This window comes from Propithecus coquereli, unplaced genomic scaffold, assembly GCF_000956105.1.
Source record: "Propithecus coquereli isolate 6110/MARCELLA unplaced genomic scaffold, Pcoq_1.0 Scaffold13, whole genome shotgun sequence".
NCBI lineage: Eukaryota > Metazoa > Chordata > Mammalia > Primates > Indriidae > Propithecus > Propithecus coquereli.
The window spans coordinates 379,196-450,495 of NW_012137191.1; the positions used below are offsets into that span (position 1 = coordinate 379,196).

The 71,300-nt window shown below is 41.8% G+C and overlaps 3 protein-coding genes across 4 annotated transcripts in view; 2 read left to right on the plus strand and 1 right to left on the minus strand.

Moving 5' to 3' along the window:
* The first annotated feature begins 11,864 nt into the window (after nt 1–11,864).
* On the plus strand, nt 11,865–19,067 carry ASB8 (ankyrin repeat and SOCS box containing 8). 2 transcript variants are annotated; one of them, XM_012638449.1, is made up of 4 exons: nt 11,865–12,000; nt 14,221–14,384; nt 15,844–15,948; nt 18,096–19,067. In XM_012638449.1, exons 2-4 carry the CDS (start codon nt 14,256–14,258, stop codon nt 18,726–18,728), a joined length of 867 nt encoding a protein of 288 aa, XP_012493903.1. In that variant the 5' UTR covers nt 11,865–12,000; nt 14,221–14,255; the 3' UTR covers nt 18,729–19,067. The 2 variants fall into 2 exon arrangements, with proteins under 2 accessions (XP_012493903.1, XP_012493904.1); XM_012638450.1 differs by having other exon boundaries at nt 14,225–14,384.
* Nucleotides 19,068–22,231: 3,164 nt separating this feature from the next.
* Nucleotides 22,232–45,134, minus strand: PFKM (phosphofructokinase, muscle). Its single transcript, XM_012638451.1, has 23 exons — nt 44,965–45,134; nt 41,672–41,764; nt 35,751–35,824; nt 34,802–34,879; nt 33,077–33,266; nt 32,615–32,780; nt 31,812–31,856; nt 31,295–31,403; nt 31,086–31,181; nt 30,757–30,849; nt 30,036–30,161; nt 28,844–28,908; nt 28,294–28,357; nt 27,373–27,522; nt 26,844–26,914; nt 26,395–26,482; nt 26,151–26,303; nt 25,516–25,680; nt 24,399–24,460; nt 24,052–24,163; nt 23,176–23,275; nt 22,990–23,095; nt 22,232–22,765 (listed from the first exon to the last, which is right to left on the minus strand). The coding sequence occupies exons 2-23, from the start codon at nt 41,754–41,756 to the stop codon at nt 22,621–22,623; spliced, it is 2,343 nt and encodes a 780-aa protein (XP_012493905.1). The 5' UTR covers nt 41,757–41,764; nt 44,965–45,134; the 3' UTR covers nt 22,232–22,620.
* A 13,681-nt stretch (nt 45,135–58,815) lies between these two features.
* Nucleotides 58,816–71,300, plus strand: part of SENP1 (SUMO1/sentrin specific peptidase 1) — a 53,695-nt gene continuing 41,210 nt past the window's right edge. The window contains exons 1-4 of the mRNA XM_012638452.1: nt 58,816–59,095; nt 62,786–62,833; nt 64,287–64,417; nt 66,481–66,565. Coding sequence (XP_012493906.1) covers nt 58,870–59,095; nt 62,786–62,833; nt 64,287–64,417; nt 66,481–66,565 — 490 coding nt within the window. The 5' untranslated portion in view covers nt 58,816–58,869. The remainder of the gene's footprint in view (nt 59,096–62,785; nt 62,834–64,286; nt 64,418–66,480; nt 66,566–71,300) is intronic.

A 71,300-nucleotide genomic window follows, 5' to 3' on the forward strand; every position in this document is an offset into this window, starting at 1 on the left:
CTCCCAAAGTAGGTGTGAGCCACCATGCTTGGCCTATATTAAATTTTTACATGTATTTAGATTGATGCCTGGACTTTCTCTTATGTTCCATTAGTGTGTCTATCTATTTGCACCAATTCTATACTGGTTTAATTATGAAGGCTTCATTGTATTTTAAATTTCTGGTAAGCCTGTAATCCAAGCACTCTGGGAGGCTGACGCAGGAGGATCACTTGAGTTCAGGAGTTCAAGACAAGCTTGAACAAAAGTGAGACCCTGTCTCTACTGAAAATAGAAAAAATTAGCTGAGTGTGGTGGCACATGCCTGTAGTCCCAGCTACTTGGGAGGGTGAGGCAGGAGGATTGCTTGAGCCCAAGAGTTTGAGGTTGCTGTGAGCTAGGCTGATGCCACGGCACTCTAGCAAGACTCTATCTCAAAATAAATAAATAAATAAATACATGTCTGGCAAGACTGACCCCTCCTCATTGCTCTTTTCTTCAGGGCTTTCCTGGGTGTTCTTGTTTATTTTTTCCATATGAACTTAAGAATCAATTTTTCTAACTAAAAACCAAACCAAACTGAAAAAACAACTTATTGGCATTTTTATTGGAATTATGTTATATTTACAAACTCAATGAGTATGTCTTTCATTTGTTCATGTCTGTTTTGTATCTTTGGGGCATATTATGTTTTTATCATAGCTTTTACATATTTCTTTTTAACTTTGTACCTAGGTGTTTTGTAATTATGGTAATTATTTGTAATTATTACAAATTTGTAATTATTACAAATTTAATCTTGATGTTCTCGTCCATATTATTTTTTAACTGTTCTTTTCCATATTATTTTTTAACTATGAAACCTATTGTTTCTATATGTTGCTTTTTTATCCTGCTATCATATGGAATCATCTTTTTGGTTGTGATAGTTTTTCCATTGATTTGCTTCCATTTTCTGGATATTCCATTATATCATTTATAATTCTCTTACATCTAATTGCTTTTGTTGTAAAAATGCATTGGCAAAGACCTTCCACACCATGTTGAATGTTACAGTAATGGTGTGCATCCTTGTCTTGTCTCAGACATTAGGAGAAATACCTCCAGTACTTTCCCACCAAAATAGTGAGATGCTGATAAAGAAGACACTTTATGATGTCAAGAAAATATTCTTCTATTCCGCCTTCGAAAATTGTTTTTTCTCTTTTAAAAAGAGATTTAGGGGGTACAAGTTGAATTCCATTACATACATACTTTGTATAGTGTTGAAGTCTGGGCTTTTAGTGTCACATCACTCAAATAGTGTACGTTGTACCCTGTAGGTAATCTTTCAGCCTTCATCCCCTCCCACTCTCCCCCCTTTTGAGTCTGTAATGTCCATTATACCACTCTGTGCGTCCTCATGTACCCGTGGTTTAGCTCCCACTTGTAAGTGAGAACATGCAGCATTTATTTTTCTGTTCCTGAGTTACTTCACTTAGAATAATGGCCTCCATTTCCATCCAAGTTGCTGCAAAAGACATTATTTCCTTCTTTCTTATTGCTGAGTAGTACTCCACGGTACATATATATACCACATGAAAACATTCCCGAAACAATTTCCACTTAGTCTTGCATATTGTACTGTTTCATTCCACTTGCTAATATTTTATTTAGTATTTTTCCTTTATATTAACAAATGAGATTAGTCTGTAGTTTTCTCATTTGTATAATCTTTACCAGATTTTATTTTCAATGTTATATTTATTTCATTAAAATTTTTGAAGTTGTCCTTTTTCTGTGCTTTACAATGGATTTGGGATTAGAAGTCTTTTAAAGAATCCCATTTTAAATCATCATGGATAATTTTAAGAAGATTTTAAAAAATATATCCATTCCAGTATTTTAGTTGTTTTCATCAAGATGGTTGATCTAAGTAAATGATTCCTTCGTTTTCCTGGGGAAAAAACTTCCACTTTCTCTACTTGATTTGCTCCTTCTAATTCTTCAAAACTTTGTTTGGTTATCCTCTCCTCTAAAAAGTCTTGTCCGAACTCTCCAGATTGTGCTAAGTGCTTCTCTTATGGGCTCCCACCCGACATCGTTCATTCTTAAAAAGCTATATAACATTGAAATAATCCGTTAATAGTATTATTATCCCCCATTAGCCAAAAGTTTCTTGAGGATGGAGATCCTGTATTGCTTCCACTATTTAACTTCCAGTGTCCACAAACACAGTGCCTGACATGCAGTAAGAGCCTCAATAAATATTTGATAAACTGATCTTTGATCAGACCACACACACACACACACCCGTTTCTCCTCCAGTTCCTATCTTTGTAAATGGCTCCTCAATTCATCCAGGAGCTCACAGCAAAAATCTAGGAGTCCTTCTTGACCCCTGCACCCCTCATCTCCAGCTTATAACCAGTCACCAAATCCTATCAATTCTGAAATTAAAATATTTCAAATTCACCGGTTTCTCTCCCTTTCTGTGGCCACCACCCAAATCCAAGCACCCATTGTTTCTTGCCTATATCACTTAGACTGCTGTTTTCCCTGTTTTAATCCTTGCCTTGGCCCCTCTGTAATCCATTCTTCCTCAGAAAGTTAAAATGATCCTTTAGAAACACAGATGTGGTCACGTCACTTGCATGAAATCTGTCGATCATTTTCTATTCTTTTAGGATACAGTTCTTGAGACCCTCCCTGATCTGGAGCCTCCTTATGTTTCCAGCCTCAACTTGTGCCCTTTATCTCCTTATAATTCTGGCCCCTTTTTCTTCTTCCACTTTCCTAAGCTCTTCCCTCTCAGGGTCTTTGGATACCTGGACCCTCCTCCATATGCTGGAAGGCCCACTCCCTACACGTGGTTTCATAACTTTGATCTGGTTACTTCCATCCATCTTCCAGGTCCGTGCTCAGAAAAGCTTGTCTTGAGCTCTCAGCCAGAATGATCTCCTCTATTGGTTAGTCATACCCTCTACACTTTTAATCTCAGTTCATTATGGCTGCTATAACAAAAATACCATAGACTGTGTGGCTTATAGAAAACAGAAATTTACTTCTCTCAGTCCTGGAGGTCGGAAAGTCCAAGATCAGGGTGTTGGTGTTTGGTGAGGGCCCTCTTCCTCAGAGACAGTGCCTTCTTACTGTTTCTTCACATGGTGGAAGGGGCAAGGATATCTCTTTTATAAGGGCATAATCTCATTCATAAGGGCTCTGCCTCCATGACCTAATCACCTCCCCAAAGCACCATCTCCCAGTACCATCAGCTTGGGCGTTAGGATTTCAACATATGAATTTTGAGAGGATACAGACATTCAGTTCATTGCACTTTTCCTTTATAGAACTCATCACAATTGTGATTATTTAGGCATTTTGGATGACTATTTAATGTTTGTTTCTCACAGTAAATTTTAATTTTCCTAGTGGCAAAAACTGTGTTTATCTTATTTTTAGCTGGATCTTCAGCATCTATCATAACAAACAGCACAGTAACAAGATTCAATAAGTATTTGTTGAATGAATGGATGAATTCATCAATCAATCAAAGAATCAATGAATGAAAAAATGACTAATTATTGAACTTTGGGCAGAAGCCTGAAGGAGCAAATGCTCTACTTGCCCTCCAGAGGGCGACATACTCCCACTAGAAATAGCAAAGGCGCAGCAGAGCAGAGAATTTTGAGATCTACTGTAACTTGCTTCTAAAGCCCCTGAAAATTATTCACAGGATCCTTGTTTTTTGCTTGTTTTGTTTTGTTTTTTTTCTTTTGAGTAGTAAAACTGTCCAGATCAGTCTGGACCACCCAATGGTACCAAACAAGTGGATATTTCCTCTGTTAATTTCCCTCCCATGGATAATCTTAAAAACTCTCCAGCTAGAGTTTGTTCACTTCAGTCTTGGTTTGCCAGGTAATTTAGCTGTAAATGCCTACATTCTTTGAAAAATAGTATCATGCATATGTAATTTCAATATTATCATTAACATCGTTATTTGTATTTTTACTCTATTTTTTTTTTTTCAAAATCCCTCAGGCAATCTTTCTCTATGGAGACTCAAATGTTTTAAAATTATTCTGATAGTGGAAAATATTGGTATCCTGTAGGGCCAAAAAATAATAAAATCTTGATGAAAAGCTTATTTTTAATAATCAGTAATTTTTAAATTTCTCCAAGCTTTAGGGAAAGTTGAATAGAAAAAGAAAAAGAGTAGAGTTTGACTATTGAGAGCATGCCTGCCTCTGAGCAGCTTCTGAAAGCAGTCCTTGTTTAACCCTGGTGGCAAGTCTTGGGAACTATCCCTGCTGCACATTAATACTGTTCTTTTCTTTGCTGAATTACTCTCTGCAGCACATTTAAGCATATGAAAAGTTGCATGAGGCTTACACTGTATTTCTTCTGAATTTTCTTTGTCTTTGCTCTAGTTCCAAATCTTCCTTTTCAATTTTTCCTTTCAATTTTTCTATATGCTGGTCCCTGAGTCTGAGAAAGATGTCCTTCTCAGACTCACGGAGCAGGACTAGAGGCATTCCACTATTCCTGTCTTTGGGAGATCAGTTCACTTTAGCTCAATTCTGTTCGCATTTATCAAATACCTATTATGTGTTTGGAACTGTGCTATGGTGGAGGAGATGAGTGTAGGAATTCTAAGTCTCTGTCCTAAAGGTGCTTACAATGCAACTGAGAGGATGAGACATTTGGTAACCTCCTTGAACAAATATAAAATAATACAAAGATGACTTATCAACATTTATGTAGTTTACCGAATCACTTTTCACAAATGTGGTCTAGGTTTGGTGAAATTAACCCTTCAGGTAGGTATTGTTACTCTCATCCTGTTGTACAGATCAGTAAACTGAGACTTAGGTAATGTGACTTGCTTAAACAGGTAAAGTAACTAGAGCTACTATCAGAACTGGGACCTTGGTCCCTTTAGTGTTTGTGTCATATTACATTGTTTCTGAATATGAGGAATGCGCTATAAGTGATAGATTTAAAAACTGAAGAAATTCAAAGTAAAAGAAAACACACTATTCTATTAGTGAGAGAAAACTATTTTTCCTAACTAGTCTCACACTTTTTATCTTACTTTTTTTTTCACTCTACATTGTTAATGTTGACTGATTCCCTCTCTCTCCTTCATTCTTAGGGTATCTCAAATTCCCTTTTGATTCTTTTCTTTTTCTTTGGTGATGGGAGGACTTATCTGGAAGGAGTCCCTTCTTATTTAAGTCATCTTTCTCTAGGAACACTATGTCAGGGAAACCTTACCATCAACATTAGCCAAGCAGCCCCTGAAGGAGAAGGATATGTCCTCTGAGACCGGAGAGTATTTGATGAGTTCTGGCCAGAGGCCAGAAAACTGTTGTGAAAGGCTTCATGTTACCACTTAGAAGATTGCAAGGCGGAATTCCTCTCCTCCAGCACTCTGTCACTCTAGAGGATCCACTCAAATTCAGGAGCGGGTTTGGAGCCAGTAGGTGAAGAAAGGAGTTTTTCACTCCAATAAAAAAGAGTTGCACAAAAACCTGGGGCCATTTGCTACTGGCAAGACTCAAAGGGCAAGACATCCAGGTCTGTAACCCAGGACACTTCCGTGGCATCTAACTCCGGAGTCTGGATACTAATACACATTGAACAGTGATAGCAGCTGGCATTACAAGCAAAACATCATTATCAAATTACCAGTTCAAGTTTATGCCAAGGTCTGAAAATAGGAACACTAGTCTTACTGTCAATCAACATCATCTAATGAACTCTTCTTGAGTGCAGAACCAGAATTAGCAGGAGAGAGAAGAAAAAATAATGACATAAAAGTTTTACGGGAGACACAGCACACTAAAAACACAAAACTCATGGAATCACTTGTAACCAAAACATGAAGAACAGAAATAACCAACCAAAATATATAGAGATGGAATCTGAATATTGAACGCAAGATTCATAGGCTGTGATCAAAATATAACTGTATTTTTTGTCTTTTACCATTTTTAAAAATTTTTTATTGGAGGGGGGAGTAATCTTCTCCTGCTCCTGAATGGAAAACTGGGCAGATTCTCTAATTCTTTGGTTTGCTCTTTGATAATTGACAATCCCTTAAGTATCAGTCACTTCAGATCTGATATACAGTCTTGACTCAGTAATTAGAATATTTCCACTACAAAATGATGATGAAATACCTCAGTCTTCATTCTAAGGTACTAGTCTAAGACTGCTCTTCCTCGTCCTCCATGGAAGGCATGTGCCTGGCTGCTGCCTTCAGCTTTCTCCTCACCTGACCTCCCCCCTCACTAGCTAACTGCTTTGGGTGTGCTTGTGTAAAAGTGGGAGGAGGCGGGAGAGCTAAGGAGATAGGGTAATTCTTCTTTGGTGGTGTAGGTCTGTACTTCCTGAGTCTGGCAGTGGTTAAAGCTGACTCTTTTTCTTGAAGGGAGCTTTTAAAGGTTCTTTGGAGATTCCCATCATCAGAGATCTCTCAGTTGCGTCTCTTTGGCCTAGAACAACACAAGTGGTTGCCTGTGACAGACTCTGTAGATTGTAGGATTCCTGTATTCATCTCTAGCTTCTGGTCACTGGGTCTCTCCATACCTCTAGACAGCCCTTTTGAATAGAGCAAAGGCAACCCCATGTTGGCTGAATTCTGTGTAGTCCACATCTGGTCACGGAAACATTTATACATTTGTCATCCTGTTGAATCTGGGTATCTAGGCAGATCCCAATGCAGCCACCTCTACTTTGTGGCTACAGCCCTCTTTAATTTATTGGCAAGAGTTGGTGCTCTCGCCTATCTCTGTTTTACAACTATGGGGGAAAATTTCCAAGCTCTCTGGTCCCACAGAAGCCCCTCTTTAGACTTGAGCAGAAGAAAGTACCACCAGCCTTTCCTCTCCGTCTGGGTGGGTGGAGAGCAGGGACTCACCGCATACACAAATCTCTCCCTAAGAAACCGTTTCATAGACTCACTCTTCTCACACTCTCTTGATCTCACCATAAAGCATAACTGTTCTTCCACATTGAATTTGTACATAAAAAGTTATTGAATTAATCATCTCTAATTGTAATGGACAATGTTCATATCAGTCTCTCAACTCTTGATAATAAGGGACTATATCTCTCCATTTCTGTCTTCCCTGCACAATTGAGCACAAAGCTTGGAACAAAGTAGGTGCCAGTAAAGGTTTGATGAAGGCATGAATGAATATGTGAATGGGAAAAAAAAAACCCAAAATCTGTAAAATAAGAGGTTTATTCCGAGCCAAATATGAGTGACTGTAGCCCAGAGAACACATCTCAAAATGTCCTGAGAGAATGCACTCGAAGCAGCCAGGTTACAGTTTGTTTTTATAATTTTTAGGGAGACAGGAATTGCAGGTAAAATCATAAATCAATATACATTGGAAGGTATACATTGATTTGGCCCAAAAAGGCAAGACATCTTGAACCAGCGGCTTACAGGTTAAAGGTGGGTTCAGAGATTCTTTGATTTGTAATTGGTTAAAGAAATAAAGCTTTGTCTAAAGGCTTGGAATCAGTAGAAAGGAATGTTTTAAGATAAGTCTGTTAATCATAGAGCAAGCCACAATACACCGATTCAAAGTGATCTGCTAAGCCAGCAACTTAACCTTTGCTTTATATGGCCTTAGGTCCTGTTTGCAATTAGTCGAAACTCCAAAAGGGAGGGGGCATCATGAGGCATGTCTGATCTCTCTTCATGGCTAGGAACTCAGATTTGAGATTTTTCTGGGGTTCCCTTGGCCAAGGGAGGGTCTGTTCAGTCAGTGGGGGAGGTAGGATTTTATTTTTAGTTTATATTTTCCTGCTTGGCCAAGATTTGCCAGAGGCAGCATCAATGGCCAAATTTTATTTTGTGCCATCGTTGCTAGGGTGGTGTGGCTACCTGCCCTGGGTCCATTCTGTCCCTCAGTGGGACCCCTATGGCCAAGGAACTTAGAGCCAAAAGACTTATGGTCAATTAAATGTTCTAGGCCAGATGGGAATGGAAGTGAGCAGGCACTCACTAACCCTTTAAACCTTTTAAGCAACCTAAGAGCCAAAAACCAAAAGCAAGGTTACAAAATCAATGTATCAGTAAGTGTTGTGCTACTGTAATCTTGGTTTAGTTGCAGATATGTAGCAATTTGCTGTACAAAGCATAAAACATTTTGCTAAAACCATTTAAACTAAGGAATTTAGAGGCTTCTTGTACTACAATGTATTTTGTGTTTTCTTTACTAATTTGTCGTAAGGTAGCTGATAAATTTTTATTATAATCTCTATTTGTATAAGCCCCATAACTGGGAACAACTATACCTAGGATGCCTTGCCATCAGGTATCTCAATATCTTCTCAATAATTTTCTTGTATTTCTTTAGGAAGCAGAAAAATCTTTACGGTTGGGATGGATTGAAAGGGGTCACATAATGGCCCAAGAAGCAAACTCCTTCAATTTCCCAGCTGTTTACTCACCTGTGTGCCCGTCTTTGATTTGGAGGATCTGAACTAATTCCACCCCTTGAAACTGGCCCTTACAATCTTACACGCTCACCCCTTCCATGATAGTCCCTGGGCTTACAGGGACGGTTTGTATAGTTTTACCAGCTAGGCGTTGGCAATGGAAAACAGATCAGGCCCAGTGGAATTCCAAATGAGGGAGATTTTCAGGCTTTGTTGAATCATCTCTAGTCATCAGAATACCATGATTCTGGTTTTCTTGGGAGAAATAAAACAATGAGAGAGAAACAATATTAACTTAACAATTAAAAGAGAATTTGTGTGTCACAACAGAAAAAGGAACCTATTCCATTAGGGAGCCAACTAAAAACATCATGAAGAAAATTACAGCCCAGTTCTTCTTTAGAGACTTGTTGTAGCTGAGAAATAACCAGGATTCAGTCTTAACTGCAGGTAATAATAACTCAAAAACAAAGGTTAGGGCTGGAATCTAATAACAGGTGTGTTATAGGTTTTTTTATTGTTTGTTTTTTCTTTTACTTTTTTGTTTTTAAGTAGCAATAATCGTACCTTGGATAAACCTCATTGGCTATGATACTGCCAGTGTGCAAAGCTAGTTTTTTTATTTTTTGAAATATAATTTTTCTCTCCCCAGTCCCCCTTTTCTACCAAAGAGATTCTACCAAATCATAGTTTGTGGGCAAAATAAGTTTTAGTCTTATTATACTTAGACTGATTATTTGCATAAAAGTATAATGAGAAGAGAGATAAACTTTTTTTAAGTTGGCTTTGCTGGAACTTTATCTGAAAATATGTTACCCTATTCAAAGCCTTGGTAAAATAATCAGTGTCCCCAATGTGTCCTGTTACAAAAGAAAACATATTCTTATTGAACTAATGCAAATAACTATATCATCAGAAAATAAAAATGCTCACTAATAGTTTTTGAATTCTGGACATCAGGTAGAGAAAGATAAATTTTGCTACTTTACTTAATTGTTGTAGGCTACAAATAGCTCAAAAGAAAAAGCTTTTCCTGATTCTGGAAAATAAAACATAAAGAATCAGCAACGTTTTAAACAAAAAGTCATAAAAATTATTTCAGTCTTCTATCAGTTTAGTTCCATGTAATTAACTCTTGTTCCACTTGATGTTGGGTTAGCAATTTTCATGAACACATCAGCTTTTTAATTGGATTCCTGGAAGATTTTTTTGTTTTGTTTTGTTTTGTTTTGTTTGTACAATGGTATAATCTCCAATACTTGTCAGAGTCCTTTCAATGAATTTTCTTAAAGAATAAGCAAATTTGGATTGTAGCAAATTATAAATCACTCTTTTGAGTAGAATCAAAGTAAAATAATAATTGTCTGTGGATGATGAAAGTCTTAGAATAGCCACAGTTAAAGACACAATTCACAAAGAAATTTGTTTATTTCTGTGGCATACAACAATTTAACATAATAATCATAATTACCACTGGTCACATATACTAAGACATATCAGAACTTTAGGACTCTCACACAACTTCAGAACACATTTATACAAATATAACCCAAAGAATGTTGAGCACCATTTCATATTTGACATTGTTTTCTGTATGATTCTAACATTCCAAATAAGCCTAGTATGTTTCTCTTGGACTTTCCAGAGCCCTAATATCAAAAAGTTAGTATGAGGTAATTTGAAATTTTGATTTTGAAAGTTTGTCAGATATCAAAGGCTTAAAACACTCGTTCAAAATAGAATCACAGGTCGCTGTAAAATAATAGTCATTCATTTAGGCAAAGTCATAATTTAAAGATTTTAAAAAGGAATACCTTTACTCTTTGATAGGAGACTCAGTTTCCCAAACAATAATAAGACCCTGTAAGGCAAACTGAATCTATCTCTCCCCGTCTCAATCACAGGGCTGCCCCTGTGTTACATGTTAATATCCCCTTCTCAATCAGACGGCTGCTTACTGACATTGGTCAGTGCACAGAGTTGCCAATGACTAAAAACAACTTTTAATCCAAAATCTGGAAGAGGTGGCTTGCAAGCTGAATGTTACCTGCTTTGAAAAATGATTCTTTAAAAATAAAAATTGTCGGCCAGGCGCAGTGGCCTGTAATCCTAGCACCCTGGGTGGCTGAGGTGGGAGGATTGCTTGAGCTCAGGAGTTCAAGACCAGCCTGAGCAAGAGCGAGACCTCGTCTCTACTAAAAATAGAAAGAAAGATATTGGCCAAACAACTAAAAATAGAAAAAATTAGCTAGGCGTGGTGGCGCATGCCTGTAGTCCCAGCTACTTGGGAGGCTGAGGCAGGAGGATCACTTGAGCCCAGGAGTTTGAGGTTGCTGTGAGCTAGGCTGATGCCACGGCACTCTAGCCCAGGAAAGAGAGTGAGACTCTGTCTCAAAAAAAAAAAAATTGCCAACATTTGCAATTTGGAAGAATTCACTTTTTTAAAAAATCTGTATTCCAGCTTCTTTTGAAAAACTGGACAATCTCTCCACGGCTCTGTGGCAGGAAGTGGGGGGGCACATTTCGACAAGGCAAAATTCATTTGAGTTTGGAATTCAGAGGAGGCTCACTTCTCAGACCAGGTCATGAGCTTTCAGTTCACTGTCCTCTCACTGATGTACATGAACTGTCTGGGTCCTGATTTAATCTCTAATTGGTTAAATCTAGTTGCTTAGAGCAAGCTTTGGGGAGTAGGTGATGGGGCACTCTTGGTGAAACAGGAGTAGATCGCAGCACTTAGTCTACCTGTGTGTTCCTTGCCTGCACCACCACGTGCTGCTGACTTGGAAAGGTTCATGCTTTGCACGCAAAGCACGTCACTCAGAGGTGTCATCATCTCTCTGTGTGGAAAGGGTTATTACCAGCATATACATCTCTTTCATGCCTCAACGGTTGGGATACTATGCTTCTTGGATGGTTGAGTTTGCCTTTGGTATAGTTCACTTGGAAGGAGGGTAGACAACATCCAGGAGGGTTCTAAGGAGCATAGATTTGTTCTGACATTATGAATAACGCTGAAAGTTCTTTTGTTTGCCAAAGACACTTCTTAGCAACAGTTTAGTTTCCTAAGAAACTGAACCACTGTGGACTAAGCGGACAAAGGCGGTGTTTGGTTTAGCGAGTTTGGAAATAATCTGGGAAGGAGGTGCCCAGGCCCGATCTCAGATGGAGATAGTGGGAGGTAGAGATGTAAAGGCGAGTGGGATGGACCCACTGCAGACCTGGTCCAGGCAGGCGCGACCACACAAAATCGGCCCGACAGCCAGGGTTCACGAGCTTTTATTGCGGCGCGGGACCAGGACCCGAAACCTGGGACTGTGGCCGAGAGCGCCACATTGCGCCTGCGCATAAAACCTCAGGGCAAGGGGAGCGAGTAACCCGTTAACCAGGCCTCCGTAGGAGCCAGGCTGCTTCACAAGTCTGCGCAGGCGCGTCCCGCTTACAGACCCTGGTCAGTGCGCAGGCGCCCGTCCTGGTCGGTCCTCTTGTCGTGTAAACAGAGGGGTCGGCTACCAACAACTTCTGCTTCCGGTTCACTCCTTGACAGCGGCTTTCAAGACCCAGCTCAGCCCCCACGGTTCGGTGAGTGCGGTCCTCGGTGCGGGAAGGTCTGCAGCCAGGTTCTCTCACCCGGGACACCAAGCCCAGTAACGCTTCCTCCCCTCCTCGCTCAAGGTCCGCCAGCCCTCGAGGCTGAGACATCATTCCGGGCCTTGCGGGGAAATTGGGGAGAGAGTTTGTCCACCTCTAGGCTCCCCGACGCACATTGCGCGACCCCCTTTCAGTACCAGACCTGCCGGGATTGCTGCAATCTGTTGGGAGCCCATGCGGAAAGTGACACCACATGTCCTTGCATTTTGTGCCCTTGTCCCCCGCCCCCTAGCCTCAGCGAGACAGCTGCCGCGAGCCCTCCCGCAGCAGGTGCACTGGGATTGGGGGCGCCTCGGCTTGGCCGAGGCCTGGCTAGCATTAGAGCTGTTGAGTGTCGTCTCTGTTCCTTTATGCTTTTAGCTTCGCAATAAAAAAACAAAACAAAACAAAAAACAACTTTGGTGTTTTCTGTGGATCCCGTAGCGAAAGAAAACGGAGGAGAAAGGGCCCATTAGGGCTCAAATCGTGCACGGACTGCTATCCAGAGATAGGTCGAATTTAGATTTCCTTGACCCCTCCTGACAGTAAATGTTGCCAGTCTGCCCTGAAGTTTCACTTTTTCACGAGGGGCTTCAAGGCAGCTGCAGACCACTGGTCATACTCTCAGTTAGGAGTTTTTAGCCTGGAGTTTTAGTTTCATCAGATTATCATGGTCCAGAAACGGTTAACAGAACCACTTCAGTCCAAGCCTCCTGCTTTAGCTAGCTGCTTTGTCTTCTATCCCCATTCTTGGAATCGCAGACTCAAATGCACCGCTGCCTTTTTTTCCTTTTTCCTGTCAACAAAGTATAAGATATAGACCTTTGTCACTGAGTTTAGTGACTATTGGAGAGATTAAAACATGCCAAATCTAAACTGGAAAATTTCATTTCATTCCAGAGACACATATAAACAATTGTGTCAGCTTATTCATTCATAATAAAGTAGGAGAGAAGCATACCCAATTTAAATCATTGATACCTATGAATGGAACATTTTTAACTTGCATCATTGATTAATAGAATTTCTATCTGATATAAATGACTACTGATTAGCAAAATAGAAACCATCAGAGTTTACAGTATATTATATAACATATAAAGGGATACTCCATCACAAAAAGCAAAAATTATATATTATGAAATTACCAAAATATTTTCATATGCATAATATGCTTAATTATTGCAAGTCTTGATTTATTAGGATTCAAAGTAATAAGCTTTACATTGATTCAATAGATATGTACTAAGGACCTATCATATGTCAGGAACTATTGGAGAAAACACTATCTTTACTCCCAAGCAGCTTACATTTTAATGAGAATACAGATTTCTAAGCAATTACACTTAGCTAATACTACATACTATATTTTCCCTACAGTTTTTTTTACTCCTGAATTACATGTTGTGCAATTCCCTACAGTTTTTGATACGTGCTTTTTCATAGAAACATTCTACCTTATTGGCGTAATTTTAAATGTTCCCTAACTAGTATTAATAGCTCTTATACAGCCAAAACTTTCATAATAGTTGAATGTAAGTATATTGCATTATTTTCTTCTTCCATCTTAGAACAATCATTTCTATACCCTTTAGTCAATCAACCAACCAATATTTGTTAAATACCTACTTTTTGTGAGATTTTGTGGCTGCCTTCCATGGGTGAAAAAGTAGAAGACAGATCTTTGCCTTTCAAATGATTACAATTTAGCTGGAGAGACAATATGTACATAACTATACGGTAAGCCAAATGTATTAATAGTAAATAACCTAAAGGTGGTGCTGAATAAAAACCACAAACATTGAAAGGAGGAAAAGAGTGTTTTTTGGCATCTTCAGCCTTTGAAAAATCCCATTCCTTGCCTAGTCTTGTTTGTAAACCACACAGAGCTCCATGGGGGTCTTAACTACCTTGTAGGGAAATCTCGTGCTAGACTGGGTCAGAGAATAGAACGGAGGTCCTTAGGGTCAGAACATTTGTGTACAGGTTTACCCAGTTCCATAAGCTACTATTATAATCTAGTTCCTTATGATTATAAAAGATGGTGTTCATTAATCACTGATCTCCTTGAAATCTGCTTTTTAGTAATGGGAAGGCCCCAGAGAAAGCTTAACCCTAAGGACAGGTGTGCTTAAGTGACATTGTATAATGCTGAACACTTTTTTGTTTCAGGCAGTTTGGAGCATGTGAACACACTCTGAGCCTTGATGAGTTCCAGTATGTGGTATATTATGCAGAGCATTCAGAGCAAATACTCTCTCTCAGAGCGCTTAATCCGAACAATCGCTGCCATCCGTTCCTTCCCACATGATAATGTAGAGGACCTCATCAAAGGAGTGAGTGTGCTATTATTGACACAAAAGTACTTTGGGAGGGGAATGGGGGGAAATCCTAATGGATTACAGATTTGTGGCTTTAATTTAGCACAAGGTCACAAGGAATTTATACAGTCTCATTAAATATGTTAACATGATCCTCAAAATATATTTTCCCCATGTTTTCTTTGCTTTCCTTCTCCCTTTCACTTTGTATATCTGATATTTTTCTTCATGAAATATGTTCTAGATAACCCTAGTCTCATGTTCTTTGTAAAATTTCTGTCTGGATATTGTGCGTATGGAATCCATCGAGCTCAAAGTCTTCTATACATGTTTTGCTAAGCGGGGAAGGAGGTGAGCAAAGCAGAGGTAGTTTTCAAATCCTTGTGAGCCTTTCTTTATACCTGGGTTATAATAATTACATGGAGAGATTTTGCTTGCCTTCTATCTTAACAACAGCTACCACTTCCAGTTCTGTAGAGGATACCAACCCCTAAAATGCATGGTAATTATAGTTTAGGCGATGTATCTGATGTCTAACCACTGTTTGTCAGCAATTGTGTTATATGATTAGTATCCCAGACGGTCTTTACTACCCTATTCTGTGTATTATTCCTATTGAAGAGAAATTACAGAATAATTTTTTGATCACTAGAAAGTGTATCCGGATGGTTACTTCTGTACATTCTTTTTTAAGATTTTCAGATCCCCATTTACAGCCTGGAGCTCTGGAGCTGCTTCAGAATTATGTGGCACAACTGGAGAAGGAAAAGCCATACAGTGTTAGTTTGTTCTCAGCAAAAGTGGTGTCAAAAGACTCAGCAGTAGAAACTTTGTCACGTTCTAATTCTAGCTCTGCTGCTGAGTCATTCAGTGACTTTAGTCTGACCGGTATCTCCATCTCCTTTATCAGATTTTGAATAGGAGCACCGGCAGGGGCTGGACATCAGAGAATACTGATACTAAGAGGCTACTTTGAAGATGTTCTAAAAAAACAAAAATAACGTTAAGATGACCCTATTATTTGTGATGGTCATTCGTTGAGTGGCAAAAAGAACATGCCAATTCTGGCCTCAGTCTGATAGCCTCACTTTCCTACTCTTTCAGAATGTGGGGACCATAGAAAGTGGATTGCTGGTCCAGCTTTCCTGCCTGAGGATAAGGTTCCCACTGCTTTTGCATATAAGGTTATGTCCTCAATGATGTCCAGATGACCATCTGGCAGGCTACTTTGTGCAGAAACTTAATAACTTGATCTAAGGAATTAACAGTTCCTTTCCTTCATCTTCAGTGTATTCCCTTGGTTTGGACATTGGCATCATAATATTATATATTTAATTAATAGAAGTGGAAACTAGGAACGAGTAGTATATTTACAGTATAGTCGGGTTAGAACTCTCTACCCCCAGACTCAGTTCTTGTCCTGCTGAGCAGGTTGGAGTTGAACACACTGACTGATGTTAGCTTCTGCCCTCAGGGAGCAGATGTGAACTGCACCCATGGCACGCTGAAGCCCTTGCACTGTGCCTGCATGGTGTCAGATGCTGACTGTGTGGAGTTACTCCTGGAAAAAGGAGCTGAGGTAATGTTTTTAACACTTTCACATTAATGATTCACTAAAACTTGAGCTTTACATTTTCTTAGAATTTCTGTCTCTCCTCCATCTCTTCCCACCTCTAGTCTGGTCTTCCTAACTCATGTTAACATTGGTGTAGCCAATATTAAAGAAAAATGTAATGATAAATATATAAAATGATCCTAAGGATTTCATTCCTTTGCCTTTCTTTCTTCTCCTTAAACTGTCCATCACTTCAGAAAGGAGTTTTATCTCCCTTTTCCTCCCCAGCTTACCTTGTAGGGATTGTTTATATTTCTGTTTACTCTTCTCATTGCCTATTGACCATCCAGGAGCCGTAAGCGCAGAGATCCCTCAACTCTTATTAGATCTAAACCATTTGAGAACTACTATCAGACATACGATTCTAATACTGCTGTCACTAGGAGATAAATATCTACTTGTGCTATTTTTACCCACTAATTATGTTTAGTGTGTCTTTTTCCTGTCTTCTTTCTAATGTATCTTAAGATTAAAAAAAAACAAAGATTAATTTTTGAAAGTAGATAAATTGGCATGAAGCAGCATAGTATAATGAATGACTAAAAGAATATGCTCTGGAGCCAGATTTCATGGATTCAAATGCCAGCTCAGCCACTTCCAGCTGTGTGGCCTTAAACAAGACACTTAAAAAAAATTTTTTTTTTCTTTGCCTCAGTTTCCCCATTGGTAAAATGGGGATGATAATGGTATCTTCTCCATAAGGTTATAAAGTGTTTGGAACACTGGCATGTAGTAATTGCTAAGTAAGTACCTGTTAAATAAATAAACTAGCAGTTTGGACTGTTTGTGAGCAGTCTTGAAGATGCATATGCTGAGGTACCAGTTTGAAACAGACAAGCCATGCAGCTGGTATGCAGCCTCAAACACACTGATCAGTGGGCCCAAGGTGCTGGTCCCAGCATTGTCATCTCCATACAGCCAGTGGTTCTCTACTTGCTACTTTTTTTTTTTTTTTTTTGAGACAGAATCTCACTCTGTCACCCCTGATAGAGTGCAGTGGCATCATCATAGCTCACTGCAACCTCAAACTCCTGGGCTCAAGCAATCCTTCTGCCTCAGCCTCCCGAGTAGCTGGGACTACAGGTGCACCACCACTCCTAGCTAATATTTCTATTTTTAGTAGAGATGGGGTCTTGCTCTTGCTCAGGCTGGTCTTGAACTCCTGACCTCAAGCAATCCTCCCGCCTAGCCTCCCAGACTGCTGTGATTGCAGGTGTGAGCCACCGTACCTGGCCTCCTGTCCCTTTTGTGATTAAACCTGTTTCTTTATGAGTGACCCTGAAGTGATTAATGTCAATGATGAAAGTGAAAATAGCCAGAAGAAAAAGATGGGTCTTAACCAAATAAAAGGTTGAACTTGCTTAAATGCTTCAGTTTTGCTTTATTGTGCTTAATGGGGGAATATGCTATTTATAAATTTGCGAATTTGAAGTAAAAAATTATAGGTGATGCTGACTTTCAGCAAGCTGGTTGCTTTTTTAGCACTGGAAGAGTTGTACTCTTCCCTGCACGTGCTTTCATCCAGGTTCTCTTGTCAGCCCACAGCACATTTTTGCAAAGGACTGGCTAGGATTAACATTTTGAGCTTCTCTATATGGTTAAAGAACATAGCAAAGCTATATGGGCAGAGCTTTGACCTCATCATTTTTCAGTCTGGTTGTCATTAGCCACAGGATACACAAAGAGTCAGGATAAGTAAAATAATCCCAAACTCTTACTCTAACTGTATATTCAAGTAGCTCTCCAGTAAATGTCTTTCAGAGCAGTTACAAACACTTAAACTTCATCTTTTCCTGCTTTACCCCTTATGCTATGGTAGAGATTGTAATAAATAGTGAACATGGCAGCAAAAACCTCAACGATGTAGGCCGCCTAGTCAGTGCACATAATACAGTGTTGATTGTTTTGGGACAGTTCTTTTCCTTTTTGCCCCTAAGCTCCCATCGTATCTTCATCTATATCACCAAGACTCCCTGAGAATTGCTTGTTGACACTCTTGTTCAGAGCACTGCATAGCAAAGGTAGTGAGTAAATACATGAACGCTTCTTTGCTGTCCTGTCTTCCTCCCAGTAGTCTGTCTACTGTAATATAGTTCCTCCCTTTTTTACAGGTGAATGCCCTGGATGGTTACAACCGAACAGCCCTCCACTATGCAGCAGAGAAAGATGAGGCTTGTGTGGAGGTCCTATTGGAGTATGGTGCAAACCCCAATGCTCTGGATGGCAACAGAGATACCCCACTTCACTGGGCAGCCTTTAAGAACAATGCTGAGTGTGTGCGGGCTCTCCTAGAGAGTGGGGCCTCTGTCAATGCCCTGGATTACAACAATGATACACCACTTAGCTGGGCGGCCAGGAAGGGAAATCTTGAGAGTGTCAGCATTCTTCTTGATTATGGTGCAGAGGTCAGAGTCATCAACCTAAAAGGCCAGACACCCATCTCCCGCCTGGTGGCTCTATTAGTCAGGGGACTTGGAACAGAGAAAGAGGACTCTTGCTTTGAGCTCCTCCACAGAGCTGTCGGACACTTTGAGTTGAGAAAAAATGGTACCATGCCACGAGAGCTGGCCAGAGACCAGCAACTATGTGAAAAACTGACTGTTCTGTGCTCGGCCCCAGGAACTCTAAAAACACTGTCTCGCTATGCTGTACGCCGTAGCCTGGGACTCCAGTATCTGCCAGATGCAGTGAAGGGCCTTCCATTGCCAGCTTCTTTGAAGGAATACCTGTTACTTGTAGAATAGCCTGGAGGAGACATTTGCACCATCAAGCAGGCAGCTCTGGGTGAGGTTTTTCTCTGCAGTACAGTCTCTTTGTCATGGAAAACAGAAAAGCAGTTGTTCCTGTTGTATGGTTTATAGATTTGGAGGCAACATGTCACAACAGTAATCGCCACACCACCTCCCCTCCCCAAACCAAGCAACCAAACAAGAAAAAAAAATCCCTCACTTGTGTTTCCTGTTTATTGCTTACTTGGCTTTTTACATTGCACCCCGCAAAAGAGGTCTCCCCCCATGCTTCACTTTAGAGAAAGAGTCAACAGTGCCCGCTAAATTTCTCTAGGAAGATGGAAAGTATTTAAAGAATCTGTGTGTGGTTTTCCTTTGGGAACATGGTTAATGTTTCAGAAGAGTCCCTTCTAGAAAGCATTTTAATTGATCTGTGAAGAAGTTTAAGAAAAATCACAATTTCAGCTAATAACAATTATATCTCAAAAATGAAGATACTCCAACTTCAAATGGTATGCAGATTCAGAATTGGGCTGGATGATATCCCTAGAGTGCCATATTGTGGGGCATTCAGAAGGGACTAACCCCCTTTCCCCTCATCAAAGGAAACAGGAAAAAAAATCTTTCCCTCTTTTCCATGGGTGTGCCCAAGGGTTTCAGTAGTTCAGCAGTGTTATTTCAGAAAGATTAACTTGCTGCTTTCCACATAGAAGAGAGAGCAGGTTCTAAGCAGTCCTAAGAACTCCTAAAAGTCCTGAGAACTTTTCTTCCTGAAAGCTCTTTCTCTTCCTGGAAGGCCATTTGCTCTAATGGGCCTAGTAGGCAGCTCCTGCACCTTTGACTAAGGTGTTCATTGTAGCAGGGGAGGAGTTACTTTTCTTTCAGTGGTTTTGGAACTTTTCTTTTTATTGATCTATACAAGACATTGGTGATGGGGTGGGGGTGTGGAGTTGGGAAGGGAGTAGGGAAAGAGCATATAAGAGCTGCTTTTGAGATGGCCCACCTACCCAAAAAAGATCTGTTTTAATGAACAATTCTTGGTCAACAATTCTCTTTTCATGTTTCTAAACTAGATCAAGTTGTTACTGATCTTAGATGACCTGGATGCAAATTTAAAAAATCCTTTTTTTAAAAGCTGATTGGGAACTAGAAACAGAATGAATGGGATCTGCTGACACAGCTAATTTGAAAAAGAATGTCTGCTTTGTCCTTTTGCTGTTGGTGTTTTTTGCCCATTTAAAAAAAGAAGAAATAAATAGTTCTAAAAGCAAATTTGGCAATTTCTACTGTTCCTACTTTTCTCTGCTCCCCCGCCCACCCCCATTTGGAAAAAATTCTTCCTTTACTGCCTGGTCTTCAATGTATCTTTCCATCTCAACCTTTCTCCCATTAGCAACAGTGATTCTGGACTCTGGTGGGGTGAATGGGAGGGCTTGGGCAGAGTATTTGAAGAGCTTCCCCTTCCTTCATTGCTTCCCCAACCCCAAATTGGGAATTACTGCTTTTATGTTCTCAACCCCAGCTGCACATTAAATCACCAAGGAAGCTTTTTAAAAACACTGATGCCAAGATTTCACCCCATGCCAAATGTTTAGAATTTCCAGGGGTGGAGCTGGGGGCATCAGTGGGTTTTTAAGACTCTTCAAATGCTTCTTAAGTACAGCCAGGAATGAAGATCCACTGCTTTCCCTAGGGAAATTTTTAAAAATACTAAGGCCCAGGCTCCACCCCCAGAGTCTGATTTAATTGGTCCAAAGTGGGCCTGGGCAGCATCAGTATTTTTAAAGGCAACCCCCATCCCCAGGTGATTATAATATTCAGGCTAGATTTATGAACCAGTGCTTTAGATGTCACTTCATTTCTCATCATAGACAAAGTTAATATTCTAGAAAGGGAATATATATATTTTGTCCATGTAGAAAAAAATGTTACTGTTTTCCCAGTTATTTCATAATCATTCATGAAGTTGGTGGCTAATTCTGCTTCCCTTCTATTTAAACGCAACTTCACTTATTGTTTTAGCTCTGGGGAAATGGCATGTACCTTCACAGGTTTTGTTTTTGTTTTTAAGTGGTCTTCACTATGCTTTTTTTCCCCAGATCATACTATGATCCTAAATGTTTTACCCTACAAAGTGATAGTTTTCCTCTGTGATTAGCTTCCCACCCAGCCATCCCTTCCTTCTTCATCATTTCCTCAAAGAAACAGCTCTAGGATTAAAGATAGGAAAGAGAACCTATAAATTAATAGCAGTTAGCACTTAAAATGTTCTGAATGGATTTTCCCTCTCACTTCATTTTCATAGCCCTCATGATTTGGGGGATTTGATATAGCTTGGTAAGGAATATAAGGCACAGGGAATGAGGATGGTCTTTGAAGTCAGAACTGAGTTTGAGTTCTGGTTGAATAATGTTGAAGGAGACATCATTTAATCACCCTGAGCCCCAGTGTCCTCATCTCTGAAGTGGGGCTGTCACCACCACCCTCAAAAAACTATTTTGAGAATTCAATGATAACATGTAAAATGCCTACCACAGCACTTGGTGTTTATTGTTAATTTCTCTTCTACTTAAAAAGCTGTGCAAAGAGCATTTGGCACCTTAATTCTTGACTCTGACAACACACCTTCTCAGTCACTATTTAGAACTGATTTAAAGAGTTTGGCAGTAACACTTTGGACAGCCAGTGCTAGAGATAATCCTTTCCTCCACCCCTTTTGACACCTTGAATGTCTTTCCTGCTTCATCAGGCAAGTGAGAAAACTTTGTGGGTTGGGAGGAATGTGTGTGCCTGTGCTGGGAGCCAGGACCTGGTTATTGGGAGGCTAATCTTAAATCTGGCATTAAAAAACAGGGCATCATCCTGTCAATTTGGGGCACAGTCTATAGTTCCAATCCCGAGGACCAACTATATTACATGTGTGCTTAGGTAATGAGAAAGAAGAACCAGCTTTTATGAAACAAGACAAATTGCATCTGAATAAGAACTGACTTATTTCCAAAGCAGTATTCCAACAAACCCACCAAACCAGGTCCAGGATTAGATATCTCCATTTTCTAAGCTTCCAAAATGTACATGTCTTCCCCATAAAGGTCCTGTCCAATGCAGTCTAGCTTTCATCCAGGAAGCAGTACAGGGGAAAAGTTGAGAAGGAAGAACGCCGGATTGTTAGTGGAGCAGAGACTGTGGGGGTGGCTGTAGAAAAGCAACTCTGGGTAGTGGACATATGATCAAGAGGTGAAACACAACCCCGTGCCTACGTGAGACAGGAGTGTGTCCATGGCTGCAGACAATGCAGGAGGGACTAGGACCAGGGTCAGTGTAGTCAAGTGTACTGTGTCCAGGACCCTGTGTACAGAGCCGAGAATCCTGCAGAAAAATAATCCCAGGGCTAGAGAGAAGTTCATGGGATGATCACATGGGCTTTTCTCCCAGGTGGTCTACCTGGTGGGTCTGGTACACGGGGCTGATAGTATTACATTCCACTTGTGAAGATGATAACAGGAGAACCAAAAGTGCAGTGACTAGTTGGCATTTATTAGTGTAGTTACAATTTGTCACTGTAAGAAAAGTAGTAGAGGAACCAAGACTCTTTGTTACCACAAAGAAATAAATAAAGCTTATTTCTAGGAAAATTCTACTGAGTAAGTGAAATCTAGCAGTAGCACTAGAGGAGCCCAGCCTTGTGTGACAGATGAAGCTGGGGTAGAAGTCATGATAAATTCTACCTAAATGGAGCTTGCATTCACCACCCTCTCCTCCAGCTCCTGGCCAGGGCTGATCATGGTACAGAATAAAAGGAAACCTAATGAAAAAAGAGCTAAACACTGAGAAAACGTGGACTTAGATCTATCAGGGGGTGAGCTGACCATGATCAGATAATCTGTTCCCCTCACTCCAAAGAGGTTTAGACAGCAGCTTCCCCAGACTGCTTCCGAGTGATGTGCTCCAGGTGGGCATGTTCTGAGGTGTCCAAGTCAATCTCATACTTGGCCAGGATTTTGAGGATGGGCCTCAGCTTCAGCCACCACTGTTCCTTGGGAATTCGATGCCTACAGAGAAATGAGGTAGATGATGATATATCTTTTAGCACCCCAATCAACTTCTACTAAAGGCTTATTGGAAGAAGTTGGGCAGAAGAGGCTGGCTTCAGAACACAGGCAACAGATCTGAAATGGGTAAGACTACAGTTGTTACTCATAAAAGAAAAGGATTGAAGAGAGAAGACCCTGAAACTACAAGGGAGCAAACCACTCCAGAAAGGAGATCTACTCACTCAAAGTCAGTCTGGTCCTTCAGCTCGGTCACTGGCTGGAAGACCAGGGCCCTCTTACGCATCCCCAGAACACAGCCCGTGTCTGGACTATTGGCAAAGATCCGCCCTGCAATAAAGGATTCTCAGTCAGCTTCTGTACTGGGGAACCAGCCTCTAGAGGGGGGCTCACCCTCTCACCCCACCTACCATTACGGTAACTCTCTTTGATTTTCCCAGACATCCAGTTCATAGCTTTGGCACCCATCTTAGTGGCGAAATTCCTATCAAACGGAGTTGGGCTCCCACCCTGGAAAAAGAATCATAAAAATTACAAGGGAAGGACTCTAATGAAGTGGCAGAGATATCCAGATACACAGAGAAAGAGGAAAGACAGGCCCCAGGCTTACAGCCAGAAACAGGAATCCAGAAGTCTGACTATGAAAGGATTCAGCCATTTATCAGACACAAGAGTAATTAAAAGAGATGATTGGTCTCACAATTCCCTCTTTTAGCTATGTAGCTGCCAGATCCTGTTGTAGTCTTACTGGCCACTGGGTCAATTCTCTACCACTCCTCAGCCTAGCAGCTTTTGTCAGTCACCATCGCCAATGACACAGAAGTGTTCTTTGTGGCCCAATCTGGCTGCCATTGGTGGCACCTCAGAATAATAGAAAACATCATACAGATTTTCTTTGAACTAAAAGAAAGTAGGTGGGAAAGGGGGAATGTTTGGAGACTTTTGTTACAATTGGGGATGAGACGGAGGTGCTACTGGCATCTAGTGGGTAGAGACCAGGGATACTGCTACGCTGTCCTACAATGCATACAACAGCCATCTACAACAAATGGTAAAGGTGCTGAGGTTGAAGAACCCTGCCCAACATGAAGAGGATGGACCACATAATCTCTAAGGTCATTTCTAGGATAAAGATGTTTTGATTCTATGACTGTAAGAGATCGCAGGCCCATCCTCTATGGTGGCACTGACAACCTCTGCAGACTATAGAGGGCCGGTGGGAGCCTCCATGACTGCTGGGGGTCATGGCTGTCTGGTGAAGGGCATGACTGGGGTGTCTCCCCTACCTGCTGCATGTGACCAAGCACATTCTTCCTGCTGTCAAAGATGCCCTTCCCCTCTTCAGAGTACAGGTTGAAAATGAAGTCAGTGGTATAGTTCTCATTGCACTTTTCATTCCTGCCAGGTAGAGACCAAAAGCCTGTGACTCTGGTTGTCTCCCCATTGCCTCCGTCTGTCTTCGTAGGCTTTGTTCCTGCCTTGTCTATCTCCTCCCAGGGTTCAGGGGATAGGCTGCCCCCCTCCCTTTGTATCTATGGGTTCCTCAGGGTATCCCAATCATAGATCTATTTCTGTGGGTTAGGGCCAAAGCCTAGGTTTTTCTGCACTTAGGAACAAACCATGGATGATGTACCTTAACACCAAGCCCCTTTTCACAGTTGTTTTCATCTTTTGCACCAGATGTTCAACATTTGCCTGAAAATGAAACAGTAAATCCTAAGCCTAGTTGGGAGTAGAGAAGGTTGGGCAGTGTATAAATCTCTCTTCCTCCACACCAGGCCTCTCCAAGAAGGAAGAGAGTTGTTTATAATCCTGGGCCTGAACTGTGCCTAATTCGTTTAAACAGCTTAGTGTGCACTGAAATTTAAACAAAGACTCCAATGAGACTGGCAGAATTGGAAGAGGGAGCATTAGAGACAGCTGCAGTAACTGTCCATTTTCGGCCCCTCGCCCTCTCCAATCTCCCCTTCCAGGGGTTTCTGGCTCCCTTCCCCTCAGAGGGCTGGCTCTGCTCACAGTGTCGGTCTTTAGAGGGGTTGCTTGTATGGAATCAGCGATTCATCTGGAAGGAACGTGTTCTTTCTTTTGAGCTTTGACTTGGGTGTGAAGGAGCACACTACTACCCTCCACTCCAGGTAGGGGATGGCTGGGATCTCGGGTTAGGGAGTTCCCTCATCCTGCTGCTAAACATCCACTTCGTGGCTCCTTTCTCCTCCACTGAACTAGCATCTAGGAAAATAAGGATCATATGGTCCCTCTGTGAAATAGGAGTCAGAGCTCTAGCCCGGAGGTGAACGAGTATCTTCCTCAAAAACAGAAAGCTAGCAAGGGAGATGCCAAAGGGAGGCGTTCTGTGGTGAAGATCACTGACTTTCTCAATCCGTTAAATCACCTACTCACTTATGAGTTTAGAAACTTTGTTTTAACCTCTCTAAACCCTTCTCATCTGTAATACAAAGAAAATATCTTCCTTGCCTGTCTGTTGTGAAGATGAAATGCAAAAATGCACATAAAGGGTTTGGCAACATGCCACCTGACTCAAATGAGTGTCCCAACACAGCAGCTATGGCCCTGTGTGTGAGGCTGCACTGGAGGATGCCTGCATGATGCTCCTTCCAGTCCTCACAGGATTCACAGACCAATCCTCCCCATCATCAGCCTGAGCTCTCATAGCTCAGGTCACCATGGGGACAGTCAGGACAGACTGGGGCAGGGCAGAGCTACCTAGCAGGCTCTGGACGGCTGTGTACCTGCAGGTCTCGAATGGTGAAGGGCTCCTCAAAAATGTAGGCAGCATCGGCCCCAGCTGCCAGTCCTGCCATGGTGGCCAGGTAGCCACAGTAGCCACCCATAGTCTCGATGATAAACACCCGACGCTTGGTGCCTGCTGCTGACTGCTTGATGCGGTCACAGGTCTGCAAAGACAATGGGCCACAGTTAGAAAGATGTGGTCAGAATCTGATTCTTGTCACTCATTGGCCTTTGCCATTAACTCAACTCTGGAACTGTATCCTCCAGGGGCTGGCAGGGTCCCTCCTAGACATCATCAAGTTCCCGTGTTTATGGATGACAAGCACGTTCGCCAACCACATTGTGGAACTTCTATTCTGGGAAGGAAGCTGTATCTGTCCTTTCTGTTGCTCAGAATAGGAAAACCAGACGACCTCAGAAAGGAAAACAGCATTTGGTATGCAGAGTATTGATGCATTTCTAGGTGAGGAAAACGAATACCATCAAAGTATGTAAATGCCCGGGCTTGGGGAAGCATTTTTCAAACACGGCCCCTTGTTTGGTGCAAAAACCGTCGCTCACTTTGCAGGCCCACACTCTGTCCAGAGATTATAATCCTGGCCCAAGGGGATGGGACGTGGAGGTGGGCTCTCACCGTGCAGATAGTATTAAGTGCTGTGTCGGCCCCGATGCTGAAGTCTGAGCCAGGGACGTTGTTGGAGACTGTGGCAGGAATGACCACAAACGGGATGCAGAGCTCATCAAACTGCCTCCTGCCCTCCATCAGTTCCAGGCCCCCCGTGTAAGCCTGAGGAGGAGAGAGCAGCAGGGGCAGGAATGGGGAGAGTGGAGAGGGAGGGCCTGGGGAGGGAGGGAGGAAGGAATGGTGGGGCACTCACTTCAAAGCCCCCGATGATGACAAGGCCCTGGATGTTAAACTTAGTTATGTTGGCACTGATCTGGTCGAAGCTCTTCTTGGGTAGAGTCCTAGTTTGGACCAGTGATGGGGAACAAGGGGAATTGGAATTTGGGGAAGAGACGCAAAATGGAGGAAGAGAAAAGCTAGAATTAGAAGGTACTTTATTGAAAATTTCTTGACTTGTGCTACTCTCCCTGCTCCACCCTCTCACCCCTATCCAAGGACACATGCTGGGGTTCTAAATGGCCAGAGCTGCTAAAAGATGCTTGGATGGACATGTCTGCCCTCACTGCAGTGACTGTGAGCTTGGGGTAGAGCGCCCAGATGACAGGGTGGTCGAAGCAGACCCAGTCTAATGAACTGATGCCCACATCCAAGGGACACCATTAAGGGGTGATTGGGACGAAGTGCTCCTACAGTGCTACTTACCTTTTAGTCCCAAGTTTAGAACCGCCTTGGCCAGTCCAGCCCCCAACGTAGCTCCAGCCAGCTTCCTCAATCTGCAGGGAAAGGCCACACACTGCTGCATGGCAGCTAGAGCACTGGGAGGCCTGTGTGGGACTAAAGCCACTTCTTGAGTCCCAACCCCACCCCTCAGCTCTTCCTTGGCTGGAAGAGGAGCACCAGGTATTGGCTTTTCCCCACACGCTGAACTTCTTCCACCCCAACTGCTCATTCACAAATATTAAGCACCTACGTAAGCCAGGCTGTGCTGAGCTTTGGGACAGAGAATTAAATAAGATGTGTTGTTTGCAAAGGTTCATTCCAGTGGCTCCTACCTGTTCCTACTGCTCTTAAATTAAATGTCTACTTCTGCCTGAACCCTGAGGGGAGAAAGAGGTTGTGAAGGATGGGGGAAGCAAAGAGAATGGACAGGTCATCCCCTGCTGCACTTATCTTCCCTGCGACTGTTCCTGGGCCCCAGAACATGCACCCTCCTTCCTTTTAGTCCCCATACCTGACCCTTGGCCAGGCCCTCGAAGCCGTCATGTACAACCAGCACTCGGTTGCCCTGGATAAGGCCAATCCTCACAGTGGAGCGAACAGCGGCATTCATGCCTGCAGCCGGGGCCCCCACATTCATCACAGCCACTGTGTGGGAAACAGTCTGCAGGAGGAAGCAGGGAAAGAGGAGCTCAGAAATCCCAGCAGGCAGAGGGGGCACGAGGGAGTAAGGGAGGCAGAATGTGGAGCCCTTTTTGCCCTGGGATCAGGATGTCTGACTGTGACAACACATACCCCTCTCCCAGGGAATGCCAGGACAGCTTGTCACCTTATATTATGGAAGCAAAATCCTTTACCACAAATCAATAAATAAAGCCTGCTATCCCTGGTCCCAGATACTATTATGATATAGTGAAAAAGAGACCTCCCAGAGCAGCTTTTCCCAGTGATCCTTGGACCACCCGCAACAGAATCCACCTGGGGAGCTTGTTAAACCTGCATATTCCTGGCCTCTACCCCAGATGTGAATCCCCGTTAAGGGGCCCAACATCCACACATTTAATAAGCAACCCAGATAATTCTGATATACACTAAATATTGAGAACCACTATTCTAATGGAAGAGGTGGCTTAAAAATACACTTAGATGGACTCATTCCCAGATTTTCCCAGAGGAAAAATACACAAGCCCTCTTTCCCATTCTTTGCATGCTATCTTGCTAATCCTGGATTGGGCACGGGTCTCGGGTTAGAGATACCCAGGGCACACTAAGAACAGGCAGCTGGTGTCTGGGGTGGTTAAGAGGAAATCATCATAGTAGGGTGAGGGACCCAGCACTGAACATTAGCGGTGGGCTTAGGTTGCACACACTAGGGATAGCATGTCACGGAGAGATGGAAGGAGAGGAGTAAGGGAGAAGGTAAGTTGCCAGTACCTTAGATACTGGGGGTCTGACATGAGCTAGAAGCTTGTACACCTCCCAGTTGTTCATGAAGCTCCTGTAAAAAGTACAGAGAACAGTGTCTTCAGGCCACTGCCCCTGGCCAGCAGCCATGGGGATCCTGCGCTGAAGTTTTGCTCCCAGAGGGAAGTTCCATAGGGCAAACTGCTGGGGACATCACCAGGGCAGAGCAGGGGTTGTGCAGGGGCTGCACAGGGGCTACCACCTCAACAAAACTCCCTGAGCACTCTCCTCCCAGGCACCGTGCTCAGCACAAGAAATAGTCCTTGCCAAGAGAAACTGCTAATCCAGCTGAGGCCCACGTATAGAAATAATAGGTTATAAAACGCTGATCCCAGGGAGGGCATCCCTGAGGTGAACTGAGCCTCCTCTGGTCACCTCACAACTAATTTTCTTGGGGAGGAAACTGTTGTAGAGATGAGGAAGAAGGAGAAGCAGAAGCTCATATTTTGAGTCTGGACCCATAGAGATTCTGACAACTGATTTCTGCAGCTAGGGAGCTTCCGGTCAGTCATGTCCTCACCGGCCTCTCAGCTTCATGGCTTCATCAAATTTCTTCTCCTCCATGGCCTTGGTCACGTCTTTGGTCTGAGGGAGGAGCACAGCAACAGTTACCAGGGCAGGATCATGCACAGCTGGGCTCCCATCCCACCATCACACTGCCCTTCTCTGGCTCGTGACAGGTCCTGCCCGCCCTGCGCCACACCTTCTCAATGCCCCCCACACTTTCGCAGAAGGAGAAATAGCTTTGCTTTTCCTTAATTTTCTGAGTAATGAGCAGCAAAAGAAAAGGGCTGACTTAATGCTCTGTTTATTACAAGTATGGGCAGAGTGGAAGAGTGCTCACACATAAATAGCATCTGCCTCCCTTTCACACCCAGGTCCCCAGCCTCAAGGTAGCCTCTAGACTAATGAGTAAATGAAGAAGATCTTATATGTAACCCAGGTAGGAAGAAAGACTGATCCCTGCCATGGGCTTCTCAACCACTGCGAGTCAGTGCTCTAGCTTTGGAGCTTTTGGAGATACATTTCCAAGCAAGGCTGCAAATGTTCAGGACTCTCGAGTCTCAGAGAGAAGCAGGCCAGACGGGGAGCATTCAGACCAACCCCGACCACCAAGCCAGACACCCTAGCTCCCAGCCAGTGTTTGCTCTGTGGTATCAAAGGAGTGATTCCTCTACAATAAAAGCCACCATGTTCTGAGCACTCAACATTTTCAAGGTATTGCATCAGATCGCTTACATACCTTCTCTCCAGCTCTCACAATAATCCTCAACGTGAGTATTAGTAACATCATGTTGGTTCAGAGAAACATGTTCAAGGGTGAAATCATAAAGAGACAAAAGCTCCCCAGCCAGAACTTAATATTCTACTGCTTTTAATAAAGTTAGGTGAGATATTGTATTTCTCTTCCAATAAAGACATGATAAGAAGCCTTGAGGTTGGATATTATGAGATATTTGGTCTCACTATCAAGGATGTAGAATCCCCCAACTTTCTTAGGAACATTTTATAGATAGGGAAACTGAGACTTAGTTAGAGAGATTCCAGCTCCTATGCAAAGCCCACTGTGCTCTTTCTCTTTGTCTCTTACTACACCATCCTGTCTTTCCATCTGCTCCTGTACCAGTGGCCGTAGAAGTTGGTCTCATGCCCCATGAGCTCCAAGGGAGGGGCTTGGGATTGTTAAGAGTGGGGTTTGGATCAGTACTTACCACTTGGACACACTCCATGAGGGGCAGGCGCACAGCCTGGTTACCAGAGAGGCTCACCACACAGGCTGGGGTATCCGGGGTCCCCTCCAAAAGGGCCATCACTGCTTCTACACCCATCCTGCTGCCCTGCAGGAGCACAGGGAGTAAAGAGAGTCTGGTTCAGGCCTCCCCATCTTGGCTCTGCCTAGAGAACCAGGGCACTTGAGGCCTTTTCAAATCACAGGGTTGAGTCCCACATTAGGGACAGCAGCCAAGAACTTACGGGGCTTTACCTCCCTACCCAGAGTTCAGCGAAAGCTTGATGACTCTTTGCCATCAGAACCCCAAGGATTCTACTTGGTTCCAGAGAAACATGTGCACTCTAGTTATCAACAGGATTATGGGGGCTTAATATATTCCCTTCTTATTGATAAAATAAGGAAAGAGACTACCACTGTCTTCTAATGAAAGTAGGATAAGAGTGTTCAAAGGTTAGAGCTCAGTAACTTCACTGATGCTTAGAGCTCTAAGACATTGGTTCTCACCATTAGGGAAGCGTATCATCTCCCATCATTTTTGTAAAGAAGAGAACTGTCACGTGTAGGGGAACGTAGTCTAGAGACCAGTGGAGGGGCGCATGACCAGTGATGTAAGCCCCTGCCTGGTGGAGCGTGGCCCTGCAGGGGCAGGACTGCAAGGTTGAGGGTTCTAAGGCATGAGGGCCACAGAGCCCAAGACTTACCAGGATTCGGTCAAAGGCCGACGGTGTCCCACCCCGCTGCACATGCCCCAAGACAGTGACCCGGGTGTCATATCCCAGACGCTTTACCACCAGCTGAAGGGACCAAGAGAGGGACAAAGAGAGGGTTACACAGAGTCAAGGGGAGAAAACAAGCAGGGACTGGGGTGAGCCATGGACAGCTTAGTCTCCTGTCTTGTAGTGGTTGCTGGTGGCAGGAGAGCAGGGGCTGGGACCTTGGGAGAGATGTGCAGGAGGACCAGGGGACAGGGAGAAACCACCAGGGGATGGGCTATGGCATCCAAGGCCTCCGTGGTTTCACCCATACATACATTTTTGATGTCTTCTGAGGTGATTGGTTTCCCATTCTTGTCAATTGCACCCTCGGCCACAATGATGATGTTGAGACGAGAACCGCGAGTCCTTGTCTGGTCAAGAACAAAGGGAACAATGGTCAGTGGAATAAAACTAACGAATGGAAAATGGATCATCAGTGGTATAGGGTGAGGGATATTTTCAGGGCAAAATAAAGTGCCAGTACCTCGCTGAGTCGGCGACAAAGGTGTTCCTCCCAGTCATCATCTGGTGGACATTCAGGAATAAAAACCCAGTCGGCCCCACAGGAGAGAGAGGTGACAAGGGCCAGGTACCTGAGATGAGAGTCAAAATCACCATGCCGGGAGCTGCACTCCACAACAGCCTCACCACACCCAGCAAGTGCTCCCAGCCCCCTCGGGTGGCGGAAGGTCTGGAATCCTCCATTTCATTCTTGAGGCAAGGGTAAGAGCACCAGGGCCCCTCAGTGAGGTTCTGTCCCTAAAGAACACCTTCTGTTCATGTCCCTCGCCACAGCAGCTTCCAATCTCAGAGCACTGCCCATGCTTTTATCCTGAATGTGTGCCTGAGCACGTACACACACATGTGCAGGGACGTGAGGGAGGTGGGGCAGAGGCGGGACAGGGGACCATGCCACAAGGAGCCCGCACACCTCCAGATCTGGAAGAGGAAAGGGCTACTGCTGGGTCCACAAAATAAATGGGTTGGGTTGGGGATCTTACCCACAGTGGCGGCCCATCACTTCTAACACAAATGTCCTCTGGTGACTGCAAGAGAGAGACATAGGACTTACACAGTCTAAGTGTCCCTAAGGCCAGGATCAAGCCACCACCCATATCGAGGCCAATTAACCTCTCTGGGAGATGCATTTATGCTGTTAGGCCTTCCCGCAGGTTTCCTGAGAGACCAGCAAGACCTACAGGAAACGCTTTAGCCACAAGGTGTCCTTCCTAGGCCTGAGACAACACAGCAGTAAAAGTGTCAGTGCCCAGGCGCTGTTTCAGAGAGGGACAGGTTCAGGGAAGGGAAGGAGAGAAAGGGAAAAGAAGTGAAAAGAGGACTAGACTGAACTGGAGTCCTTAGGATTACCCTGGGTAAAGTGTTTCCGTTCTCTCCTTCCATCACCCCCATGGCCTCCTCAAACCCCGCAATCTCTGGGCAGTGGTGGTCATGGCAGCTGTACTCTCTAGGATACAGCTGCAAGGGAGAGCTCAAGTTTAGGCTCCCGGATTTGTCTCAGTCTGGAGACTAACCATCTGGAAGACCCCACAGGTGTGAAAGACCTCAGAGCTGTATGCGTGGACAGCATGCTGGTCAGTGGCAAAAGCCAAATCTTAGAGCATTCAGAGAGCAGTGCCATTCCGGTGCTGTAGGGGTCATTTTTAGTTAAAAATAGTGTTCTAGCCTCAGAAGACTGGTCATTATAGTCACCATAGTTGGAATGCTGTCATTTTCACTAGCCTCTAGCCCTTTAGTCTGTCCCAGCTGCCATCCTCCCATGCTGCTACCTCCCAAGCCCCCTTACCTCTGGGCAGTGGTGGTGATGGCATCTACAATTTCTATGATCCGGTGCAGTGCAGAGTCAGTGCCAATGGTCATATCAGTGCCGCAGAAGTCATTGTCAATTGAGCCGACCAGACCCACGATGTTCAGGTAGCTGGACTTCGTAACTTCCTCTGCTGTAATCTTACCTGACAACGAGAAGCAAACCAGGAGCCACTGGGTGAGGTACCTGGCATGCCTGAAGAAGAGATTTACAGGGAGAAGAATCTACAGCCAAAGGGAATTATGAGCAATGGCAGAAAAAGGAGACCAAAGACTGCCTATTTGTATCTGAGTAACATTTTTCTCCAATGGGAGGTAAGGAAGGTGTGTGTGTGTGTGCGCTTGCACAAACAAGCAATACTGATGTGAACAAAGTCTTATCCGTATTCTTTCATCAGGATAGCCCACCACAAACCAAATAAACAAAAAAACAATGTCTTACCTGCTTTCTGGAGGTCACTCAGCAAGTCACTCCACTCAGAACGGAAGGTGTCAGCCCCAGTGAGGCTGCCATCACCCCCAATGACACACAGATTGGTGATCCCACGCTTCACCAGGTTGTAGGCAGCTCGGAGTCGTCCTTCTCGGTCCCGAAAGTCCTTACACCGGGCACTTCCAATCACTGTGCCTCCCTTGGGGAAGAGGTAGGTGTCAGCTCCCCAGATGACATAGCCATATTTGGGCTCAACATGCTACGATTGCCCCTATTCCAACACTGATGGGCCAACATAACCATGTGACTCCCTAGGAAGTTCCCTGACACCCTCGAGAGTCATTTGGCCCTTCTAAAGGAAACGGAAACGATGCTGGCTAAAACATCATAGGGTCATTCCCATGTTCTGCCGTGTATCTTAGAACAGCAGTCCCCAACCTCTTTGGCACCAGGGACCAGTTTCATGGAAGACAATTTTTCCATGGACGGATGGATGGGGTGGGAGGGAGCTCTGCAGCCCAGTCCCTAACAGAAGACTGCTAAGAACCCATTTCATTAAAGGCTTTATTATCAAAGTGACTATCCTCAAAGAGAATACGTGAATACATTCGTGTCTGTTAACTCCTGGAATAATCATCTTTCACATCTTCTTAGAAGCATAACAAGTAGCAGTGACTTCAGTCTTTGGAAATTCTCCCTAGTGGCCTGACATTATTGGACTGTGTCCAAACTATTTTTTTGGAGTTCACCCCAATGTGCTTGGTAGTATTTTTCCTCTCCAACACACTGAGACTTCTAACTGTACCCAGGCACTGGCAATCCTTTCCCCTTGGCTCCTTGGGGATCTATGGTGCTGGTAGCAGGAGCCACAATACCCAGCTATTCATAGGAAAAACAGCTCTGGGTACAGAAAGCCTTAAATTCCCAGGGATTTACAGATACAAGAGAGGTAAGTATACTTAGGGTTTTCACACATCATATAAGCTCCTAGGCATCCATGACTTCGGGATACTGGTGGAGAAAGAATTCTGGCTCATTCTCAGGCCACTTTATGGCAAGCACCACTGCCTATGTAAAGCCTTCACTAGGCACTGCACATCAAATTTCTTCCCATGAATTTTTAGGAGATTGAAGTGAAGAATATGGACAGAAATATAATTTGCAAACTTTTCAGTAAATCAGCAAATGATTATATTTCTACTGGGCTAGCCCACAGTGGGTACATATTAGAAGGAGCCTAGAATAATAGGGGCATAGGTAGCATAAAGAACTGTAGATATGATCACGATATTCTTAAGAACTGTCTCAGTTTCTTCTTCCCTTAAATGGCCTGGCTGCAAGTCACTTCATCTCCGTCACATGAGGACTGGCAGATTTCAGCTCTGCTTCTGGCTCTGGCTCCAGTCTTCTGGTAAGGTTATTTTCAGGGCCGGACCTTCCCTATGACCCCAGAGTGGGACCTGCTTACGTGCCAGTTCCCGAAGTCTTCCCTGTGACCTTTCCATAAAAAGCAAACCATCCTGTGATCACTCCCTCACCCCTGCCCCACCCCCCAGGAAACCACGGTGATATTTTCAAATGCAAAGAGTAAAGAGCAAATATAGCCCCTCCCTTGTCACTGAATTACTTCACATCAAACCATGTGGCAGGGATTTTGGGAGACCGTGAGCCCAAGCCAGAGTGGGATGACACAAGGACAGGACAAATATGGGACAGGAGTTCTCTAGAACATACCAGCTGAAGCATCATCGAAACGCTCTCCCAGGTGGCTTCCCTGATGTGATCTCCACCATCCACCAGGCCTTGATAACCCTGTGGGACACAGTACGCCCTTCAGCCTCTGCTAGGCTTCCCCCTAAATCCCAGGATTAAGACAGGACCCCTGGGAAGAGGTTCTCTGAGAATCAAGTCACCTTGTACCATTAGTGATTCTTGGATGCTCATGAGACTGTCATATTTAACATAGTCCAAAGAAGGAGATAGTAACTTTTTTAATATGCTCTTCTAATTTCTACCATTTTTGAAACATCGAGATGTTCTTCCTAGTATTTAATCTTAATTCCTCTTATTTCGGGCTCATCCTATTTCCTCTAACCTGCTTCCCCAGGGACCACATAACAACAGATGGTTTTGACAACAATGGGGAAACAGAGAAGAGGATGTTAGGGGGAGGGAAGGAGGTGACTTGACAAGAGACTATAAAATTTGAGAGAAGAAAGGCAGACAGACAGACCTTACAGAAAGAAGAGTGGGTGAAGCATGACAGGGAACTGAGAGAAGGGAGCCAAAGAGGGGTCAGAAACTCAGAAAGTTAAGCAAACTACAGAAATACAGCAAGACTCCTCCTTCCTGGGACTCTACCCCTACATACACTAAATTTGCTGTAAATACTACCCACTTCAGCTTCTCTCATTGTTTTGGTGGAAGTAAAGGAAGAACAGGAGTTATTTCTTCCTTTAAATTGAACAGGCAACATGAAAACCCAGTTTGCAGATCCCTGGGTCCCAGCATCACCACTGGAGCCAAGAGTGGGAAGGAATGACTCATGGAGACAGGAGAGCCAGGGAAAAGCACACACAGCAATGGAACTGGGAGGTGAGGAAACAGAAAGTGGGAAGGGAGTGGGAGGCACACAAAGCAGAGAACAGAGAAAGAAGGAGGAAGAACAAAGTAGAAAACCAACCTCATGGACAAAGAAGACACGGGCACCGGTAAAGATACCAACTCGAACCACAGCCCGGACAGCAGCATTCATTCCTGCAAGGAAGGAGAAAGAAGTCAGGGAGAGGTTGCTCCTAAGAAAAGAAGTTATACCGGCTAAAGACATGGGTCAGTCCTTTTCCTAGGCTTTTCTCTGAATCAAGAATAATTCTTTCATCAAAGTCTTCTGGCCTCCCCACTCCCAATCGCTACATTCAATGTTAATGGAGCCCCCATTCATTCCCCCCCAGAGAAAAATATCCTGCCTTTCCCAAGACCTTTCCTTGACAGGACAATCTTGGAAATAACAACAACAGGAAGAAGCAAGCATTTTCCTGAATGTGTACTGTGGGTCAGACACTGCAAAGAGCCTCTCAGACACCCCCTTATTTAATCCTATCCACAACCCTGGAGTTGCCTCCATTTTACAGATTTGGAACCTGCAGCTCAAAAAGGTCAAGGTCACAGAGCTAGTACTCTTAGAAAGTTCAGATTTGAATTCAAGTTCTAAAATACCTAACTCAACACTATTGACCTCTATGCCTTGCCCTGCTAATCTCAATGGCTGTACTAGGTTTTTCCTTGCTTTCTGCACTGAATCTAGACATTAGCTTTGGTAGGCTTTTCGGGACAAAGACATGATCTCTGTGGTTCAGTGACCTGATGAGTCAGTCTGTTCACGAGCATGCCTATTGCTAGATGGCTGATTCTCCCAGTCTATGCACACGCAAGCACACAACTTTTTCGTGTCATTTGTGTTGGTATATGTTCCAATGTGTTGTGATTTGCTAGCTCCCAAGCTGCCAGAGGAGGTTGTGACCAAGTGTGCAGGAAGAATTCATGGGGACTCTATTCTCTCAGTGCCTTCTCCTGCAATTCACTCAATTAGTCAACACAATACTTACCAGCCTCCTCCTGTGGCCCTGTATATAAGATGTGTAGGCAGAACTTAAAAATTACGCTATAAATTATTTCTTTCTCTGCTTCCACTAGGAGAAAAAAATTAGGACTAAAACAGACAGGAGAGCCTTTCCCCTTTTTCACAGATGACCATTATCCCTCTGCCAGTGGCTGCTCAATGACAAGTACTCTTGCAGGGGCACTTATGGAACACAGCAGTTGTTCCATAATTGTTTCATACTAGGAACAATGCTACTAATACTGCGCTAAGTATGGCTTTATGGGTGACAAGTGGTAATGCTCAAGGAATACCAGCCATGAGCGATCAACTTCTTGTGACACGTTTTAGCTACCTATATACCATGTGAACAAGTCTGGCTTTTATTCTGTAGGCCAGGGTTTAACTGGGGATTCATGGATGACAGGTTTCAGGGAATCCGTGTACCCCATAAAACTGTGTGAACAGTTTTGTGGGCAAGGACATTTCCTTTGGGAGAAGGTCCACAACTTTCATTTGATTCTTAAAAGGGTCTGTGATTCCTGCCTCCCACTCCCCAAACAAAAAAAAGTTACAGAGAAATGACTCCCTGAAGAGCAGAAGGACACGATGAGATCTACATATCAGAAAGGTAATTCTGGAAGCAAAATGGAAGATAGCTTGAGAGAGGTGTCACTAGAATTAGGAGGCTACCTGGCATCCTAAACAAGAAATGTGGAGGGCCTCGACTGGAAAAGGAGTATCTGGGGCAAACCAAATACTGGACAAAGACGTCTAGGAAACAGAAGCAAGAGGACTTTTATCTAATCAGCAGTGTGGCTACATTTCGAGGTTTTGGAGAAAAAGAAGGAAATACCCCATGATTTACTTAAGCAAAGGGTAAAACTGTGATGCCATTAACTGAGCAGGGCAAGTTTTGGTTTGGGAAGGTGGGGGTGAGGATGATACATTCACATTTGGACATGTGGAGTTTGCAGTTCTTGTGGGCATCTATGTGGACTTGGAAGACACTGTTTCAAGAGAACATGTAGAGTCAGAAGGGGAAAAGGGCGAGGAATGGAACCCTGAGGAAAACAAAGGCTGAAAGAATGGACAGGGGAAGGGGCTCCATGAAGGGAACCACTAAGGAGCAGTGACAAAGACAAAAGAAGAACCAGGGCTTAGCAATGTCTTGGTAGCCAAAAGGGGACAGTTTCAAGAAGTGGGAACAGTGCCCAAAGCTTCTGATAATTGATCTAAGATAAGGACTGGAAGGTTAGGCTTGTCAGTAAGAGGTCATTGCTGAGCACTGAGACAAAGCTCACATAAGAAGTCATTAAGACAAAGCCCTATGAAGCCTAGAAGTTCACGCCCTTAAGTGGAAGGAATCGAAACCAAAAAGTCTGTGAAGTGAAGGGGCTTCTTAGAAGCTTCAGGAAAAGCCTGTGTGTGTGAAAGGAACAAGGTCAGAGTCAACACAAAGCCATCAATTCCACAGGAAAGATGAATAAAGTCAGCTCAATAAGATCAAAACAGATGGGAAACTGGAGTTTGTTTTCCAGCCTGTCACAAGGCCTAGGAGATTCTCTTCTGGATACCTGGAGTTCTGGAGTATGAATTTTTAATCTTAGAAAATAATGGAAAAAATTACTTTGAAATGTATAGGTTGGAACATTGTTTCCTGCTTCCAAGCTGAATAAGTTGGGTGGGGAAATTTAAGATAAATAAATGACTTAAAAGGTTTTCAGTGCAAAGCAAACAATAGGTGGTAGGCAGGGAATATTCAAATCTGTTGGGCATAAAGAAAACTCCACAATAAGGAAGATTCTTTCTCTTCTCCCTCTGGAAAAGACCTCAGCTACACACCCAGACTGGGGTGTTTGGTTTATACAACGGAGTCCCAGTAATCCTTCGGGCTCTCCTATCCTAACTCACTGGCCTAGACTGGCCCCAAGCCAGTCCTGGCCAGAGTCTCCTTGGCTGTTCCATGTTGCCCTAAATAACACTCGATGAGCAGCCGCCTGACTTATTAGAAGCAAGACGAGGGATAAGATTACAGGCACCACCTGTATTCTGGGTGCTAGAGGGTGGCGGGGATGTTCTGTAGAACATCATAAGCACATAGTTTAGAGTCTCCAATTATAGCCTATTGGGCTATTGAGAAGAGGTTTTGGGAAGAAAAATACGGCTGATGGGTCTCCATGAGACTAAACAGAAAAAAACTAATGACTTGATCATGACTTTTTTGAAAGCTGATACTAAAAAGTTTCTTTCCACCTTAACTTGGAATAAGATACAAAGATTTATGAGGACTAAACGTGTGTTAGATGTGAATTACACTTTCTAGTGGATATATAACTAAAGATTATAAACCTTAGAATAGCTATCCAGAGTGGTAAAAGAATCCCTGTTCCTATCAACCTTTAAAAATAGAATAAGCCAGACACGGTGACATAAACCTGTACTCCCAGCTACTCAGGAGGTTCACTTGAGCCCAAGAGTTCAAGTCGAGCCTGGGCAATGTAGCAAGACCCCATCTCTAAAAAAAAATAAAATAAAATAGGCTAAAACGTGCATTTGGAATGACTGCCTGTTTGGAGACAGAGGGATAGAGCAGATGACTGAGGTCCCTTCCAGAGGCAGAAGACAACAATTTCATAAGGCTAACTGTAGCATGGTTTTGACAGGCTGAGGCCATTCCTGGGCTGGAAAGGAAATTAAGATTTGGTATTTAATCAGCTCAGCATCCCAGAATCCTTGACTTTTGAGCCCAGGATGTCTGATTCCTGGCCATTTTTCTACCTCAAGAGATTATCAGCTTTGATGATAATCAGGAAGGACAGAGCTGTAGCTCCTGTGGAGTTTACAGAGCTCAATCTCACTTTCCCATGTGGCCCATATCCCCTAGAGAAAAAAGCACTTCTGCGTTTTCTCCCTGGGAGAACTAGGGCCCATCTAGCTTATCCCTGGGAAGCCCACTTCTGAATTTGAGCTACTCCTTCAGCTGAGACCTCTCAGCTCTATTTCAGGTTTTCTGTTTTGCCTCCCTCCTCCCGAGAATTTCATTTTCTGCCACTCTCAGTCCCTACCGCATGTGCCTGTGAGGTTATATGGATTTGAGGGTGGGATATTTCCCTGGATACACTGTGTCCATCGCAGGATCCCACAGACCTTGGCTCAGCTGGGCCCTTCAGAAATTAGCTTATCTATAGCTCCTGTCTCCATGAAAGATGATCCTTCTCTTACAGCAGGCAGGTTATGGTCATCCCTGTAACAAGAGGGTCTCACTGCTCAGGATCAGAAGCTGGAAGGTATCTGCTCCTCTTAGACCCAAGTTAAATCCTAGGCATTTTTTCCCTCTGTCCCTCTCCAAAGAGCCCTTCTCCATCATTTCATAACTCTGTTTGCACTTTTTACTACGCTCTCTCTTCCCCTAACCTGACAATCTAAGTCCACAGGCCATTCTACCAAGGCTTCAGGATCAACACTCAATAGCGTATGCTGAAGAGCTCAATGTTGGCAAGGGATTCCACCAGGAGAGATGACAGAAGTTATAAAAGCCAGGTCCGTAGTCTCTACAACCTCAGCTAGGGCGCTGCATTCCTAACCTGGTCACTCTTCCCAAATTCTGACCTCTGTGCCCTCCTTCCTGAGTTTTTCTTCATTCTAGCACTTTCTGATTCATAACATATATCACAATTATAAATAACATTAAAAATATAAAGTCTAGCTTTACTAATATACTAATAAGAAGTATCATAAGGGCAAAGATTTTGTCTGACTTCTTCACTGATGAATCCTTAGCGACTATCGTCCTACTTGACACACAGTAGATGCTCATTAAGTTTTAATTAATTAATAATGAATGTATTATTTACTATGTGCCAGCTACTCTTCTAAGAACCTTACTTGAATAAAGAGTTCAGTTTCTTGAAATCTATATTCTCCATGAAGTCTTTCCTGATTAATCCAACCAGGGCCTTCCATTTCATTATATAGGCTGATTCTACTTGGTTAATGCATACTTGGCTATTTTTATTTATGCGCCTCACATAAAAATTCTAGTGATATATGATACTTTCCTCATTAAACTGTAAGTTCCCAAAGAAAATCAATTTCTTCACAGCACACAAGATGGGGCTCTACACAAAGTGAGTCCTTAGCACAAAGTCTAGGGAAGCCTAGGGACAGTGGTGCAGAGGTAGGTAGGCTAGCTGGGGCCGTTTTCCTTCTCTCTTTTTCCGTCGCGGTCTCCATGTCCTGGCCTCCCTTTTAGAGATTCTGCCCCTCTTCAATGTATTATAAACCAGAATATATAAGAAGATCAAAACAGAAAAAAGTTTAAAAAAACCAAAATCACATATCCCCTCTCTCCCACTTCATTTTTCTTATATACTCAATTTTTATGACTCCCAGGTTTCTTGGACTCGACCTAGAGGGGGGTTCTCTCTGGCTCTATTTTCTGCCCCTCCACTCTCAATGGATCTGCACTGATTAACTGCTGCTGTTCATATTTGTTCAGGGGCTATAAGAATGGAAGGGGAGGAAAGGCCAGAGAAAACAGAGAGTGCCTGGCTGACCCTGGTCAGTGCAGGAACTCTCCAGACATCAGAGGTAATACCTGAAGACCTAGTCGGGGCCCGCTAAATACCAATTCTGGGTCTCCTCCCTTTCCCACCATTTCCAAAGTATGTGAAGTGAATCTACCTACCATCTTCTCAACAATTTTATCTCTTTAGTCTCCTTCTAATGTTGCTCGAGAAAACACCACTCTTTTAGATAAGAGAGGACCAAAATGGCCCCAAATCTTCAGAGAAACTTGGAAAGAAGTTTTATGAAGATGTGGGTAAATAAAAGTAGAGCAATAAAATCCAAATGAACTTGGGGACTCAGACCTGACAGAGATTTTTTAGGAAAGTCCAGGATTCCAGTGAACCTACAGAAGGATAGTTCTATTCCGCAGGCTAAAGGAGTCAGGAAACTCCAAGGGACCTACTAATCATGTTTTTTTGTCCCCTTCTCCTTACCTTGGGCATCTCCACCGGAGGTTAACACGGCGATGGCTTTGCCGATCCCCAGAGTTTTGGCTGCATGGTGCTCTTCGTGGGTCATGATCCACTCTAGAATTTAAGACAATAGTCAGTTAAAATGCAGCTGGATCAATGTGCTACTACCTCAAGAACTGGCTCTGTTAGACTGGCTAGAGCCTCTTCAGTCAGGCTCTCCCACTACACTAAGTCTGGACTTTGCAGCCTGGGAGCTTTGGACTTCTTCCAGAGGAGGGCCACACCCTCACAGATTGACAAGCTGAAATGTCACCGTAATCAAGCCCAAGACTGCAAAAGTCCTGGTTAATCCCTCCCTGTTCCCTCCCACCCCAAGTGGAACCTATCTGGGGAATAAGCTAAGGTCAGGGAGAAGAGCAGTTCACTGAACAGTAGTGAGAAAGCAAGAAGAAAGTTAAGTTAGCCTTGAGGATTCCTCTCTTTTAATGAAGGGAAGGGTTGTTGCAGAGGGTAGGAATCAGATGAGGTTTAGGGCATTAACTGAGAACGAAGTATTAATAGAAGCAGAAAAGCAAGGGTAGCTTGGGTTATGGTTAAAATTAGGGTTGGGTGTTAGGGAATTGAGTAGGGTTAGGTGATATGGAGTTGAAACTGGAGTTTGAGGTTATAAAGGCACATGAGAGCTTGGGCAAGTTAATGGTGTCCATCTCGCGACAGTTAGGGACTTTCTTTGGCTCTTCCCATCACTCTCAGGCTCTCAGCCCCCTGCACATCTCTTGATCCTTTGTCTTTGGGCCTTGTCCCTCACACTATGCACTATCGAATGGGAAGAGTAACACAAAATCACTGTCATGTGTACACAGATATGTACACATGACATGGGAACCCCTTCATATTTTTGTCTTTAGAGATTATCTCTCTCAAAGGAACACATAAGACATACTTTTGTATCCATAAAATGCCAATGGAATCATCACTCTCCTAATTTCCAGGCTAAAACCTGTTATTTTAAAATTTATCTCCTCCATCTCAGAATCAAAACAGTAACCAAATTCTATCATTCTCCTTCCTTATTATCTTCCTTCATCCATCCCCTCCTTTCTATCCTCATTGCCTCTTTCCACCTGAATTGCTTACTACAATAGCTGGTCTCTCTCCGCTTGTGTTCCCTTCTTCACTCTATTAAACACACAAAATAAACCTTCATGGGAAGGTCAGAGGTCCCTGAGGCTTCAGTAGAGAAAGGATTCATTCACATGAACAGGAGTTTTAAGGGCAGCTCATGTTTGTGCCCTGCATCTGAGGAAATCAGGGTAGCTGCCTAGAGAGACATAGGTCAGGCAAACACACAAATCACTCATGCCAATAAAACACATCAATGAAACACATATGAAGACATCCACACAAACACATAGTGTTATTAAGAGATACAGATTAATAAACATACTACATATAATCAGTACTGACAGATGAAGTCCAAACTTCTTGGGTTGGCATTCAAAGCTTCCACAGTCTAACCCTTTTCTATGGCTTCAACCTTTGCTTCCATGGATTCTCTGTTCCATTGTCACCTGAACTTTACTTTGCTGTCCCCAGGCACTTCTGTGCCCAGGCACACAGCATCCCTTGTCCAGATGGCTACCCTGGCCCTTTCCACAGATCCATACCCTACTCCATTATTTAAGGCCAGTCCGTGTCATACCATTATTAAACCTATTCAACTTTCACTGATCACCACAGGTCAAGGAAGGCTTCTTTTTGGACCTCCTCTAATCATATATTGTCTGGAACTGGATCATTCATTTAGCACTTAAATACTACTTTATGTGGCATTTTAATTGCTTCTTATGCACTGAAAAGAGGGTTGGGCTAGTTTGGGGTCAGCAAACTACAGCCTACAGGCCAAATCCAGACCTTCTCATGTTTTTTTGTATGGCAGCAAGCTATGAAAGGTTTTTACATTTTTAAATGGTTGCAAAAAATATTTCATGACATGTGGAAAATATTAATATTTGAAATTCCAATTACAGTGTCTATACTATCCTCATTCATTCACCTATTATCTATGGCTGCTTTTGTGCTCCAACAGTGGAGTAGATATTATGACAGAGACCCACTAGTCTGCAAAGCCTAAAATATTTACTATCTGGTCTTCTATAGAAAAAGTTTGCAGGCCACCGGACTAGATGACTGCTAAAGTCACTTTTTCTAACTAGACCCAAAACTCCTCCAGAAAAGGTTAATGTTCATGTTTTAAAAAATCTCACACAGCCTGCCAAAGCTTGGTGAGTCCATGCACATAACAGGAACTCAATAAATACTTGGTGAAAGTATTAATGAACTAATGAATGACACAAAATACAAATATATGAGAATTTCAAAACAGGCTTGAATACAAATATACCTCTATATTCTCTCTACTTCTAACGACACATTTACGACTTAAGAAATCATATAGTGACAAACAGTGAAAGGGACATAAACACCTGAATAGAGACACTCTCTTATTTAACTAGAATGTTCATGTCCAAATTTCTGTTGTTTTTGGAAAAGAAAGACTAAGTGGCTGGAGCAAATAGGAAAGCAAAAAATTGTAAAGGAAAGAACAAGACATCAGAGTATGCTGATCCCTTTTTCCCTGAATTTTTTCTTTTCATTCACTCTTGCAACTCATCACTGGGTAGAAGCCCATACAGGGACTGTCCACCCCTGGAGGCTTCGGTGAGGAAGAAATTCACCCTAACAAGGGGAAGGTTAGGAGTGCTGACCTGTAAAAAAAAAAAAAAACAACAAACCAGCTCATAATTCTTCTCCTGAGTCTCTAAGACAGTTACAGAGGCACAGGACACAAATACATGCAGACTCATATGTAAGCATCCTTTACAGACCCACAGCGACACGCACGCAGAGATGAGCAGACACAGATACTAAAACGTATCTGGAAAATCACACGTGTGTGTATATAAGCACACGGGAGGGAGAAATTCGGAGAGGCAGCATCATAGGCGCACGGATTTGAATTGGATGAGCGCCAGGGTAGGGTCAGCCCGCCAAGGGCAACTGTCCGCCACCGCCGCCCATCCCTGACTCCCGGCAATGGAACGAGCGCGCAGCGCAGCGGAGGGAGGTGGGCCAAGGGGCTAGATTCTTCACCACTGCCCTGCCCATCCCCCCTCGGCTCCGGCTTCTGATGCCGCATCGCCTCTTCTTTTCCCTTCTGCTCCTTTCAGTTCTCCCCCCAACCTCCTCCCAGCCCGCACACGCCCGCCTCCCTCCCAGCTTTCCCCTTGCTCTTCGCCCACAGCCCCTCTTGCCTTTTAGTCTTAGCTCTCCTCGGCCGCAGCTTTCCTGCAGATTGTCCTTGGGGAAGGGGGAGGGGAGCTTGGCGAACACGGGGAGGAGCCAGGTGGAGGCGACCAGGGAGGGGAAAGGAGGGAAGGGTTCCCAGCCTCCACTAACAGATGCTGACAAAAAGGCTCCGCCTCCTCCTGCTCGCCTTTCTCCTCCTCTTCCTCCTCCCCCGAAGAACTCAGCTCAGATATGACAGCGGCTTAGTTTTCAGTAATCAGAGGGTCCTGGGCCCTCATAACTATCTCGGGAGCCATCAGCTCCTGAATGTAGTGGGAATCAGAAATTATTTAGTTGCTTCTCTTGCTTTCAACAGCAACTTTTTCCTAGTTTGAGCCAAGACACCCTGCATTCCAACATCTTCAGCAACTGCTAATAAAACGTCCCCCTCTGGCCCCATCTGACCCCTATCAGTCTAAACAAACATTTATTGGGAGTCTGTGGGCCAGGTTTTGTTTTCGGGGCTGAGAGATGAAAAGATAAATGAAACAGAGTCCCTGACTTCGAGGAACACTGAACACTGATGTTTAAACAATGAACATTTCTATAGAATAACCTCAAAAAACGCCTTTTACGTTACCTTTCTCAGAAAATACACAAAAGCTACCTATTTGGAATGGAAGAACCAAGAGGCAAGACGGCTGCTGTGAAAGCCCCTTCTCAAGCCTGCGGTAGGAGGCGGGTGCAGGATTCTGGCAGTGAAACAAGCATACCAGCTGGGCTTCACAGCAAACAAGATCCACCTGGGAACACGGGTTAGTGGCCCCCCAGAGCAGGAGGTGCATTCCTTACGCAAATCCTCCTTTCTCCTTCCCTTGCTTCACCTACGCCTTTGCTCCAGCCTTTGCTCCATAGTCGTGTCTCTTCTTGTGACTTTTCCTACTGCCCTTTCTCCCGCTTACTTTTGTTTCTGCCCCTGTACATTCTGGCCACAAACAATTAAGAAGTGTTTAGGTTTTATCTCTAAGTGACTAAGAGATAAAACCATTTGACTATACGAAAAAAAAATTGTGCTCCAAATAATATTGCAACTCAGTAATAAAAAAACAATAACTCAATTAAAAGTGGGCAAAAGATATGAACAGACATCTCACCAAAGAAGATCTACAAGTGGCAAATAAACATATGAAAAGATGTCAACATCATATGTCGTTAGGGAACTGAAAATTAAAATAATGAGATACCATTACACACTTATTAGAATGACTAAAATTAAAAAAAAAAACTTGACAATACCAAATGCTGATGAGAATGTGGAGCCACAGAAACTCTCACTCATTGTTGGTAGGAATGCACAATGGTACAGTCACTTTAGAAGGCAGTTTGACAGTTTCTTACAAAGCTAAACATAGTCTTACCACATAATCTAGCAATATGAGTTGGTAATCACATCCACAGAAAAACTTGCACATGAATGTTTATAGCAGCTTTATTCACAATTGCCAAAAACTGGGAGCAACTGAGATGTCCTTCAAAAGGTGAATTGATAAACAAACCATGGTACATCTAGACAATTGAATAATATTCAACAATAAAAAGAAATGATCTATCAAGCCATGAAAAGACATATTGCTTAGTGAAACAAGCCGGTCTGAAAAGTCTAAATACTGTATAATTCTAACTATATGACATTCTGGAGGAGGCAAAACTATAGAGACAGTAAAAAGATCAGTGGTTAACTGGGGCTTGGGATAGAGAAGGAAAGATGAATAGGTAGATTTGTGAGGCAGTGAAATTATTCTATATGATGCTGTAATGGTGGACACATGACATTATGCATTTGTCAAAAATCACAGAACCATTCAACGCAAAGACTGAACCCTAACGTAAACTATGGAATTTAGTTAATAATAATGTATCAATATTCGTTCATCGATTGTAACAAATGTACCATAACAATGCAAGATGTTAATAAATATGGGAAACTGAGCAGGGGAGAGATAGGGTATATGAAAACTTTCTTCTCCATATGCTTAATTTTCTGTAAATCTAAACTGCTCTCAAAAAGAAGTCTATTAATTTAAAAATATATATTCTGTTAATGAAATATCAAATAAAATTGTGCTATTAAAAAATTTTAAAAGGTTTGAATAGACATTTCTCTGAAGAAAATATACAATGGCCAATAAGCACAAGAAAAGATGCTCAACATCAATAGCCATTAGGGAAATGCAAACCAAAACCACTTTACTTCATTAGAAGTGAAAATGCAACTTCATGCACATTAGAATGGCTCCTATCAAAAGGAAAAAAGAAAGAAAGAAAGAGAAAGAGAAAAGAGAGAAAGAAAAGTAAAAGAAAGAAAGAAAGAAAAGAAAGAAAGAAAGAAAAAAAAAGGGAGAGAGAGAAAAGTGTTAGTGATCATGTGAATAAATTAGAACCTTTGTGCATTGCTGGTAGGAATGTAAAATGGTGTAGCTGCTGTGGAAATTTGGCATTTCCTCAATAAGTTAAACAGAGTTATCATATGACCCAGCAATTCCATTCCTAGGTATATAACCGAGGCAAATGAAAATATATGTGCACACAAAAACTTGTATGCCAATTTTTCAGAGCAGCATTATTCATAACAGGCAGAACATGGAAACAGCCCAAACATCCATTAACTGATGAATGGATAAATAAAATGTGGCATATCCACACAATAAAATATTACTCAGCATTAAAAAAGAAGTACTGATACATGCTGCAACATGGAAGAAACTTGAAAACATTATGCTAATTAGAAGAAGCCATTAGCAAAAGACCACATGTCATATGATTCCATTTATATGAAATGTCCAGAGCAAGCAAATCTATAGAGACAGAAAGTAGATTAGCAGTTATCTAGGAGTGGGGAGAAATGGGGAAAGACTGCTAATGGGTACAGGATTTCTCTGGAGGATGATGAAAATGTAGTAAACTTGGAGTGGTTGCAAAACTCTATGAATACACTAAAAACCACTGAACTGTACACCTTAAATCGGTGAATTTTATGATAATGAATTAATATCTCAATAAAGACATTAAAAAATATTGGGGAAAAAAGCCTGAAAGCTCCCGTGGGAAACCAAAATACACCACCCCAAATTATATTCTTTGGCATATTTTGAGATGGCTATTCAGAGGGGCTGCAGACACGGAATAGCTCTGAAAAACCATCCTTTGTTGGGGAGATTTCCATCTGTAGAGGAAATCTACATTAGTGAAGTAGAAAAGGCTTTTTCTGAGGCCCTGTTATCTGTCCTATCCAGATCTAGGAAAGATTAACCCAGAGGAAAAAGAGACTAAAGTCTGATACTTTTAAAGATCAGGGAAACTTCTACTGCAGGTTCCTGTCTATTTTTTCCAAGGGCAGTTCTGAGATTACCTGGAGATTTTATCTGCATAAGAAGACAGCCTTTGCTCATCATGCCTTTCCTCCCCTCACGCTCCCATGACCTGTGTTGCCACCTCCCCTTGAGAAGCCACAAGCTCCTATTCTTTTCTGTAGACTCAGGATGGTTAAAAACTTCAGTCATTTGGCTCTTTTGGAATCTCATATTTTGTGTGGTTGCCATAGACACATGTGCACATGATAAATATGTATACCTTTTCTTCTATTAATCTACAGTTGGTTTGTTTTATAGACTCAAATTATCAAACCTTCAGAAGGGTAGAGGGAAAATTCCCTTTGCCCCTACACTCCCCGCACATTCTGAGGTTTCTAATTCCAACTAAAGCTGAAGGCTGAAATTTGAGAGGCAATCCAGCCCTTCCTCCCTCTAATCACTACCAACTCCTATGTCTCCATTAAAAGTGCTCTTAATGAATTATTGCATTAATAAGTCTACCTTAATTAGATGAAGGCAAGGAAATGTCACTCAGTTACTAATACTCTTACTCCAAGACATCTGATCCCTTAGATCGCTTTTTCTGTCTGGAACATTAAAGAAAAAAGTATTCAATGATACTTGTTAAATCAGTGAGGGAGACTTTATTCAGGACCATTGTGATGGGCATAGGGACCGTGGCAATAGGATTCTGCAGTCAGGGAAAGAGACTGGACTCAACTCCGAATGCAGCATGGACAAGTGGAAATTTATAGCCAAGAGCAGGGGACAGTGGATGGAAATTCTAAGAGGAAACCTCAGGGGTAAGGCAGATTCTAGCTAAACCAATCTAACAGGATTCTTGCTGAAGACAGACCAGGGTGATCAGACATCACCTGGGGGATAGTGGAGGAAGAAAAACTTGATCAGATATCGAGAATAATCATATATCAAGGACGGGTAGTTCTTGCCAAACTGACTTAGCAGGGTTCTTTGCTAAAACTGGATTTTACAAGGAAGTGCACAGATGGGCCTAGAAGAAGGTTCAGGAGCCTGACTAAAGTTTGGCCAAGCAAAGAATCTTTGTCAAGGGGTCAATCATCCTCTGGGGTTCTTGGAAAACTCAATGAGTGCAAATTAAGGAAACATCATCTCACAGGACACTCGGGGAACATTCAGGTCAGTTGACGTTGGCGTCCTAGAAAAGGAGAATTTGCTCAGAAGTACTGAGGCCTTGCCTATGGTCATCTCAGTACAATCCCTAAACCTTATTACTTCCTGAGAGTTAAACTGGTAAAAACCAACATAAAATACAGTAGCCAATAGAAAAAATACTTCATTTTAACAAATGGTTGTAAATGTCTTCCTGACAAGAATCTTGGGAAACCCCTATTCATTCTTAATTCATTCATATTCATATATTCAACAAATACTTATTGAGGACTCATTATGTGCCGGCCACTGTGCCAGATAATGAGCTATATAATAAGCTATATAATAATTTAGAGGGACTATCAAGAGTTCATAGGAAGTTTACATTTCACTGGACCTAAAATATAATTGAAAAAATCAATAACCCCATTAACATCTGTAATGTAATATATGAATGTATTAGTTGAGTGTAAATGAAGTAAAAAAAAAATGGGACCTGGATAGTAAGGATTTGGCAGTGTTTATTCAGTACTGTTTAAGGGAAAGATACCAGTGGACATAAATATTCCAGCATTAGTGATGGAAGATATGATGAAACAAGGATAGCTCCTTAAAAATGGGTTTTCTTTCCTTTTAATCCTAAACTCCAGGATGATACATTTACCCTTTTCTGAATTTTCTGTTCATCAAACAACTTTTAAATTTCAAATATAGTTTACCAGGAACCTTAACAACTTGGAAGGGGCACTTTAGCTAGCTAATGTAGACTTGTGAATTGAAATTTGGATTCATAATTTAATGACGGTGGACTGATGATGGGAGAGAATGTCTGAGATCTGAGCAGTTCTAGAAAATATGGTATATCCAATCCCCATTCCTCTGCTGGAGAGGACATCCCTTAGGGCAGAGTGTTGGTGCATGAAGCCTACAGGTGAATACTGTGTTGTGACTAAGGAAGAGTGGGCTTAAGAAATGGTCTCAACATTGTCATACAAGCTAAGGTGCCTCAGGAAAGTGTCAGGAGTGTCAGGACTAAAGTGCAGAGCTCAGCAGAGTTAGAGTTCCACAGACCACAAGAGCAAAGCAGCAAGTTAGATAGTCAAACAAAAGATGATGCCAACAAATTCTTGCAACTAAACTAAGCCAGTAGCTGGATTTGTACTCATTCCAAGATTTTCATTGCTGTTACGGTTTAAAGGGGCTGGAAAAGGACACCCTTGACCCTTCATCCAGAGTAGAAAGATGAAATGTCCTGGGTTTGTGCTAGAGAAGAACCTAGGCCCCTCTGATAGGCCTCTCGAGAGGGCCTATGTCTATTCCAGTGATTGAAGTATAGGAATTAGCCATGATACTACTGGAAATCTAGAATGTTGTCCAAAATATACCCACTTTTCTTCAGTTGTTGAGGCTGGCAGCTAGAATTCAAGGTTTGGGGTAGCTGGACATGGCAGCAGTGCGGGGGAGGTTATGGGGGAGGAGGATTGAATGCATAAGAAAAAGGTCAGTTGGAGCCAGAAGACCATGAGATTAAAGTCCACAATTCCCTCTACCTTCAATTACCTGGTGGTGGTCTTCCTATTTTCAGCATACTAGGTAATGCTAATGTACCCAGAGGAGAGCCAAATGGTAATCTCAGCTTACATGTCATACCCCAGTATCCAGCAATGAAAGGCATGTTCTTTATACTGATCCTCAGTGCACAGTAAAATATTTAGAAGATCCTCTTAGGCTTCCCAGAGCTCTCCAGGTATCAGCCAGCTAATTGGGGTACTGGTGTGAAGTCCAGGCAAACAGTGGGGGCAAAAATTATAATTATTATGAAAGAAGCATTATGAGGGAGAGAAGTATAAGAAGATATTTAAGGAGAATTTTCCAACAGATGGATAGGTAGAGCCCTTGGGTAGAGCAGTTGAGATATTCTAAAACACCTGATTCATATGCTCTGTCCATTAACTCTATATGTCGTGAATAGGTAAATGAATATATAGAGAGCTTTGGACGATGCCCTGCAAACTAGGATAAAACTAAATATTGCCAGGCAGCTGAGTAGTTCATGTAGATAGAAGATCTCTTTGACAATAATTATCAGAGACTGACATAGATGAGGGGGCAATAAAGATGATGTTGTATGTAATACCAAAGAGTCCATTCACCTCCATTAGTATAGTATCATGACTATGGGATGGGTACAGATATTAAGGCCACTTTGATGAGAAGGTGAAGAAGATGATGATGCTAGTGATGTACCAGGATATTTAGAATGCAAAGTAGGTATGGCAGTCACCCAGTTGTGACTACAAGCCAGGAGAAAAGCAAATAGCATATAACAGATTTAATGTATCCATTCAACAAATACTGAGCACCTAGTGCATGTTAGGCACTGTTCTAGGCTCACGGGGATTCCAAATAGGTAAAACAAAACAAAACAAAAACCACTGTGTGTCTTCATGGAGCTTACATGCTAGTGAGCAAAGCACATAATAAATTACTCAAGTAGCAATAAGTGCTATGAAGAAAAATAAAGCAGGGCAGAGAAGCAGGGTGACAAGGGTGCCATCTTGAGTAGGATAGACCAGAAAAACCTCACTGAGGAGATGACATTTAAGAAAAGGTCTGGCCAGGTGTGGTGGCTCACGCCTGTAATCCCAGTGCTTTGGGAGGCCAAAGTGGGAGGATTGCTTGAGGCCAGGAGTTCAAGACCAGCCTGGGCAACATAGTGAGACGTCCATCTCTACAAAAGATGTTTAAAAATTTAGCCAGGTATGATGGCGCATGCCTGTAGTCTTAGCTGCTCAGGAGGCTGAGGCAGGAGGGTTGCTTGAGCCCAAGAATTCAAGGCTGCAGTGAGCTATGATCGCATTGCACTCCAGCCTGGGCGACAGAGAGAGACCTTGTCTCTTAAGGAAAAAAGGCAAGGTCTGAGTGAGACAGGGACAAGTTAGGATTGTCATATCAGAGGACCACCAAGACTTCCTCTGGACTGGAATCAGAACTGTAAATGGACTACAAGGACTTGGTGGGTTGATGTTGTGAAACACTTGCAGCCATTAGATATGGGCCTCTCTCTGGGTTGAAACAAATATCTATCTGGCCTTCTCACTTTTACACAAACCCTGGATCTTATCTAGTCATTATCTGACTAATATACTGGTTATTATCTGCTTTCCCCCACTAGAATGTAAACTCCATGAGGACAGACCCAGGCACAGGCATGAAGCCACTGTCTGCACTGGAGAGCCATCTTTAGCTCTAGCTGGGTTAAGGTGACCCCTGGAGACAGAGTAGCCTCCAGCAGTCACTAATATTAAGGTTTATGACACAGGGTACCTGTCTTGCTATTCCACCTCACCTGGCATAGACAGGCTAAGTTTCTCCATGTACCCTAGTTGGCTTAAGACAATGATTCTCAGTTCTAGTCTAACGGAATAAGCATCATCTGGAAACTGGTTAGAAATGCAAATTCTTGGGCCCCACCTGGGACCAAATGAATAAGAAACTGTGGGGGTGGAGCACGGCAATGTGTTGTAACAAGCTATCCAGGTGATTCTGACACAAGCTGAAGTTCTAAGCTGTGGAGATCCAAGAAGATCATCACTTCAAGAATGAATCTGTGAGCCTCAAAGGCCTGGACAACTCCTAGGAGGTCACTTACACCAACTAGGCTCGACCTCTTGAGAAAGATAGCTCAGGGAAGAGGTCACAGGTGACAAGATGACCCCAACTGTATGTTGAAGGCACTACTTTCAAGTCTTGATTATGGCAGAGATGAACAAACCCTTCAGCTGAGGTATGTAGCCTCAACCTTGGGCCAGATAAACTTTTTCTTTCCTTGAAGAAATAAGCTTTTGAGGGTAGCAGAGCAGAGAAGACAAATAATTATTGTACAAGACAATCCTGGGAGCCTTCCTCTTCAGATTTGCTAACCTCTCATCAAATGTAATAGCCTTAGCTATTTATTAAATACACAGTTGAAGGCATATACCTCCTAAGCTCTTAAATAATTTCCCTGGGTAACTTAGAGGTAGTTTGATATGGGAACACCCAGAATAGGGTGGTCCAAGAAAATATCTATCTATCTATCTATCTATCTATAATCTCTATCAATCAATGTAAGGTTAAAGAAGTATTCCACAGGTCTACTAGTATCATTGAATATTTGACTGAAAGAAGAGCATTTGTAAGGCTATTTTTCCCACTCAATGACCTTCCCAATTCAGTTGATGTTATAAGACTCCTGAGAGTTTTAGCTCCATGAAGACTCAAGTTCTGTGGAACTGATCCTGGAAGTCTGGGATCAAGTGGTCAATGTTGAATGGTGACTATGTTGAGATTAAGGCAATCTTCATAGAGGCAGAATTCCCACTGAATTTTCTTCAGCAACAGTACAGGTTCTTAGATTGCTACAACATAGCATATATATGGAAAATCTTGTCTCTGAGGCAGAAAGCAAGTATAACTGCTTGGGAGGAACTTAGGCCATAGACAGCAGTCATAATTTTTACCTATCAGTAGCACTCACAATGCTAGTTGGAGCAACTTTGCATCCTGGTCTGCATAACCCACCTGGGTTTGAGTGTACAGAACACTCAGGTGCAGAGAAACAGGAGGGCAGCAGGGGGCATGGGCAATGCTGGAATCAGATGGCCTAGGTGAAACGAAGACTGATGGGTAGTTGTCCCACACTCTCACCTATCTTGGCACGCTAGCTACCTTTCTTTATAAAGCCTAGGGGCCAGGACATAGGGGTAAAGGGTGAGACCTAGGTGATTCACTCTCTTGCTGTGCCCTAGTGCAGGACCAAATGGATTCCTTGTGTTGGGAGTTGATCTTCTGTGGGCCACAAACACACACACACATAGACAGCCTGCCTCATCATTGTAAAGGCAGAGCTGTTTATACTGATGGGAAAGGAATTGGAGAAAACAATAGCTTCAGCTGCTTCCCTACCAGGTGTGAAACAAGAAACAAATGTATTCCATTTTTCTTGAGGACTACAGCCCAGCATCTCTCTATAGAACTGCACTTAGAGGAAGGAGCAGAACACCCTGGAGGGAAGGAGGGAAGCAGGCAGGAATTTTCCAGGCTGGCAGAAGCAGTAGAGGAACATCAGGTCAGGCTAGGGGGTTTGCATGTTTTGGCATCAGTAGTGCCGTGTCCACCTCTGCTATTTGATGATGTGAATTCTTCACTGGTGCCCTATAGTGATATGTTACCTAGATGCAAGGAATGGAACAAGACAGTGGCATCCACCTTACCAGACCAGGTAACCATTGTTGTCCCCCTCCAATCTATCCTTCACCCAGGAGCCAGAAAGATATTTTTAAAATACAAATATGATCCTGTCACTTTTCAGTGATTTCCCACAGCTCAAAAGTATTAATAAGAACCTTGAAGGCACTGCATGACCCAGTTCTCATACTGCTTTTATAGTTCACGCGCCAGCTATGCTTCCAATCACTCAAGTCATATGGCCCACTCTACTCCTCCAATGAGCCAAACTCCTTCCTGTTTCAGAGCCTACTATCCCCTTTTCCTGGAAGGTCTTCTCCCTTGGCCTGGCTAATGTATACCTATCCCTCAGTCCTTCCTGAGAAAGATTTTTCTCACTTCTCAGGCCAGATTAGGCCCCTTGTTTTATTACATGGTGTTATTTTCTAATTATATAACCATGTGTGTGATTCTGTGATTACTATCTTACTCCCACAAGACTATAAACTTCATCCTCATGTAATGTAGCTGTTTTGTTTACTACTTTATTCCTAGTGCCAAGTACAGTACCTGACATAGTATGTGCTCAACAATTTTTCTTGGAAGGAGAAGAAGGTGGAAAGGGAAGGAGGGACAGAGGAGGGACAAAGGAACAAAAGGGGGAAGGAAGGAGGGAAGCAGCCAGGAAAGGAGGAATGGAGGTCCCACTGGAGCTGGGAAGCTGGAAGAGTTAGAAAGCTGGAAGAGTTAAGCGTGGCTCTTACCTGAGGTCCCAGTGTTTAAAGGGAGAAGTTGAACATCAGAATTTTGTCCAGGGATAATGCTGAGTTCAAACCACAGAAGCAGGTCCAAATGGGTCATCAAAGCAAAGGGGGTCTGAGGTGAGTTTAGGTACAGAGCAAAATGAGAATGGGAAAAGGAGGAAAGATGAGGGAAAATAAAAAATAATCTGTACGAATTCAAGACATAGTATGGCAAAGCCACCAACTGGGTTTATTTCTTGTTCTTAGATGCTTTCTATGCATAAACAAAACAAGTCTGATTAAAGGGACACAGATCACATATAGTTGCCATAGACAGATAGATAGATAGATAGTTAGATAGATATTGCTCCAGTATATAAATAAATAGGTATTCTTGTATATAAGCCATTTTCTTGTGAGTGTGATTAACTCTGGGAATACTAACAAGAGTGCATTAAGTTAGAATTTATGCAGAACCATGGTACCTGCCTCCATGCTGGAGCTCAGTGAAGCTCTGCCTAAATATTTGTTTGGCTCCTCCCTTCCCTACATCTTGATGGCATCATTTTTTAAAATTCAACATTTTGAACTAAAGTTATCAAGCTCTTAACTTACACATTATCTCTTATTTCCCCTCCTTGATCATCAGCTCCTGGGGAACAGGAAAGGTTGGTGTCTAGTTCATTTTCTCATTTTCTACCGAGTCCAGCACATTGACTTCAAATAGTAAGTGCTCAAAAAATTATGAATAAATACTGCTATATATTTCACAGGTGTTAGGAGTGATTACTTAAATGAAATTGTTAACTTCTTGAGGAAAATGTTTTTAGTCTTGAATTCCTTCTGAAAACATAAGGAATTACTAAGGCATTTCCAAACTGTAAACTATAGGGACAATGACAAAACTATGTCTTATATATATGTTTTACAACATCTATATCATTTGTAGTATATTACTGGGCACATAGTGGGAACTTAATAAATGTTTGCAGTGAACTGACTCCAATATAGATGTATTGAGTTGAGAAGAAATGCATAGATGTGTTTCTGAAGCTTCATATAAATTGTTTGTGAATCGAACATTATTTAAAATATACAAGAGCAATTTGTTATTAAATGGATTCCTAAGGTGAATTTTTGACAACATTTAGAATCGTTTTGTAATACAGCAACTCCTTAATTTAGTTCATTTTTTTAAGTTTCACATTTTTATATACCAAGGATGCCAACAACAGGATAAGCCAGATTAGTAGCTTACAGTTATGAGGGTGCCAAATGATTTAATATTGACTAAATTATGTTATTGTTCATAGAGAAAAGTGTCCCTCTCTCTAGTTTCCCAGATGTTCTCTCTCTCTTGCGCGCACATACATACACACACACCCACTTTTTCCCTTGTGTCTTAAACTCATATTTCAGCTTTGGTAGGTCTACCCTGATTTATAATACCATGTACACACTTTTCACTTTGCTACACTCCTTTCCACATTCCTCTCCCTTGTTTACCCACATGCCTCACCAGTTTTCATAATAGGTATGTCTCCCACGATGTCTGGATCATCCATAGTATCTAGACTCTTCAGGTCATCTGTCTTTCTTGATGGCTTCCGTATAAGCATGCTGGAAGTTGAAGCTTCCCCAGCTGAAAAGCAATAGCCCTAGGTTACCCTCAAGGTGGGATTCAGGGGAGTGCTCCTTATTCCCTTTCATTTTCCATATGACTCTTAGCTGTCCAGGGTTTCTTTCCAAAAATCCGGTGAAAAATTACCGAAGAGATAACTTCTCGACAACTACCTTACCTCAAAAAGATTCTATTCCTTTGACATAAATGAGGGAAAAGCAGAATCTATAACTAGATATTTTGAGGCTGGGGTGGAAGAGAGGGCCATTTTTCTTTGAGGCTTGATGTATTTTATGGGTTCTGGAGTGTCAATTACAGTGGCAACAAGGATTCCCACAGATGAGCCCAGATAGGTTGAAATAATTCACAAAGGACATAGAAATTAAAGACTACCTCATGAGCTATAAATCTTATTCCCCCTCAACTCCCAAGTTCTCCTTATCTGCCTGGGGCCTATCCCCCAAACTAGGCCAAAATCCTACCTATAAAAGGAAAAGACACTATTCAATAACAAATACTTTACCATAGTGAGAATGGAATAAACGAGGTAAGTTAACCCCTAAAGTATGTGTTTACACTAGAAAGTCTCACATTCTATATTGAGACTCCCTGTGAGAGAACCCATTCTCTATCACTGGAGTATGATTAGGTGACAATGGTACCTGTTCTCTGAGGAGCCCTGACTAACTGGCGAGATTGAATCACGCACATGAAAAATTTCAGATGAAATTCCTCTTTATGCATGGTTGTCTCCTAGAAATAGAGACAGAATTTAATTCAAATGAACAGGTTTATGGAATGATTAAGATGTCAATGACTGACATGGACCAGGTATATTCAATACTACTAGGCCTTGGCACTTGAAAATATAAAAAAATCAGCATATGAGGTGATACAAATAATCTACTTTTAAACATTTGACAGGGCAGGATCCCCTCAACTCGGCAAGCTGCTGAGAGTATCAAAAAGGCTTGGGGGGAGGGTCTCCAGAAGCTTCATTTCTTTAAGTCTTGAGCTCAGACTGTGGCTGACATATGGATCTAGAGGGCCTATTCAGAGCATTTCTCCAAGACTTCTAGACAGGGCCTGGGTCCAGAGGCCTACCACGTTGAGGGGCTTGGTAAACAGTCCGAACGAACAAAATATTTCTTCCCATTATTTTCTCTTAGAACGCATGGCACAGATTACAAGTTAATCAATGTGGTCCCAGGAACAAGATCAAGGCCCTTCAGAGGTCAGACTCCTGGGTCCTTTCTCTACCCCCGCAAAATAGATCTCTGATGGGCCCACAATAGCTTTCCTCACATCTCTGCCCGAGTTTCAAACTTCTCCAGAGTGCTGGAAGATTCTACATGTTGCCAGAGTCTAACTTAAGCCGTCCCCAAGTTGTCTCTTTTCCTTTTTTTTTTTTTTTTTTTTTATTTGCCGGATGAGCAATCAAGCATGCTGTAGTGCAAAGAGGATAGGAATGCAAGTTAAGAAACTTGTTTCCTAGTCCTAGATCTGCCACACACTTTAAAATAGAAAATCACTTCGCTTTTCTGAACTTGTTAGACTAAAATAACCTCTACAAGCACTAATGTTCTGTGATCCTCAATAAAACACAATATAGCCTGAGATCGATTTAGATCTCAGGTCTCCATCTGTTGGGGAAGCCACAGGTTCCAGCTGATCTAGGGCCACAGCAAAAACCTGCCATGGAAATCGGACCGTAAGCAAAAATCGCCGTGCGGAACCAGAAGGCGGCGGGTAAAGGAGGCGAGGGAACAGAGAACAGCAAAGGACGAAGGGCGCACTAACAGTATTCCAAGTATGAGAAAGAGAAAAAACCCAGATTGAAAGGTTAACTAGCAAATTATGACTACAGTCTGCTCCCTTGGCCTCTCAGGCCTCGCCACACCGCGCAGGCGTTCCACTGGTCCTTTACTCCGCTCTTTGACCTCCTGCCTCACCCCCCCCTCCTCCGCAGCCACCGAGCGGCTCTTCCGGTGTTGTAAAGGCGGTTCCGGTTCGCGGCGGTTCCCGGGTTTTGCGTTCCGCGCCCGGCCGGAAACTCCTTCGCTTGGCAGCCGGTTCCGGTTCGGTGAGTGGCGGCGGGAAGCTGGGGGAGGGGTGAGGATGGAGGGAGCCTGGGCCGGGAGGCTGTGTCGGACTGGGCCAACTGGCCTGGACTACGCTGGGCGGAAGCGGGGACTGCTGCGGGGCCGGTGGCTTTTCCTCTGCCCCGCCCCCTGGGACCACCTCACCTCCCCCCTGCCGTCCGGCGGCTGCCGTCTGGCCAGTGGCCGTTAGTAAGGCTAGCTGAGGCTGTTCTTTCAGGCCCCCTTTTATCCTGGGCCGCGGAAAGGCAGCTTCTCTGCCCTTACGGCAGGCCCCATCTCAGCGCCTAACCCTACTTGTGGGGAAAAGGCCGGTTGGGATTCCGGGGCTTTCCCGCCAGAGCGGAGTCTCCTCTCTAGGGAGAGCTGTTTTGACCTGGAAGCTCAGCTTTCTATCACCACCTGCTTCACCTCCCGCCTTCTTTGAGACCTGAATGATATTTCTCGACTACTACTGCGTCTCACGTAAACATTTCTCCAACTCTTTTACTCTGTGGTATCTCCCTGAGATGCGATATCGCTAGTGCCACCACCAGAAAGAAACGTCTGGACCCTCCTGCCCAGGTTATGAAAATCCCCTTAACTGCCGCAATTTGCTTACCTGGCTCATCGCCTCCTGGTAATTCTTTTGAACCGTCTCTTTCTTGGTGTACCATAACGCGATCTTTCTGGATCTATGGCCAGTTTCTCTTTTCTTGAGCTAGGTGATTTCTGTTTATCGGTGCCTCTGCAGTATTTCCACTATCTTGTTGGCAATAACTTGCACCTTTATCACTTTCAAGTCAGCCTTGTTAAAGTCATTTCACCTCATGTTTGGTACACTTACTATATTTGGGGTGGTGGTGATTCTTATAAAATTTACATAAAGCCTATTATAGACTACCAACTATTTGATTTAGGGTCTTTGTTGTAATTGGTTATTCTGGATGGAGTAGGCCACATCATCTCCTAAATCTTTATTCTTCATAAAGATAATGTGTGTTAAGGACTTGTGTTGAAATTTAGATTACACTGACTTTGGAATTACAGTTACAGTGAAACCTTAAGCATCTCTTTAAGCATATCCCTTAACCACCTTCCAATTTAGAGATTCCCTTCTTTTTTTTCCTCTCTAGTCCCTTTTAGGATGCCTTATTTATTTTTATCTTGAGAAGACTCATTCACTTTTACCTGATTTCAATACTATCCCAACTACAAAGATGGTTTTCATATCACCCATCTGATTAGTTAATTCTAGAGGGAGTGGATGGATGCAAAAACAGGTTCTGCTTCTTCTGGCTAAGGTGATGTAACTCTTAACTACTGCTTTGGAAGTCCTTCCTTTTCTTCCACCGCTCCTACCATTTGCACCAGCTTTACTGTCTTGCTGTATCTGTTTATGAATCTGGCTTTTCCCACCAGACCTTGAGCTTCTCAATGGCGGGGACCAGTTCTTATTCATTTTTGTATCCCCAGTACCCTGCACAAGTAGTTGGTGCACAGTAAATGTATGTGTATGAAAGAAGTTGAATACTTAGTGTTTAAGGCATTAGAGTGTTAAGGTGTTTAAGGTGTTGGAGTCTAATTGGGAGACATTACATGTAAAAATAGAAGGGGAAAAAAGCCCAAATACATGATGATGTAGTACCAACTGTATCATATACATAATGAGCAGAGTTCAGGGTAGGGTGATTCATATGATCACTTCCACACCCTTCTCATATCATAAATTCTTCTAATCACATACTGGTCCTGGATAAAGCCAACAATGCCTCTCAATATGTATTTCATCATAGCCCTAAACATTGTCTTTTATCATCACCTTTTTGCCTGTGTGTAAGCTTGTATTTTACGAGATTTGTTACATTTTATTACAGTCAAGACTCATCTTTTTTTCTTTCAGATTTCCTATTACCTTGTTTTCAGTTATTAAGCTGACTTCACTTGAATAACTGTAACTGTTTGTGTTATTTCACTAAATTACATGACCAGTGTGTACTGAGAAATGAATTATTAGAATGCTTTTCTTAAAAGAAAAAAATTCTTACACTTGGAAGAATTTGGTGGCATCAAAGTTTCCAAGTCCAGTGTTTCATGGAGAACCTCAGGGTAAAATATCCATTCTCCCAATATAATTGCAAAGTGGCTAACAGAAAATACCATAAACACACCAAACAAACCAGTTATATTTGTATTAAAATGTAAATGTGGGGCTTTATTTAACTTTATAAGTCAATGTGGATTCTCCAGGGTTAGCTAGAGATTACTTTTACATTGCCAGTGTGAATGAATCTTTGAATGAGGTTGTGTTAAAAGATTTGAAGTTGTATGATGTTGGAAATGAGCATTTGTCCTAGAGTCAGGATACCTGGATTCTTATATTTTCTTTGCCCCATCTGTGTGATTGCAGGCAAATCACTTAACCTCTCTGGACTTAATCTGTAAAATTTTTTGAATTTCGAGCTTGCTTCCCTCTTCACATCGGTCTTAGCAAAATGCAAAGAAAATTAACATGGGATTGTTCCACTGGGCACCAGGCTTTTAAAAAGAGACTAAGATGACAATTATGAAATCACCTGAAAGAGTGAAATGTGAAAAAAGCCCTTCTAATTTATTGGTTGATAGGATTTTTCCCCCTTAATCTGGAACCTAGAGAATTCTGCTCTATTAAAGAAGAGAGAAGGGAAGCCTGGAGAATTTCCAGATTTTATTAACTTGAACATTTGGAAATATATTTGAAGCCTAAATCTAATAGTAAGACTATGTAATCAGATAATTACTCTGCTTAGTCTATAGCTGTGCCAAGAAAAACTCACGCAGCCTTCCTTCATGTGTACCTCGTTATTGTGACCATAAAGAATGCCCATTATTATCCAGTCTCCTGAATACATTTAAGCCTTAGTTATTGCTGTGTAGTTGATGAAGTGCTCAATCTTTTAAAAAATATGGCCCTAAAATTGTAAATATATATAGGTTTGACTATTACCATCTCTAGTCTCCTCTTGGAAATCTGCCAAGAGCATATGTGCCAAGGGTGTGTTTATTAGCCTTGCTCTAAGCAGTTAGGCTTTTGACTTCCTTTTTTCCTGGGAAAAGTGGATACATTAAATAAAGAAAGTAACTTTTATATAGGCAAACGGGCTTTGATTTGTAGTAGATTGATTGAAGATGTGGGGAGGGGTAGTACTTTGTACAACTGTGAAGTAGTCCTTGATTGTCCTCAGAATATTAGTAGCTTTATATTTGGTCACTGAGTAAGACATACGGAAGAGAAGTCTTAATAGTACCCTCACAAGGTCTGTCCTTTTTTTATAAAATAATTTAGCATGAGGAAATGGAGCAATGGATTGGGAAGAATTTCTAGGTTGTAATTTTGGTATGGTCACTAACTATTACCTTATGCAAATCATTCAGTCTCCTAAGGGTTGGCTCTCCCAATTTGCTTCTTGCTTTATTATTCTGTGATTCTGGGGATAGTCTCTAATTGCTGTAGCACAGGTTGCAGAAAGGTTTGGAAGTACCTCGGGCTAGTTTTAGTTTCTATTCTTCCCATCAGGTCAACTCCTTATCACCTTAGATTTTTCTCCACTAACAATACAAACAAATGTCACTTCTGAGTGGCTGCCTGTTCTATAATTATATGAAGTAGATTTTTCAGTATGTAATGTTTCTGTTTTGTGTTTTTTTTTTTATAGGACTTTGTATCTTTGCTAAAGTCAGTGATGTGAAAAGACTTGACATGGGTAAGACTAATCAGTTTAATCTTTTTAGCTACTCTGGTTGGAGTGAAAGCTAGAGTAAAAGAATGGATTTTCCTAACATTTTTAATAATTGTATCTTTGTGCTTAATAATTTTAAGAGAGATCTTAATCCTAATTGTGTAATACTATATATGAAACATAATTTTCTTTTGGTTAGAACATTGTTTACAAAGTCACTTGGGAACATTTTCTCATTCATTGTATTGAAAAAGCCAAATATACACTAACAAACATTTACTATGTGTCAGCCCCTGTTCTAAGTATCTAAAATGTATTAATCTATTTAATCCTTACAGTCACCTTACAAGGGTACCTAATGGTGCCTACAAAGTAGGTACTGTCATTATCCCTACTATATTGACACAGTTAATATAATAACTTCTGAGACATAGAAGTTAAGAAACTTGCCTAGGGTCATATACTACAACTGACAAAGCCAGGTTTTAAACCTAGGCACTCTGGTTCCAGGGTCCTTGTTCTTTAGTACTGTGTTATATTGCCTTCTATATGATAAATAATTTGATTAAGGTAAATATTTTATTTCATTTAGCTAGTGAATTGGGAATTAATTGTGATTAATTGGAACACTTTCACTATTTCATTCATAGTACTTCATGTCTGTAAAGGGGATCAATATAAAATCAGGACTAATAGCCAATTTAGGAATAAATTGAAAAATCTATACAGTTAGGCCTTATAATGATCCCATATGTTCCTTTTAAATTTACATTAGCCTTCTCTCTACTTTCTGTTTTTTCCTCTTGCTTATTCTGCTTTCTCCCCCGGTCATTTGTTTCCATTTTCTCTCATTGCGAATGTCAGTGTAAGTCATTGAGTTCCCGTATTCTCATTTGTTCCTATTCTATCTCTTTTATAGTAACAAAGGTCTCAAAAATGGTTCTAGAGTAAGATTCTGTCACAATATTACAGTAATTGAGCTGATTATCTGTTAAGAGCCATATGAATAAGGTATGCTTTACAGAAAAAAATTTTCTGGCGGATTAATTTTTAAAGCACCTTTTTAAGTTAAAACAGGAAATAAACCAATGTTAACAGTGTTTATTTCTGCATGGTGACATTTTCCCCCGTTTTTTTAATTTTTAATTTTTTTTTACAGTTATAACATTTGAAAAATTTCTTTCGGGAAAATTTTATTATTTTTAAAACTTTACATTGTTTTTATACATGTACAAATTTTCAACTGCTTGGTAGATGATCTCTCAGTAAATTCCAAATGAGCCAATTTCTGCACGTGGGCCTCTTTTGACAATGATGTTTTGAGATTTCTTGCCAATGGTTAGCTATGAAGGAAGGATTTTATTTGACTGTAGAGTTGTTCTTTGGGAATCATTTTTATTAGGTGAAAAGATTGGTTCATAAGAAAAAAGTTATTGAAGAAGTATGTGACTTGAACTAATCCAGACTCTTTCTCCAGATGATATTGCTGATAGGATGAGGATGGATGCTGGAGAAGTAACTTTAGTGAACCACAACTCCATATTCAAAACTCACCTCCTGCCACAAACAGGTTTTCCAGAGGACCAGCTATCACTTTCTGACCAGCAGGTTAGGAATAATTTTCTTCCCTTAATGAATTGTTTTGGCTCATCATAAGTTTTTATCTGATGTAGTTTAAATGCCACACTCAAAAATACAAGTGTATATATAAATTTCTTAGAATCAATAATTTTAATGTTTAGAATTCTGTTTGATATATTAAAGATGAGAAAGTTAAGAGCAACCAGGCTATGTATGAGTTCCCTGAGAATAGTACCTTTTAGAAAACTCTTAGTTGTTCCTCTGAAATTTTTTTTTTTTTGAGACAGAGTCTCACTCCGTTGTCCGGGCTAGAGTGCCGTGGCGTCAGCCTAGCTCACAGCAACCTCAAGCTCCTGGGCTCAAGCGATCCTACTGCCTCAGCCTCCCAAGTAGCTGGGACTACAGGCATGCGCCACCACGCCCGGCTAATTTTTTTTTTTATATATATATATTTTTAGTTGTCCGATTAATTTCTTTCTATTTTTAGTAGAGACGGGGTCTCGCTCTTGCTCAGGCTGGTCTCGAACTCCTGAGCTCAAACGATCCGCCCGCCTCGGCCTCCCAGAGAGCTGGGATTACAGGCGTGAGCCACCGTGCCTGGCCCAATGCTGAATAATTTTTAAGACACTAGTTTAAAAGAACACTGATCTGGCCAAGCGCAGTGGCTCACGCCTGTAATCCCAGCTCTCTGGGAGGCCGAGGCGGGCGGATCGTTTGAGCTCAGGAGTTCGAGACCAGCCTGAGCAAGAGCGAGACCCCGTCTCTACTAAAAATAGAAAGAAATTAATCGGACAACTAAAAATATATAGAAAAAATTAGCCGGGCATGGTGGCGCATGCCTGTAGTCCCAGCTACTTGGGAGGCTGAGGCAGTAGGATCGCTTGAGCCCAGGAGCTTGAGGTTGCTGTGAGCTAGGCTGACCCCACGGCACTCTAGCCTGGGCAGCAAAATGAGACTCTGTCTCAAAAACAAAAAAATTATTCAGCATTGAATGGTTGGGGGGAATGTGAAAATATACAGCAGCTCCAAGATTTGACTGTGCTATAGAACTTAATTTCTCAAGGGCTGGTTCAGAAACTAGCAGCATCAGCATCACTGTTGAACTTGTTAGAAATGCAGAATCTCAGGCTTCACCACATTCTATGAAATAAGAATCTATATTTTAAAAACATCCCCAGCTGATTTATATGCAAATTGAAGTCTGAGGAACACTATTAATAAAGCAGTCTTTCTCAGTAGGAAAGCCATTGGTAATTTGGAAGAGATAGTTCTTTCCTGTGTGTACTAAGCATAATAGGATGTTTAGCATCCTTTGCCCTTAGGGACTAAATACCTATACCATCCACCCCCCTCATAATCATTTTGATAGTGATTATATCTCCACACATTTCCAGATTTGTACTAGGGATGCAGCACTACTCCTGACTAAGAACTGTCTCTGAAAAGTTATCAGAAGAATCAAAACCAGGTTGATTTTTCTCAGCCTTTTCCCCCTACCCTGGAGACAAAAGTCTCGCTTTGTTGCCTGGGGTAGAGTGCAGTGGTGTTGTCATAGCTCACTGCAACCTCAAACTCTTGGGCTCAAGTGATCCTCCAGCCTCAGCCTCCTGAGTAGCTGGGACTACAAGTGTGCATCACCATGCCCAGTTAATTTTTTCTATTTTTAGTAGAGAGGGGGTCTCACTTTTGCTCAGGCTGGTCTCGAACTCCTGAACTCAAGCAGTCCTCCTGCCTTGGTCTCCCAAAATGCTAGGGTTACAGGCATGAGCCACCATGCCTGTTCTCAGCCTTCTTAATATATGTTATACAGGATATACTAAATATATATTTACTTTCTAATGGGCATTCTTTAAGTTGTATAACAGATATTTTGCCCATTTTTGCCCTTGAAGCCTGAATCATTTCATCAGATTGTCTATGTGTTTTTTCCTTATTAGTATGCAATACTAATATTTATAATATATAAATATAATGTTATAAGTTCTAAATATGTTATAGTCTTGTTTAATGATACGTTTTTCCTAGTATAAATTTTTACTCTATTATATTGTCAAAAATGTGATTTAAGAAAAATCTTTTGCTTTGTTTAGGTTTTACCTTCCAGGCAAGGAAATGTGGACCGATCTTTTACATGTTCCATAAGAAGTGCAGCTTATAATCCAAATTACTACTCAGGTATGACATATTACTTGGAGTCAGGGCACCTAAACCTCTCAGATTTCTTCTTAGCAAATACTTTGCTTTTATCATCTCTAAAAGTAAAAACATTATTAAAAGCAAAATAGTATTTTCTCCATTTTTGTCATTTCTGTCATTTTGATAGCTTTTTGTGTGTATGTATGTGGTTGCTACAATACTGATCTAGTCTCAAGCAAATATTAGTTTGTTAGTAGAAAAGTATATTTGGAATCTATTCTTCTTGTCCATTTGCCATTGTAAATAGCAATATACTTTTTGTTTTGTTTTTGTCTTTGACTTTTTTGGAAATATGTGTATTGATGTAAAGGATATTTGTTTTGCATTAATTTAAACTACAGAGCAAGTTTATTTCTATTCTGCTTGAAACCATGAAACCTGAAAATTTATTTCTACCCAAACTTGTCCCTCTCTCAGGGCAGGAAATGTTAACTACATGTTTTTGTCTAGCACCTGCCACAGCCATATGCTTGCATATTCAAGGGCTTGCCTATTCAGTTTGTGATCCATGACAGAAGTCAGCATTCTCTAGTCTAGGCTATTCCTGTCCCATGGCCTGCCTGACTTATCATCTGCCCCCTTCCTAAGGTTTGGACTTCCAACCATCTTCTGCTTCTGCCTTGGGAAACTCAGAGTTTTGTTGGTTAGCCTTTTGGCAGTAGGACTCAGGAAAATTATAGTGGTCTCCCCAAGTCTTTTCACTCCTCATGCTTCAATCTCCTCACCTACCACAAATGTGGGAAAACCTGTAATACCATTGAACCTGTCTCAGTGAGATTTTTATAAGGATAAATTGGGATGATAAATATGAAATGCAAATAATAATTATTGTTATTTGGCTTCCTCAGGATTCTTTGTCAGCAAGATGAGATCTCCTCCCCTAAAAAGACGTTAGTATGATGCTCTTTTAGATTTATATTGTATTTAAATGTGATTTAGGTGGGTGGTACTTTATTTTACCCTGGGCACTGGATTTCCTGTCTTGGGGTGGGCAGTGGTCTCCACATAGTATGTGCATAATTTGTATAGAAAAATCAATTTTCTGAGAAAGTAACTCTACTATCATTATTATTGAAAAGGCCTTTTTGATGAAGAGAGAGCCTAAAATCTGATTTGATAGCTCATTATTAATCCTGTAGGAAGAACAGCTAAGTGATTAATGAAATCAGATCATCAGTATTTCCATTAGAACTCAGGCTATGTTTACTTGTAATTTCATATGCTGATTTACCATTGGATAGATCTTTGCTTTAAGTTTAAAATAATTGCTTAATAATAATTATATAGAAGACTATACTCAGAGTCCCCTGATCATAACTCAACTCTTATTTAACTCACCTTTCTGGCCTCTTCTGATTTTCCGTGTGTACCTGGTACACGTTGTATAATTCGAGACATGTAATCTTTTTTTAACTTAATATTTTGAATTTTACTTTTTTATCTATTTATATGTTCTTCATATTTATCATTTTCTCTTAATTTCTAATCTGTGAAATTGATAGGTACATCCACAATCCCTTTTGTTTTTAATTTTTTTTTTTTATTTCAGCATATTACAGGGGTACAAATGTTTAGGTTACTTATATTGCCCTTGCCCCACCTGAGTCAGAGCTTCAAGCCACATACATTCACAATATCTTATGTGCAATTTCAAAATCCACAAAGCTCTAAAAACCAAAAAAAATCTTATAAATCACTTGGCATCAAAACCTGACCTGAATTCATTCCTTGGCAAAACCTAACTGACATGAAACTGTTTATATTTTGTCTTTATTTACCCATGTAAGTATAAGTACACATTTTGCTGCAGGTGTATCAATATGTTTGGTTACAGAGTGCTGCTCCAGATTATACTTGAAAGTATTACCTAGTATACCAGAGTATCTTTCTAAAATTCCAGAAATTTTGAATTCAGAGATATAACTGGACTCAAGGGTTTATGATTTGGAAAAATAGGCCTGTGCCTTCATTTGCTTCATTATTTTCCCTATGGTTTAGGTGCATTTTCATCCTTACCATTTTCAGCTATTATTAATAACATGACTTAAAAGCATTTGTATACATAGCTTTTTTCTTTTAAATTTTAGTAGACCCTGGATAATCACAAAGGATATATCTGAGATCATCTCAAATTCTCCTGTAATATTTGACCAGATTCCCAGCTTTCTACTTAGTTACGTGATTGTTGAGAGTTCCATTTTTCCTATGTTTATCCTCATACCACAAGTTGGTTCCCATATCAAAAATATTACTCTAAAGTTTTGTCTCTCACTGGAATACCATTTTTTAGGAAAGGAAAAACAATGATCTCCACGATTGCTCCCTAACAATCAGAATTTTAAGATCTCTGAATGCCAAGGGTCTATATACTTTTTTCTTATAATAAAAGTCTTTAATTAAAAGCTATTTTTAAACTATGTACTTTTTAAAACTTCTTTCTTTTGCCATACCCATTCTAGTTCATTGTAAGTCCTACAGAATTTTGTCTCCGCTATCTGCTTTGGATATATTCTTTTCTAATAATCCCCACATTGATTTCTGTAGTCAGTCACCTGGAGCCTTACCTCTTGATTGGGCTAGGCATGGATCCCCAGTTTACCTGCCTTAGTCTTCTGATCCTGGCTGTACTGGTATTTGTCTTCTCTCTGAGCCTGCTGTCTTCTCCTCCACCAGGATGGCAATGAGCAGGAAAGCCCAAACTTTAGAATCTAGGGTCTAGAACTTCTCATTTGTTGCTTTATTGGATTTACCTCTCTAGATCAAGTGTTTTAAAAAAAATCTGCTTCTCAGTCTACTCAAGATCAGATGATTAAAAATATAGATTTTGAAAAAAAATTTTTAGAAAAAAATGCAATGCTATTTCACTTTAATAACTTAGTGATGATCAGGCTTCAAGGCCTCACAGTTTTATTAACAGCACAATGAAAAGAAAATCAAAACATTTTTTAACCCTAAACAAAGAAAAGTAGATTAAGATGAAAAGAAATGATTTTGCTTATGCTTGGAGTCTTTGGAAAATATGTTAAATTAGGTTGCCAAACTAGCATTTAGTAAGTAAGATGATTTAAAGCATTCTGCTGTCATATTAACTAAATAAATCCTAAAGTTAACAGGAACAATTTGATGGTTACTTTCATAGTAAGTGGTTACCTGACACATTCTTCTTTTTTAATATAAAGTTTATTATGTTCATAGAAGTATTGCCTGTCCCTGCAAAAAATTTGTAGGGAAAAGTAGAAAAATAACCCATGATTCTATCATTAGAACATAACCACAATTAAAGTTTAGGTGTATTTTCTTCTAGTTTTGTATGTTTGTGGATGTAATAAGTAATCTTATTTGTGGCATTTGCAACTCTGATTACTTAGTAATGACAGACTATTGGGTTAAACCCTTACTGTAAAAGAGCATCTCTAGCCCCCTATTTGTCCCTCTAGCTTTGCATGATCTCCTCAGTAACAGAAGACAATTCAGTGATTTCATTGAGTGGGGATGGAACCACTTTATTCTGGTCAAACAGACTGATTTTGTGCTTTTCCCTTTTATTTTAAATATGTAGTCTCTGTCAGGTGCCATGCCATTGAGAAGGCTACTCTGGCTTATCCTTGGTCTCAAATTTCACACGTGTCACAATAATTTACATTTTTTTGACAGACTTATTCCTCAAATAGATATCTCTAGTTAGATCATTCCCTAATCAAATTTTAGCAAAAAGGTGTGAGAGACAAGGATTTCTACTGTATTACTTTGCATTTAGAGATAATAATTTTCTGGTTTTTTACTGAGACTCATTTCTATTAGCCTCATGTCTCTGTCCTTTAAGTAATAGTAGTAGATGCTAAGCATAACTACTGATTAAAAAGCAAAAAAAGTTATAATACATTTTGAAAGTAAATTTAACTTATTTTAATTATTAGACTAAGTTCATCCATTAGTGAATTAATTAGTACTAACACTACCCCGACTGCTTCTTTTTTTCCTATCTTATTTACCCCAAATCCTGATATCATGATTATCTTAAGAAAACACAAAATTATATTTTTGAAGGCTGCCTTGCTTTTTGGATAGAGTATCAAAAGATACATTAAATATTTTTAATAGCATAAATGTACAATATTGTAAAAACTTCTGTGGTATTATCCTTTTAAAGAGGATCTTCAAAATGACGTCAGCATTAGAAAAAAATTCAGGAAATAGAGAATTATTGTCACTCTTTTTTCAGGAGCTCTTCAAAGTTCTGTAGCCTAATGTCTGAGGTTACTTTGAAGGAGCTGTTTTAAGTTGTCCAATCCTGCTTATAGGGAGAGGAGGGTATAGAAATTATTCTACCACTCCTAGCTGAAACTTCAAGAGGTTTTTGTCACCCTAGCTTGAAATCTACAAGGTAGAAAATTTGATTAATAAGTAATTCTCAATCTGATTGTAGTAGCAAGCATTAGAGTATTAATATGTCTGATGATTTTGGCATTAAGTCACTGAAGATTATCATACCAGAACCAGATGTGTATGATGGGTCATTCCTGCCATAAGCCAGCCAGAATAAGCAGCAATTAGGTTATCTCTGCTCTTTGAGGGAGGCCCTGAGTCTTGACATGGTAACTAGAATGAAGAAAGTGACACCAGCTGCTTATTAAGCAATAACTGTTGTTCATTTGAATTACAATTCTCCTTGGCCCTCCACCTGCTTTCTTACTGGTCTGGCCTACCTTCTTTC

What these genes read in the sequence shown, in the direction of transcription:
- ASB8 (XM_012638449.1), top strand. Translation starts at nt 14,256, where the DNA reads ATGAGTTCCAGTATGTGGTATATTATGCAGAGCATTCAGAGCAAATAC. An exon ending in TAGAGGACCTCATCAAAGGA is followed by an intron (nt 14,385 to 15,843) that starts GTGAGTGTGCTA and finishes TTCTGCCCTCAG; the next exon opens with GGAGCAGATGTGAACTGCAC. An exon ending in TCCTGGAAAAAGGAGCTGAG is followed by an intron (nt 15,949 to 18,095) that starts GTAATGTTTTTA and finishes CCTTTTTTACAG; the next exon opens with GTGAATGCCCTGGATGGTTA.
- PFKM (XM_012638451.1), bottom strand. Translation starts at nt 41,756, where the DNA reads ATGACCCACGAAGAGCACCATGCAGCCAAAACTCTGGGGATCGGCAAA. An exon ending in ATCACCACCACTGCCCAGAG is followed by an intron (nt 31,857 to 32,614) that starts GTAAGGGGGCTT and finishes TCTCTCTTGCAG; the next exon opens with TCACCAGAGGACATTTGTGT. An exon ending in TCATGGAGTGTGTCCAAGTG is followed by an intron (nt 28,909 to 30,035) that starts GTAAGTACTGAT and finishes CTCCTCCCTCAG; the next exon opens with ACCAAAGACGTGACCAAGGC.